Source organism: Chinchilla lanigera, unplaced genomic scaffold, assembly GCF_000276665.1.
Source record: "Chinchilla lanigera isolate Chin_1 unplaced genomic scaffold, ChiLan1.0 scaffold00019, whole genome shotgun sequence".
In the NCBI taxonomy this organism is placed as follows: Eukaryota; Metazoa; Chordata; class Mammalia; order Rodentia; family Chinchillidae; genus Chinchilla; species Chinchilla lanigera.
The window spans coordinates 14,678,840-14,750,530 of record NW_004955420.1 but is presented as its reverse complement, the minus strand read 5'-3'; the positions used below and the strand labels follow the sequence as shown (position 1 = coordinate 14,750,530).

General features: G+C 48.4%; 2 long non-coding RNA genes across 4 annotated transcripts; both read right to left on the bottom strand.

Moving 5' to 3' along the window:
- Nucleotides 1–29,043: 29,043 nt before the first annotated feature.
- On the bottom strand, nucleotides 29,044–33,493 carry LOC102005477. The gene is made up of 3 exons (XR_260717.2): nucleotides 32,069–33,493; nucleotides 31,576–31,772; nucleotides 29,044–31,017 (listed from the first exon to the last, which is right to left on the bottom strand). It is a non-coding gene; the product is annotated as an uncharacterized LOC102005477 (long non-coding RNA).
- Nucleotides 33,494–37,121: 3,628 nt separating this feature from the next.
- Nucleotides 37,122–60,103, bottom strand: LOC106148320. Of its 3 annotated transcripts, none has more exons than XR_001233660.1 (6): nucleotides 59,977–60,103; nucleotides 45,586–45,698; nucleotides 43,861–44,001; nucleotides 40,644–40,753; nucleotides 39,222–39,979; nucleotides 37,122–38,876 (listed from the first exon to the last, which is right to left on the bottom strand). It is a non-coding gene; the product is annotated as an uncharacterized LOC106148320 (long non-coding RNA). The 3 variants fall into 3 exon arrangements; XR_001233661.1 differs by having other exon boundaries at nucleotides 43,861–43,972; XR_001233662.1 differs by having other exon boundaries at nucleotides 43,861–43,967.
- Nucleotides 60,104–71,691: the final 11,588 nt, after the last annotated feature.

Sequence of the window (71,691 nt, the reverse complement as noted above, 5' to 3'; positions counted from 1 at the left end):
AGAAGATTCAGTCTCCCAGGTGCTTCCATCCCTCAGCCCTAACTCCTCAGCACTCTCCAGGGTTCTCTCATTGGGGTTCAACCTTAAGCTGCCTGCAGTCTCTATCCTCTGTCCACAGAGACCATCCTCTCCCAGGTTCAGCAATCCTGCCTCCCAGCCTTTTACTACTGCTGGTGGAGTAAAGGATTGTGAGCCTAGAAGGCCAATGAGGAGGCTTCATAATGGCCCAGGTGATGCCATGGTTGTGTCCTAAAAACTTGAGGCCACAGCCAGGACTTCTCCCATGCAGGATCTGGCCCAGACTTGGGGAGAATGGGCCAGCCTCGTCAGTACAAAGGTGGGATAAGGGAGGAGAGAGGTCGCTGGGCTGCTGGACATTGAATGGGGCCTGGAGTAGGAAGCAGGCTGAGTATCTGAGGAGAAAAGGACTGAGGTAGAGATCCAGTGTGTGTGTGTGTGTGTGTGTGTGTGTGTGTGTGTGTTGAAAGTTGGAGAGAAAACAAAGGGTACTAGGCCAAAAGCCAGATAGAGAGAAGAGGTATAAGGCAGCAGAAACAGGTGGGCCGATGGCAGACCTTGGTCTCAGCATCACAGGAAGGCAACGTGTTGCTCTCTGTCATGACCCAGGTCAGGCTCTCTGGGAGACCTGTATCCAGTATGGCAAAATGAGCTTTCAAATTGGATTTTTTCCTTTACAGAATGTCCTCCGGCCTGGGGCATCAACCCTCACCCCACCTCTCCTCAGCCCCCGTGAAGGGACAGAAGAGGAAGCGCTGATACCAGGAGGCCAAAGTCCAGTTTCAGTTCCACAGGGAAGGGAGGAGAGGCCTGAGTCCAGGAGACAGGAACCAAGCCTGGACACATCTGTTGTCCCATTGTGTCCCCTCTTGACTACAAAGACCCACACACACCTGGACTGGGAAGGTAGATGATCTGGACAGTGAGCCGTCTCCATCTCCCTGGAAATAGCTATCACTAAATCCTTTTTCCTTTTCACCAAAATAAGTGGCCTTCTTTCATCTGATTAGCGTGGAGCAAAGGAACCTGACCCACACTACCTGAAGATGCCCTGGTGGGCTGGGGCAGGCAGGTGGCAGGGTTCAGGCTGTGCCTTTTCAGGCAGACCTGGGCACATCAAGCAAGCACTGGGTCTCCCAGCAGAGAGGGTGCTGGAGGGGACGTTTCTAGTCCTCCAAGGTCCCCAGACAAAACCACATTTCTTTCTTCTCCTTCTGCTGTAAAGCACACTTAAGCACAGGGCTTTTAGGAGGCCTCAATAAATATTTGTCCCAAGATGGCTGCTGCAGTCCAGCAGAAATTGCACACTGACACGGGGCTGGACGATCCAAGCTCCTCCTTCTCCGGTGTTTGGCTTCTCACTGACTTCTGGCCGCAGCTCCTACTCCACCCCTGGGCCACAGCTGCTAAGAGAGACTCTGGGAGCCCCCTCCAACTGGCGTGTGTTACCATGCTGTGGAGGAAGACGTGGGGGAACCCCTGCCCTCTGTGTTCTGCTTCACGGTGGGTGGGCAGGGCCCCCCAATGTCCTCTGACTGAAGCCAGCCCAGAACCCCAAAGCAGGTAGCTGTGAGGAAGTCAAAGATCCACCAGTCCCTTCCTCAGGATCCAGAGGCTCCTTGCAGAGGAAAATGACCACGTCTGGAACACAGACCAGCCGGGAGCAACCTGAGTCCCAGGAACAATTGCCACCCACCTTCACACCTTCATCCTTTGCATGAGAGGCCACACCTCAGCTTTTCTTCCCCAGCAAATCCTGTCCAGGCCTGTATTTTCCTGAGTCATCACGCTTCCCCCCTTTGAACATGATGATCCCCATACCCCTTACTCTGGAAAGGAGAAAATAAGTCAGTGAATGATTGTAGCCTAAGCACCCTCCATCTCGTCTTTAAAATATACCAAGAAATCACCGTGCATCTCTAGAAGATCCCATGAGTGCACTCTGCTCAACATTTAGTGAGCTAGACAGAGTTGAATCAGAGCTCTCCAAGCTGCGTGTCTGAAGAACTCGGGAGAAAGCCCTTGGAGAGGTCACTGTCACCACTGTTTGACTCAAAATGTAAAGATATCCTTAACAGAGAAAAGGAGGATAGAAAACAAACTATTCCTTTGGGATAAAAGTTTTTTTGTTATTTTTGTTGTGTTCTATGTTTTTTTAAGATAGGGTCTCATTGTGCTGCCCAGGTGGGCTTTGAACTCCTGGATTCAAAGGATCCTCCTGCTTCAGCCTCTGAAGTTCTGGGACTATAGATATGCACCACTCTGCCCAACTCAAAGTATTATTTTTTAAACTCATTCTAAAATTAGTTTATTAGTTTTGGACTGTCCCAAAATAAGCAGGGGAAAAGAAAGGGAGGCAGTAAAAGCTATGCATCAGAATTTGATACCAATTGAAAAACAAAAGCCACTTCCCCTGGGAACCAAAATGAAGAAATGGAGCCCTAGAGTACAGAAGCGATTTATCCGAAATCAAAAGCATTTATTTCCTTTCTTTCTTTTTTTTTTTCATGCCACAAAATGAAAAAAGCTTTTAACCAGAGGACTCTAACACCCACTTTGTTAAATCTCACTCGGGCAAAGAGCTGAACCTTCTCACGGTGCCAGGAAGCTGCAAGACCTTCGCGTCTAAGATCTTGTCTGCTTCCACCTCAGACAACACAGCCTGCAGAGAGGAAAGAGTTAAATCAGACAAGCGAGAGCTGCCAGACCTGGGTGTGCAGTGGCGGGTGTGCGCAGCACCCTGAGAAAGGCCCTCCCCCTCCGAGGTGTCCTGCTCTTATCTTGATGACAGCCTTATGATGTTTCGGAGCTTTGTGTAACCCCCCAAGCCTGGAGTCTGCAGCGCAGTTTGCAGACTGTCCCAGGCTGTCCCCCGAGCCCTTGGGAGATTCAAGATTCAGCTGTCTGAGAAACAGAGAAACTCTGAGCTGGAAGGAACTTTAGAGTTTATCCAACTTGGCCCTCTCAACTCTTTTCTTTTTTTTAGAAGGAGAACTGGGGGTAGCTTCTGCAGCTGGCTCCTCCCCTCCAGGCCATAGGAAACAATGCCCACTCCAACTTCGGGTTAAACACAAAATAACAGTAAAACAATCTCTTAGCCAGTACCAGCGCAAGAATTACCTGAGATTTTTGCTAACTTTCAGTTCCTTGTGTCCATAACAGAGTCGGAGCTGGAGAACCTCAATTCTGGTAAACTCTACTGGGGATTTTTGTAATTGGGCCACACTCGGGAACATTCCTGGAAGAGACTGAGTAGTGCCCCCCTGTGTTATGGTTTGTGTCTAGATGTCCCTGCAAAGTATCATCCAGTCACAGGGGACAGAGGCAGCTGAATCTGGAGCTTGTGGTTGACACATGGTCCAGTGCTGGGAGTAAGGGTATGAGTGCTAAACTGGCCCTAGGGCAGGTAACCTGCATATAAGGGCCAGAAAGAGGCTTGCTCCCTTCTCCTCTCATTACTTTTGCTGTTTTCCACTCCCATGAACTGTTGCCCTCTGCCATGTGCCACCCTACCTTGGAGCCAGCCAAGTATGGACCAAAATCCCTATAAACTTGAGCTAAATAAACCTTTCCTCCCTTAACTTTGGGGATTGGGTATTTTGTCTCAGCAATGAGAAAAGTAACTAAGACACCCCACTTTGTCTCCTAAGTATGGCATTCAAAGCCCTTACTGTCCATGTCCCCTGCCTTTGCCCTTTACTACTGATGTTTTAGCTTCACTGAGATGTTTGGTGCTTAATAAAAATTACATTCATAGTATCGAGAGCTACCAGTCACTGTGTGGCTGTACAGTGCCTCATGAGCACCCTCCCCTTGCAAGACCTCTCCCAGGCAGTGAGGGTAGCAGCCCCACATGTCTTGAGGAATGGGAAGACTGACTCACTCACCTAAGGTCATGGTCTTCTAGCTCTTGATCATTTTACAGAACTGTTTCCATGAGCACAGCTGTCTTAACTGCTTTCTCATTGCTGGGATGCAACACCCAATACTCACAACTTAAAGGAAAAAAGGTTTCTTTTGTCTCACACTTCAACCCATAGTCAGCTGGCTCTAAGGCAGGAAGGCATGGCAAATGGGCCTAGCGGAAGAGAGCTGCTCAAAGCATGGTGAACAGGAAGCAGAAAGGACAAAGGGAGGAGGTGGGGGCAGGGGAGATGAGCCTTTCCAGGCCACGCCCCCAGTGACCACCTCCTCTGCCCAAACCCCGCTTCCCAACATGACATTTAGCTCTGAACCGATGGGTGCACTAATGCATGATCCAGTCGCCTCCCAAAGCCCCATAGGGGGCACATGTGGCTCTGGGAGATGTCTAGATATTAACTATAGATAGCAGCAGCCTTTGTTTTTCTTACTGTTACTGTTGTGCATAACGTTCCCTCTGCCCGCCCCCGCCCACCCTGCTTGACTGTGTCCAGCTTCTTTCCAGCCAGCACCATCTTCCCATGCGGCTTTGGGCTATCTGCCTCTTCCTGTCTGCACGGGGAGGTGATGCGAGGAACTTCTGCCAGTCCTGTTTCTGCCCTGGCCCCTCCAGCAGCCTGGACTACAGAGCAGAACCCTGTCTCAAAACAAGCAAACAAACAAACAAACAAAGCAAACAAAACAGAACCGCAAGTTAAAAAATTAAGTATCAGGGCTGGGGATTTAGCTCAGTGGCACAGCGCCTGCCTGGCAAGCACAAGATCGTAGGTTCGATTCCTGATACTGGGAGAAAAAAAAAAAATAAGTATCAAGATTTTTCTTTAGAAAGTTAGCAAATACCATACACTTCCTAAAATTTCTTAAAGATAGCATTTTTTAGTAATTAATTGCTTCATGTATCTCTGTAAATTTTTAGCCCACATTTTAAACTATTTTTCAATTCCCTCTTACTATGCCAGTGATTATGTCATATGAATCAAAGATAATTTACTCATTCTTTTAGCAGGATTAAAAATTGAGATACCAAAAATTCAGGATTTCTTCCTAGATGAACCTCACTGTAGCACTCCATGTTGTTATCCCTGAACAGAGGCATTCTGGTGAATTCTATTCCACACAGTTCCCATTTGAAAAGGAAAAGATATATGTATGTTTTAAATTCTAAATAATACTTCACTAAGTACACTCCTGACGGAGGGACTTCTCCTTTGACCAGTGATAGAATGGACTCTGCCATATTCAGCTGTATTGCCATGTGATTAGACACATTGTCCGCAGGCTGGCTTTAAGCCCCAACCCTTGCTGACCCTGTTTCTCCTCCACTGCACACAGGCCTCTGGTATTTAGCTTTTGGTTTTTATTTTGTTTTGTTTTGTTTGGAGTATGGAGGGTCGAACCCAGGACCTTCGCATGGAGCTACATCCCCAGCCTTCTTTATTTATTTTATTTTATTTTATTTAACACAGGGTTTCACCAAGTTGCTCAGGCTGGGCTTGAACTCGCAGTCCTTCTGTTTCAGCCTCCCAGAGAGATGGGATTATAGATGTGGGTCACCACACCTAGCTCCAGTGTTTAATTCTCAGCGGCCCCTCTGGTCTGCAGCTCTGTGCCCCGCCAGCAGGTGGGTCAACACAGTGCAGACAGTGTTCCTGGAAGGCGTTTGTGCACCAGAGAGACTAGCAACAGTTTAATTATGCACAAAGAGACAGCAAACCACATAAATGCGTCACACAAAGTAAACCACAGTTTCCCAAACTTAAGGTCCCCTTAGAGTGCATGAAAGCTGTGAGGCTACAACCCCACTACCCAGGGGAAGTAGGATGGAGGAGATAGCACAGCAGAAATAGGCAGCATTCTTAACCCACTGGAGTTAAAAAATATCTGAGTTTTGCAAATTTTACAAAGGCGAATGGCAGCAAGAATTATTGGAAACTTTTGCTTCGCTGTGGTGCTCCAGCCCTGTCCCAAAGCTCTGCCCAACAGCCTAGCTGGGTGAGGGGTGCTCAGCAAATTCAGCCAGAGGGTTAAATTGAAGGGGAAGAATCCTTCTTGACCCCCACAATATTTATTTTCCTCTCCGTGGTATAGCCTCAAAAACAGCAGGCAAGAGCTCAGCCATAGAACACGACCTTGACGAGTTTAGTTACGAAGGACTCCACAGGGCCTTGCTTCAAATATTTTGGCCTTGTGTTTCATTCCCAGGGTTTAAATTACTTCACTATCGTTTATAATCCTCCTGACATTCTCGAAGGCAGGTAGGCAGCAAAGATTATTCTTTATGGCCTTGAAGCTCTGGTTCAAGCAGGGCCAAAGTCTGGCCAATGAAAGATAATTAGCAACTTTTACAAGAAAATAAAAAGAAACCAAACATTGAAATCTCCGCTTCTGTTTTCTGCTCACCATAAATACTGTCTGATGTTTTATATGATTGGCATATGTAGGGGGGTAGCAGTGATTTTGTTTGATAGGTAATGACTGTTTTGGGGAAAAGCAAAAATTTAAAGAAATTATATTATCAAGCTATTTTCCTAATAAATCTCTTCATTTCTTCTCAAAGGAAAAAACAAGCTTGGAGATGAAAGAGTGTGATTTTCCATTTAAGGAGCGAGTGTTTTTCTGTTGGGCAAGGGGTCGTTGATACACATCTGAAGATAAATAGTTAATAAAGGTGTTTGGATTGCAACATCTGTCGCCATCCTTGGAAGCTGGGACTTAATTGCAGACTGCAGCACCAAATCTTCAGAGGGTTCGTAGGACAGAGATTGATTGGGGTCACCAGGTTACCTCGAAGTAGAATCCCAAGCCTTATCTTTAAAATGCAGTGTCCAATTGATTCTCTCTGGATCATTACACACAGCACATGGAGGTAAAGCCAAGCAGAGGAGTGGTCAAACATTATCCTTTTCAAGATACTTTCAAAATAAACCATAGTGGTGCTTTGATTTTGGTGAAGGGTCCCAAAGTAGCCAGATAAGGCTTAGAGACAGAAGCTGCAATGCTTTGTTAAGTAATACAGGCACTGTTAAGGTCCTGCCTGCTTTTTCCACAGTAAAGCTTCCACCACAGATACCAAATCTCTCCCGCCAAGGATACCAGGATGAAGCACTAACCTGTAAGTCATAGTGTTCCCCTGCCTTTGGCAACCTAGAAATCAGAAAAATAAGTGACACGCTTCTGTAATTAAATGCAATAAGCATTGGCAGTTGTGGATTGTTCAACTGAGTCAAGAGAACCATGTTGCAGCCAGGCTGTGCCACTGGGTTTCCGTGTGACCTTGAACAAGTAACTTTCTTTTCCTGGGCTGCCATGGTTCCATCTTTAAAATGATGGAATGGACAAAATGGTTTTTAATATTCTCCTCTGAATCTGCAAATGTATTGTCTTTATTTTCATCATTACCCATGCTCTTAGACTTACTTTAGTCTCCTTACTGGGGCTATGGCCCCTGAATTTACAAACACATCTCCTCACAGACAAAAGCTACTAACAGAAAGGATCAAGCCTTGGCGTGTGGTTCTCCAGCACTCAGTCTTGCTCTGATGCTCAGTAGCTTCCAAAGAGCCCCGTGAATAGAGCTCTAGAGTCTATCATACATCTCAGAAAATCCCAAAGAGATGAAGCCATCAAAAGAAGACAAAATACTACTTCACCTGTGGACGCTATTGGAAATAGACTTGGAACTTGCTAGTGATCTTGGATTTCACTGGTGTTTTTGTTTTTGTTTTTGGCTGTTGTTTTTTGGTTTTTGTTTTTTTGACAAACGTCTGGGGAAAAAAAATCAAACTTGGAAGAGAAGTCCTAGCATCTAAAATGCCAGGCAAGCCTGTCACACAAAACCATTCAACTCTAACTGTTGAGGTGCCAACAGTATCCAGGCAGCATCCCCTCAGCACGGAATGTCTGAGAAAAGAGCAAGCTAAGTTCAGCGCCATATTTTACATGGTGAGAAGAGAATAGAGACATTCAGAGTGTCTAATTTTTGCTTTTTCTTTCGGCACTGAAAAGGTCAGCACTGAGGAGCTGAGATTCCACAGGCCAATAAATATGAGAAAGGGCTTCCCTGAAGAGTCGTGCTAATCTTGGGATACCATTAATTACCTTTTCTTATTAAAACTCATCTATTTTAAGTTCATCTATATGGCACAAGTGTCAAGTCAGGTGACTCTCATCACAAGGGTCTTGTTACAAGGATCACAAATTGAAGTATTCAGTGTAAAATACAAAACTATTAAGTTGTGTAGAGCAATGCTTAGTGAACACTTTGTGATATAGTCACAGAAGTAGAGTACTACCCCACCCTTTAAATCATTATGTTCCTCTTCTCATTTGAAACACATGCACTTGGAATTGTTACCTCATTTTATCATTTGTCCAATACTTATCCCAGCCTTAAGTCATTTGGAAAGAGAAGAGAAATGAAATCCACTTGCAGAATAACTCTTGCTTCTTTAAACACACACACACACATACACCACACACACATACTTGCTCAGATCCCCCCCCAAACCTCAAATCCTCTGGTCTTCTCTGACCTCCTCATGACTTTGTTGCCTTAATGAGCTCCTGCACATTTCCAGAGATTTAGGAGAGCTAAAGATTACTTGTTTTTTTTCATTTGAACCCTAGAATGTTTTCTGCTCCCTGGTAATCCGGTAATATATTTATGCTGAATTCTATTGTGTCCCCAGAAAGAGAAAAGTCAGACCAAGGAATCGGCTTGACTTTGGCTTCCTTTTCTCTTTCACTCCAGCCGGGATGCTTCTGGCGGGCCCAGAACTAAGTTCCCACATCGCGCCAGGCAGCGGAGAAAGGCTTCTTATACTTTCACTAATCCTCCTCTTTACTAAATAAGCGAGTCAAGCTTTGGAGATGGAGGCAGGGGGAGGAAAATTATATAATTTGAGTTAATTGGCTTGGGGCTACCCAAAGCCCCAGCTGTATTGAAGGGAATTGTTCGATCTTTGGGACCCAATTAGAGACATTCTGTGGACGTAAAATAGATTTTATTCTTTCTCTCTAGGTGGTTGTCAAGAGACTCAACCTCCATACCACACCACAAAGTATGCTTTCTTTTCAGTCTCACCAAGTGCACCCTGAAATCATGTCTGGGGACAGGTAATATCTAAAGGCTTGGGAGAAAAAGAAAGACACTGCAACTAGTTTAATTTACAGCTTCGGGAATGCAATCCATAGTGATAAGATGGGAACTTCTCTTCAGCGGCTTTTCAGGTACTGTAACACGAGTGTTTGCTAATCAAATTATTTGAACAAAGGAACCATCTTTATCTGTGTTCCCTAAATAAAAGTTGGTTGGACAGGCTGGAGAAATTCATGTTCAATCTTCCTCGATCTGATATAAAAACTATGTGACTTCTTTGAATAATCAGTGTGTAGTGATTACCTTGGAACAAACCACCATTTGAGTTCCCAGGTATAAAGTTAGGGTAAGAATCGTCGCATATTTAAAGCAATCCAAAATACGCCAGCCTTTTGTTCCAGCATCTTATTCAAATGATGCTTGCAATTGGTTTTTGTTGAAGACTACAAAAATCACTCCTTTGTGTAACATCCACCAAACCTGGAAAGAAACTAGAAGCAAGAATTGTTAGGTGTAAAAGCAGAATGGTGTGGACAGAATGGCTACATGGTACAGAAATTATTCAATCCACTGTTTCCCTGGAATGTACCATGGCCAAGGCAGGGGAAGGGAAATACAATCAAGATCAAGTCCTTATCCTTCCAGCCATATGGGAATGAATGAGGGCCTTAAAGAACTAGCTGAAGTCTAGAAACATGGGAGAGGGGCACGGGTGCATGGTTAGAGGGTAAGGAGAGCTAGAGAGCGCATTGAGATTTTATGAACAGCAGGATGCTGGAGAGGACTCTTGCACGCTCACATTGATCTTAGAAACTGTGAGTGATTCCAGCAAGCTGAGGAACCACTGACCACATTCAAGATCCCTCCTGAGCATCCATCTGGTGGGGAGATTATCCAAACAGGGAACAACAGGAAGAAAGCAGCAAAGACAGAAAGCTTTCAGGGAAGAGTATCAGTGGGAACAAAAGAAAACTGAGTTTGGAAGACTAGCTCTAGCGCAGATCCTAGGCTTAGGCTTGTGAAGGAAATTTGTGCTTAGTCTCAAAATCATGGGGAGCCATCTAAGGTTTTGGAGCTGGACAATGGCAGGTTCATAACGCTGCTTTTGCTGGAGGGTGCTGAGACAGGAGGGCCTCAGTGAAATTGAAACCAAGAAAAGCACTCTCAGAGTGTGGGCCCATGCACCTGCTACAGGTGGATATGATTTCCCCAGTGGGGAACCACGGCAGGGTGTCTTCTCCGGCCAGTCAGAGAACTGACTCTGAGGTTAGCAGGCTGCTTTCTGGACTTGACCATTTGAAAAGTATAACTGAGCACCTAACATGTGCTCGGTATGCTCCTGGGACTTGGGGTGCATCAGTAAGTGAAACTGACACAGGTCAACGGCAACATCGGCATACAAGGGGTGACATCAGGTAGATTGGAGGTATCCCCCAAAGCCAGAAGATGCCATAGGCCAGAAGCAAGTCTAGCCAGGCTAGGAGTAAGTGAAATTGAGGATTTGAATGTTTTTTAATGTAATACAAGGGATTCAACCAGGGAGTTCTAAGCTATATTTCCAGCCCTTTATATTTACTGATTTTGAAACAGGGTCTCACTAAGTTGCCTAAGCTGGGCTTGAACTTGTGATCCCCCTGCCTTAGCCTGCCAGATAGCTAGGATGACAGGCAGGATGACAGATACGAGTCACTGTACCCAATGGCCCTGAATTGGCATGAAAAAGAAAGAAAGAAAGAAAGAAAGAAAAAAAGAAAGAAAGAAAGAAAGAAAGAAAGAAAGAAAGAAAGAAAGAAAGAAAGAAAGAAAGGAAATAACTTAGCAGGACGCACCATAGAAAAGGGAAGGCAGAGCACTGGAACTTGGCATTGTTGGGGCCGCAAGAGAAGGGTTCTGGCTACAGGCACCCGCTAGCTTAGGTGTCATGAGAAGACAGGTCACGGGGACACCGTGCCCTTGGACATAAGCACTCACTGTACTGCCCTTCCTTGCTTTCACGCTGTTTTTCAGGCAAGAAGCTGGTTCCGTTTGGTTCTGTGGGGGACTTGCCTGCAGCTGAGCAACGGGCTGCACATGTGTTTCTATGTCTTCCCAGGACAGATCAAGCCTGCCCTGGAAATGCGTTCATTGGAATTCCCACCCAGATATTAGGTACCTGGGTGACTGCCCCTGCAAACAGGATCCTCTCAGGGGCTTGACAAGGGCTGGATGCTGGAATGGGCTGACATCACCAAAGCACAGCCACCCCTTGTAGAGAGGCTGCACACCAGGCCCTGCTGGGAGCCCTTCACGTGTGTGATTTCATTTGCTTCTTCCAACCACCCTTTGAGACAGCCATTATGCTTCTGAGTGTACAGATGATACTGAGTAAGCTACAGAAGGTCACACGGCCAGACAGTGGTTGTGATGCTTAAGGTGAAGGGTCATCTTGACCGGCTTTGAGATCTGCCTAAGGGATTGACAGGCATACTTCTAGGTATGTCTGAGCGGCTCATGGAGGTCTGGCCTTGGTGTCTATATCTGACCTTTTGCCCCTTCTGCTCTGGTGCTCTTTCCCGGCTCTGCTTCCAGTCCAACATGAAGTAAGCAACTTTACTCCACCATGACCTTCTGCCATGATGTTCCTACCTTGGGGTCAGCCAACCATGGGCTGAGTCCCCCAAAACCGTGAGCCAAACTAAACCTCTCCTCATTTAAATTATGTCTGGTACTGTGTCCAGTGACAGAGAAGTAGACTAATCGAGTGATAGAGCTGGAATTCAGGTTCTGTGACTTCTGCTTCGCTACTGGGGTATCCAGTGGGCCTTCCTAGGACTCTTCCATCACCCGCCCTCAACATTATCAGCATCTAGTCCTCATCAAGATGAGTGAAATCAAGGATCCTTTCAATCAATGCCTATTTCATACCCGCTGCCACAACCCCTAGCAGAAGAACTGCACTGTAGTCACAGACCCTCTGTGTGAACTTGCATCACTTGATCCTACTGGAGGAGGCACGGTAGGGATCACCCTCCCCACACGACAGGGGCAGAGCACAGAGGGGTGGCAGCATGCAGAGGTGCGTGGCAGGTACAAGGGGACCAGTCCGTAGCAGTTATCCTCTTACTCCAACCTGGGGGTCTTTTCAATGGCTCCTTAAGCACAGGGTCTCTTTCTCACACTGGCACATATATGTCGGCATAATTAATGCCAACCAGGGCACCTGGCATGAGACAGACGCTGAGAGTCACATTGTGAGACTAAAGCATGTGGCATCTGCTCTCTGTGCTCCATCTGATCCTCATTCCCAGGACGGTCCTAGGAGCAGACAGTGCACAGGGCACTGGCAAAACAGACTGTAATAAACAAAACGTCTAACACTTGCTTAAGGCTGCCTCGGCCCAGACCTTTTGCTAAGAGCACTGTGTGTATCACTGCATTTAAACTGCACAGCAACCGGCTCTGGCAGCTGTGGGCCTTGTCCCCACCTTACGAGATCAAAGCCGGAAGGACAGAAAGATTTGGCAGATTTGCCCAGCAGCACACTGCTGCGTGGGCAAGTGGTTCAGTACTGCCCAAGGTCACAGTTGCCCCAGGCGACATCCTCTGAGCAGGTCCCTTCAGACGCTTGCAGCGTGCCTCTCCCAGTTCAGAAGTGAGCAGATGGACCTTTGCAATCAGTCCCACCCTCTGTGTCTCCAATGGGTGGCTTCTGACTTCCCCGAGAAAGTGGCCGCTGCCACACAGCCCTGGTCTGGCCTGGATTTTTATTTATGCCTTTCTAGCACTACAGAGTCTGTTTTAACGTGGAAAACAAGCAGGAAGGCCACCTGTAACTCCTCCTTCCTACTAAGAAGGAGAGAGGATGTCCCTAAATACAACCCACTGTGATGAACCCCTCACTAGAAGTTGCCAGAAGAGCGGGTGGCACTGCCCCTTTAAAGTCGCAGCCGGAGCCTTGCAGGGGCAGCGCTTCTGGCTCCAGAATCATGCTGATGGCAGCCAGGTCCATGAGGGACCTGCAGCTGGAGGCCTCAGCCCACACCCCCTTTCTCTTTCCTTTCCCCCCTCCTCCTTTTATGCATCTGTTTACCCAATAGAACAATTGGGAAGACTGGTTTCTAGGCAGCCTTTGTTGTTCTTGCTCCTTCATTCACTTCGAGTCAAAGAAGTGGGATTCGAAAGCAAATCCATAAGACGTCCATCTCTTGGGAAGTTAAAGCAAGATGGTCGGTTGTAGAAGGCAGACAGGACGTGTTTGCCAACGTACAGAGAGGACACAGCTGGATGACACACCTGCACCAAAGCCTCGTGCCCCGGCGTGAGCCTGCGGCAAAGCAGGGCATCATCATCTCGGGGAGACAGCACCCCACGGGGAAAAGAAAACTCTCAGACAGCTCCAGTCATTCCTTCTTTTGACAAAACTTATTGAGCACACGTACTGTGGCGGGTGTTGCTCAAGACTCCAAGTGTATAAAACTCTGTGCCAGTCAGAACACACATATTAGTAGGCAGGTAGTTGACAAATACATACACGTCAACTGGAAGTGATAGATATGATGGAGGAGAGAGAGGGAAGAGAGAAAGCAGAGGTGAGGTTTTAGACGGGGTGGTCAGGGAGGGGACCTTTGGCTAAAGGAGCACGGGAGCCATGCAAGTATCTGTGCCCGACAGAGAGGACAGCAGGCGCCAGGCCCTGAGGTGCAGCATGTGCGGTGCCCTGACGAACAACAGGAAGTCAGCTGCAGCAGGCTTTCATGGCTGAGGCAGAACACGGGAGGTGTCAGGGCCAGGGCTTCTGCTCCTGGACTTGGTCGGCAGGAACAGGAGAGAGCAAAGCGTCTGATGCTGTCAGCCAGAGAGGCTGTGGGGAGGAGCTGCTGTAGGGAAAATATGGAGCTCCTCGAAGAAGGTGCATGGTGTTTGGTAAAGGAGCCAACTACCATTCAGCACATGGTATACTGCATGACGAGCTCCTCATTAGCTCCCAGGAGACCCTACAAACCCAAAGGAAAGCAGCTGATTTCTCCACAGACCATTTGATTTATGTTATGTAAGAGGATGGCTTCTCCTCTCTGTTGACTTACAAAGTATAAAAACATCTTAGGAATGGTCGGCTGACAAAGGTTTAAAAACTGGATCTCCAGGGAAAAAGATGAATGCATGGATAGACTGATGGACGGATGAATGGACAGATGGATGGACAGATGGATAGACGGACAGATGGACAGACAGATGGATGGATGGGTGGAAGGATGGATAGACAGACAGATGATGGATGGGTACAAGATGGATGGGTAGGTGTGTGGACAAATGGATGGATGGATGGATAGATAGATGACAGATAGAATAACTGAGAAGTTTATCATAAATTTTATTGGTAAAAAGAATGTACAGCACACATGTATTAGAGTTTTTAGAGAAATAACAAACAGGCTAGATACAGACATTATAGTAACTGATGCATGATTATGGAGGCCAAGGAGTCCTACTATATGGTGCAGCCTGGAGGGCCCAGAAAGCAAGATGGTGGTTCAGTCTGAGTTTGAAAGACTGAGAATCAGGGGGACCCTGCCCAGTGTACCTTCCAGCCCTGAACAGAAGGCTTGAGAACAGGGCACGAGTGGGGGGGCTGGTTTTGCCAGGGTCAGTCCCAGCATCCAAAGGTCAAGAACTGGGAGATCCCACGTCCAAGAGCAGAAGGAGGTGGATGCTGCAGCTCAAGAAGAGAGAAAAATTGTTCCTCCTCGCTGCCTTTTTTTCAGGCCCTCGGGATTGGATGGTCTTTGCTTACATAAGACAGGGGAATCTTTTCATTCACTCTACTGATTTATGTGTTAATCTCTTCCCTTGCAGAGATACCTAGAAATAATATTTTATCTGAGTATCCCTTAACCCCATCTCTTTGACGCATAAAATTAACCACCATAATACCATTTCTTGCACATTTCATGCAATCAAATCAATATCACAAAAAAGTTTTTATTGATCACTGCTGGAATCTTAAATAGGTAATCAGTCTGTCTATGATAGCCATTGACAAAGGAATGCAGTTGCGATGTGACAGTTGGTATTTTCTTTGAACTGTAAAAGACAAAAGTGAAGCAAAAGTACGTAGGAACTTGGCTCTTTTGTCAGTGCTGTGAGAGACTGCTTTGCTGGATTGAAAAGCTTGTGAGTGTGAGGAAATTTCCTCAACTTCTTGTGCCCCCGTAATCTGACTGCAGACATAACACACTTCTAAGTTTAACCCACAATATCAGTATTTCTCCACCACCTTCTCAGTTCTGTATATCAGCAAAATAATTGATCACTCTCTGATTTATAGCACTTGCCCATTTCTGGAGTATAAACAAACACACATCACGACTGATTTCAGTTTACTTATGTGACATTACTGAATAAGAGGGTGGGAAGTGTTGGACACCATTGTATAGAATCTCTATCTGCATCCAGATATAATAACCTCAAATACATGGGTCATGGTAAAATCTAGTGATATAATTAGGCAACAATAAGTTTTGAATATTTATCTCCTTTTAAAAATATAATTTATAGCCAGGCATGGTGATGCACACCTGTAATCCCAGTACTTAGGAGGCTGAGGCAGGAGAATTTCCCTGAGTTTGAGCCCACTCTGGGCCTCATAGCGAGCTCAAGGTCAACCCGCACACCCCAATGTCTGGCATCTTCACAGCTGACTTTCATGATCCTCTTTGGCATCCTTTGTACAGGAACTGGTGTGAAACAGACATACATCTTATAAAGTCCTCAATAGCGGAGAGACCCACACTGCCTCATCTGGACAGCAGAGGGTCCCAGAAGATTCAGCAAGGTAGCTGGGAAACATGCATATTTAATTCTGATCTTGTGCTGCTGTGATAGATGTAAGATTACCCCATCTGTTGGAATAGATTGCCCAGGTCATTGGAGTTCAGCCTCCTATCCAGGGTTCTCCTCCTGTGGACTTACTTAATAATCCATTATTAACCTATAAGAATAATAAAAATAAAACATGCTATTTTCAGGAAAAGTAGAGTCATTCATGAGCCACGCACTCTCTATCCTCCCTGACAAGGATCCCAGCGGAGTATGTTCTGTGCTATTGTTCTGAGTATTTGGAGGATAATGCTAGAAAAAAAATATGTCATAGCATCTGTCTCTCCATGAACTCCTACCTTGTAGAAATGTACTAGCACACAGAGTGAGAGCTGTGAGTTTTCTTTCAACCCTCTGTATTTATCTCCCTTCTCCCAAACTGCCGTGCCCTGTCACACTACTGTGATTTCACTGAGGCTGCCCTTCCTTCTAGGGTACTCTTTCCCTATCCCTACCAAATCAAGAGCCAGATACAACAACAACAACAACAACAACAACAAAATCCTTGCTGTTCTTCTCAGGAGGTGAGGTTTGATCAAAAAATGTGGTGAACTTTCATTTTTTTTGGTGGGGGTGTGTTGAGACAGTTTCACTATGTAGTTCAGGCTGACCTTGAACTCACTATGTACCCTAGACTGGCCTCAAACTCACAGAGATCCTCCTACCTCAGCCTCTCAAGTGCTAGGGTTACGGGTGTGAACCATCACACCCAGCTTTTCTGTGGTGGACTTTTAAATCTAAAAATTTTATTCCAGTAAAAGATCCAATGCTATGAATCCATCTCAAAATATTCTCACTTCCAAATTGGCTTAAGAAATGGTGGAGCTCAGAAATAGGATGTGTCTTTAGGAAGTACAACCAGAAATATGCTGAATGCTGTTGCTGAGTGTCATCCACTAGAAAAGCAGCTCACAAAAATGTCTCAGTGCGTCCTCTGACTCACTGGGTCTGCCGCAGTGTGACTTCCGGCTCTTTGCCACAGTCAAAATGACCATGAAGGTAAATGTTTTGAATTGATTTTGGACATCAAGACAGCCAAGACAGTGAAACTATACACCTTCAAGAAAGAGCACTTCCAGAACTGCTTTAGGAAGTAGCAAGGATGATGGGATAAGTGTGTTTGAAGTGAAGGGAATATTTTGAGGGGGATTCTCGGAATGTGCCTTTTCCAGTGTTATAGTTTGTGTCTGGGTGTCCCCTCAAACCCTCATGCGGTCATGGGGCAGGCTTTCAGGGTTTGATTGATTATGGATGTGAGAGCTACACCCCCCCTGGGATGGATAGTTTGCATATGTAAGGGAGAGGAAGAGGGTGCTTGAGGCCATTCCGCCCTGGCTTTTGTGTTGTTGCTTTTGTTGTGTTCTGCCGCCATGAGCTGTAGCCCTTTGCCATGTGCCACTCTGCCTTATAATCTGCCAAGTACAGACTGAAACCTCCAAAAACTTTAAGCAAAATAAACCTTTCCTTCCTTAATTTTGGGCATCAGGTATTTTGTCCCAGCAACGAGAAAAAGTAACCAGGACATACAGTAGTAAATTTTTTGAAATGTAAACATTCGCAATATTTGTCCCTCACACCTTGTACAGGAAGCTCTGAGCTTCCATGGCCCTCTGTCTCTCTAGCACTCCCTGGAATAATGCTCCTTTGTGGCATGAATTATAATTATTTGTCAGCTGACAGATCACACAGTCTTCATCATTCGACCTCACTCCAGGTCCTGCACAGTGAGGTCAATGACACTCCCACCACCTGGACTGGTGAAGAACCCTGGTAAGGTGTTACTCAGGGGAGCTGTGACTCAGATGATGTACAGAGCACACACCACCTTACCCCTCTGCAGCCTCAGACCTGGAAGGGAAACATCACTAAACAGAACTATCTAGAAGACAAGCAAGTCATGCAGAAGTCATGCAGTGGTCCATACCATTGCCTGAATTTGCATAGCACCCATCGGCTTTGGGCACAGCCCCAGATTCCTGCAGAAGGATCCCATGGCCGGGATCCCCTATGTGTGTTTAGGACAAGGGGCTGGAGTTCCTAAGGTCTCCCCTGAGTCAGCCTGAGGCAAGAACATGAGCTCTACAGGACCATGGTCCAATGTCATCATGTGCCAGCCATGTGACCTTGGGTTCACTCGACCTCTCCACCCTGGGTGACCTGGCCTGCCGGCTGAGGATAATTAGCACGCCACTCTCACACCTTACTCTGTGTCAGGAAGGATTTCATGAGTTTAGAACAACTGTTTGAGAAGTAAGCATTCGATGAGTGGCAGTTATTGCTTGTAACAATGACACCAACAGGGACAACTATTATTAGAAGAAACACGTGTCTATGGCCTGTTCTGTTGTAGGTGTGAGGAGGGCAGAGGGGTGATGGGGCGCAGAGCAGAGTGGAAGAAAAGAGCTCCATCTGGGCATGCGGAGGATGGTGCTGGGCCTGGCGCTGCCTCTGTTTAACTCTCTGACCTAAGGCGACATCACCTCTCTCTGGAAGTCACACTCTTCATCTGTAAAAATTAGGTCATTGGATTCCATCAGCTTCCTAAACTGAGCCAGATATCAAAACCTTTTGGGAAGCATTTTTTAAAAACCAACGTGCACAGACCCCACCCCTGGTTTACAGAATCAGCCTCTGAGATGGTAGGGTCAGGGATATGATTGGATTTTTAAGCTTCCTGGGTGAGCCTGGTCCATCCAATTCATGATGAGGAGCCATTGAGTTCAGCCAAAACGCCCAACATCAGGAGCTCTGGACTCGACTCTACCTGGAAGGCTCTTCTACCACACATTTCCTTGCCTCCTTTCATGAACACCACTCCACAAGCACTGTCTCCTCAAAGAGAACCTTTCTGGCCACCCTTCCGGAACACACCACTCTTTCTTTTTTTTTTTTTTTTTTTTTTCCAGTACTGGGAATCGAACTCATGACTTGCGCTTGCTAGGCAGGCGCTGTGCCGCTGAGCTAAATCCCCAGCCCCCTCACACCACTCCTTCAACCATTGCTGACCTCTTAGTGTGATTCACTTTTTTTGTAGTACTTCTTACCTGTGATCTGATTGGTCAGCTGCTCTTCTTGTTCTCCAGAGTATCGGGTCCATGAGGGCAGGGATTGGATGGATTGGATATGTCCACCACTTCATCCTAGCACCTCTGGTATAGTGCCTGAGACAAAACCAGAAAGCAGGAAAACAGTTTGGAATGAACAGATAAACAGCTACATAAACAAGTAAGTAGGCATCGACTTTGCCTCTGCCTGCTGGTCAGAATGTGCAACTAACCGAGCGCAGCAGGAGGTACAGGCAGCAGACAGTATGCTCAGCTGAGGACCTCAGTCAGGGGACCCAGAGCCTTCTGGGAATTGCCCTACAACTAAAAGCCACTCACGGTAGCTCAGCCTTCCAGGATCATGTTCTTAATTCTTGCTTTGCCTGAGGGGACTTCCCCAGAGAGGGACATTTAAATCTAGCCAACTCCTCAGCAGGATGTTTTGGGGTTCACGGCAGTCACATTTTCCAGGTGTTCATTTTTAGAGAGGAGGATGGCAAGCTTTTCAGGAGTTGCTTTATGAAGGGTGGGGATGCCTTTCAGATCACCAACAGACATGATGTCATTTGGTTTTTAAAAGGTGTTTAGCTGGAAAATGTTTCCAGAAGTATTTTAGGGAGGTTCATAAACGATTAATAAAATATATATATATATATATACGATATATGTGGGTTATTCTTTTTAAAATATACTCCATATGAAATACTTTTGAAGATGACATTTTATTGGCTACCATTTTACTTTCATTTTGCTAGGCCTTTAAAAAATAATTATGCTCCTTTGAGCCCAACAACGTTAGAAGAAAAAGTTCCTTTTCCTCGAACATGTTCTTATTTGCACATCTGGGATATAGAATTTAGATACCCATATTGCGGAAGAGATTCAAGTTATCTGTTTAACTGCTGGCCTTCCCAAAAGTACTCATTTTAAATACTACATCAGCCTTGATTTTAACTGGTTTGCCAGATCCTCTCTTTTTGACCTCAGAAAAGTTATTTTTCCAGGATGTTAGGGAAAATAGAAAAGAGGTCAGGTAATCCACGAGCAAAAATGTTCAATATTAATGAATACTCCCTCCCACCAATCAACTACATTTTGGGAAACATCGAGTTAATCAAAGGTTTTTAATAGAATATACCAGAGTCCTCACTGTGTTAATGTGTATGCAACTCTCAGGTAGGAAAACTCAGACGTAACATTTCCCACCACAAGCAATTGTGTCTGATTAAACAGACACAAGAAAGGAAGCTACTCTGTCCAGGCATCATGGTCCCTGAAAGAAGGGAAACCTATAAAGTGAGGCTCGCACATGACCGAGGAAGGTGCCAGAGAAGAGGCATCAGGCCAAGAAGTTTGCTTAAGCTGGTGTTGCAGAGCCCCTGGGGTCACTGACCAAGAGCAGGGCTATCCACACACAGGCAACAAGTCCACTAGGCCCATCAGAGAACAGAGTCGATGGGGACAACATCTGTACAGAGACCCCCAGCTGGTCCTCAGTGTTGACAGAATTCAGGCCAAGCAGATGGAGGACACCTTGGTAAGCACTTCTCGCACTCTTCTGATACCCTAGAAATTCCACACCTAAGGAGAAGTGGCCATGCTATGGAATAAGAATGGCAATCACATGCTGCATAGCCACGTTTTGGTCAATGAGATACCACAAATGAAGTGGCGGTCCATAAGATTATAATAGAGCCAAGAAATTCCTATGGTCTGGTGACACCATAGCCATTCCAGCATTATAGCACAATGCATAAGTCACATGTTCATGGAGATGGTGGTGTAATCAAACCTACCGTACTGCCGGTCAACTGTAGCATGCACAATTATGTATACTACGCAGTACTTGATGGTGATATAAATGACTAAGTCACTGGTTTATGTGTTCACTGAACTGCACCTTCAGAGGGAGGTACTGAGGATTCAGTCAAGGCCTTTGCACTGAGCTACATCCCCAGCCCTTTTTAAAAATTATTATTAATTTTTATATAGAGTTTAATTAAATTGTTGTTTCCTGGTCTGGGCTAGGACTTGCGGTTCTTCTGCCTTAGTCTCCTAGAATGCTGGGATTACAGGTACGTACCACTACGCTTAGTTTATACTATAGTTTTTATTGTTATTTTTTAGTGTTCTCTATCTATTTATTCTTAAAAGGTTTACCATAAACAGTGTGTGGCATTATACCCACAACAGCCTTGCACCCAACACTGGCCACCGCTCGTGTCATTTTCTCTCATGTTATGTTACCTAAGTGTGTGTAAGTTTACACTCTGGTTTCACACAACCATGAAATAGGTTGATGGCACATTTCCCAGAATGTAACCTGTCATTGAGTGACACCTGATTGCATATCCAAAGCACAAAACTGAGATAGACCCACCCACCCTAAGAAATACCTAACACAGACCTTCACAAAATCAAGCTGCCGTTGGACACCACACCAAAGACCTTAGGAGAGAGACAAAGATGAATAAAGAGCACAAGGATGCACAGGAAGAAGTAAGGCTGTCCTTGCCGATGACATGAACGTGTTAGTAGAGGAAACCCTAAGGAATCTAAGAAGACACCAGTAGCACTAAGTAAGGAGCAGCAACATATCAAGCTGTGAGGTCCGATACACAAGAATCGACCCTGGTTTTACATACTAATGACAAACAGAAAATAAAACAAAACACCATTTATAATAGCATCAAAATACCTACAACATTTAGCAGTTAGCTTGACCAGAGATGTGTAGGACCCGGGGACAAAAATTCAAAAATTTTGCTAAGAAAAATAAAATAAAATGAATAGAAAGATATATGATATTCATTCATTAAAGGCTTAATATTGTTCAGATGTTAATTCTCCCTCTTACAAAACTCATCTATAGATTCAGCACAGCCAATCAAAATTTTAATCAGATTTTTCTCTAGAAATTGGAAAGTTGGTTCTAAAGTGCATATAAAGATGCAAAGGACCTAGGGTGGCCAGAACAATCTTTAAAAAGAAGAGCAAGATTAAAGGACACACAGAATCTTATTTCAACACATTAAAAATGTACAATTGCAGTAGTGTGGTATTGGCATTAAGACAGACCAAAATAATAGTACAGCGGTGTCTCAGTTCACGAACTCAATTCTCTCTGTGATTCTGGTCACAAACTGAACTGGACAAGAGCTGAATCAAGTTTTCTCATAAGGTCAACATTGAACCTAACCATTGCATGTGATCCGGTTCTCATTCAGCTCCGTTTGCAACCAGAATCATAGAAAGAATCAAGTTCATGAACCATGGTAGTGTTGTAATAATAGAATAGAGAATTTAGAGACAGAGCCACACACATACAACCCGTTGATCTATGACAAAAGCAACTCCAACTATTGGGTAAATGTTTGGAATGAAATGAACCTCAACCCTTACCTCACACCATACATAGATAATTAGAAATGAACTTCAGATTTAATCACAAAAGCTAAAATTGCAGGACTGTTGGAAGAAAGCATAGAAGAATGTCTTCACAACCTTAGCTTAGGTAAAAATTTCTTAGATGGGGCAGGCACCAATTATAAGCACTAACTACAAAAAGCTATAACTATAAAAACACTAACTATAAAATTACAATATGAATGTGGATTTCACCATAGTAACACTTTTGCTCACAAAGACACCACTGAGAAAATGGAAGCGAAGGCCACCAGCCAAGGGAAAATGTTTGCAATACCTACATATTAGAAGAGACTTTTAAGGGGCTGGGGATTTAGCTCAGCGGCACAGTGCCTGCCTGGCAAGCTCAAGGTTGTGAGTTCAATTCCCGGTACTGGAAAAAAACCAGAAGAGACTTGTATCCAGGATGTACAGTATATCTACAAATTGACAGGATGACAAACAATAATAAGTGGACCCCAAAATCCCAAAAATTTCATGAAAGTATGAAAATGGTAATAAGCACATGAAAAATTGTTCCACATCATTAGGCACCATCTAAACGACATCATTTAGATGAAATTCAAGAACAGGAAAATTAAAGTGTAGTAATAAATGTCAGAACAGGGACTGCTGGGGAGCTTATATATTGACCAGATGGGCAGGAGACTTCTGAGATGATGGAAATATTGTGTATCTTGGATGCTGTGTGGATTACAGGATGTGATAAGATTTGTGTATCTCACTGTGTACAGAGCTCACCTCAAAAAAAAAAAAAACCTAGAAGCTGTGTGTGGTGGCGCATGCCTGTAATCTCAGCAGGCTGGGAGCTGAGGCAGGAGGATCACAAGTTGTAGCCCAGCCTGGGCAACTTAGAGACCTGGAGAGAGAAATCGGAAAAATAAAGGCTGAGGGTATAGCTCAGTGTAAAGGCCCTGGGTTCAATGCCCAATACCACAAAAAAGAAAGAAAATTTAGGGAGAAAGGAAGAGAACATGAGACGGTAGGAAAAAATGAGCAAAAATTTAAAATTCCATGATCTTTTGCGTGCAGCATGCACCCATGCAGAATGTGAATGTAGGTGAGTCCACACTTGCTGTGAACCAGGCCAGTACTGCCCAGGGCGGCGCCTGCTTTAGATCCATTTCAGCAGAGATCTTCACATTTCATTGTGAACAAGGTATTTCCTCTATTCATTTTGCTCTCTCCTGGGTATTATTATCAAAATACCCACACACGTAGGCCACAGAAACACCGGTTCTGAATTTCACACGTATCTGAATCCAAAGCCTGTTCACTGTGGACATTTTCAGATTTCATTTCCTGCCACAACTCTGTTTGGGAAAGAAAGCTCCAGGGGAAATGACTCGCACCTCCTCCCCAGCCTCCCAAATCCGACTCTTGGATTTGTGTCTAGAGTTTGACAGTAGGAGAAAATAAATAAATAAAATAAAATAAAATAAAATATATATATATACTTTTGCAAAAATAAAAGATAGTTTCCACTTTTCTGATAGGAGGGCTCTTTAGCTGTCTTGATATCTATCACCTTCCCACGAAGAGCGACCAAGTGACATTCACAACAGTCGCCTCCGCCTCATTACCAGAGTTCGGGTCACATTAAAATGGAAGCACATGGAAATGAATTTCCCCCTTTTCACATCTCTGTCCTTGGTTTCCATGGAACGCGGCTAATTACCTTTTTAATAGCCCTAATTGATAGGCTTACAGATCATATCTTTCAGTCCCCACTTGTGTGTGGGAGGTGGGGGCGGGACGCCCTCCCTTTCTCTTGACCCCTGGGCTCCAGCCCGGCCCTCTTGGAAGGAGGCTGGCTGGCTGGTGAGAGGCCCTGCCTGCGTCCCTCTGTTTGTGAGATACCTGCGGCCTATTGTGGGCTGACCAGGAAGCCTCGCTTTGTGCTGGCCATTGACACAGCTGCACACTCAGTAAATACACTCAGATGTGGAGCTTTTGTTGCAAGGGTCTTTTCAGATTGATGCAGGGAGAATTAGTTTTTAAAACCTAAGCTGGAGGCAGGACGAGTAGAATGCGGCTGGGAGCCCCTGAATTCACATCCACAAAATGAGACCAACTGTCTTACAAGGGTGTTTATCACCTGATCATTTTGGAGGAACCCCAGAGGGGAGAGGCTCCCGCGATCCCCGGCTTGAGGTCTTTACTCAGCCTTTGTGAAGGGAAGATCTGACCGCGGTCACCCCTGGGGTTGTAACTTCAGGCTCCAAGGGGAGACTGATAGTCCCATCCCTGCCAAGGGAAGGCAAGGAGTGATTTGAGTTCTTAAGTCCAGGCAAGGAGTGATTTGATCCTGATAAAGGGTGGGTAGGATCTCTGGCACACTGCAAGGACCATTTCCTGGTGAAACCCAAGCACAGTCAGTCATGGCTCCTAAAGGTGACAGTCTCTGGGGGTGGGGCCGTACCTTGGGGTCCTCCTAGACCTGTCACATCTTGCTCAAAACCTTGTCATTAAAAGCTACGACTGATGCCTCTGTGACCCTCAGACTTGATTTCCTCATGATATAAATTGGGAATGATTGTTCTTTGCTAATATTTCTATTTACTTAGAGAAGCAACTTGATGCGATAGAAAGACAGATCTGAGTTCAAATCCTGCCTTGGCTACTCACGAGCCAGTGGCTCTTAGAGGAGTCCCTGCTCTGGGCACAGGTGTGTTTACCATGACAAGGTGCAATAGCTTGAGACTAGAGTTTGCCTGGCATGCAGGGGGTCCTGGGTTTGATCTTTAGCACGATTTAAAAGAAACGGGATGTCTTAGAGTGAAGTTGTCAGCCATCAACAGAGCTTTGCCTTTTCACTTCTCTGTGAAAATGAGAAGTTCGTAGCCTGAAATATCATAGAGCCTTCATTATATCCTCACGAAGTCTGTTTTCCAAAATTGTTCTTTTTCAGATTTTATTATTTATTTATTTATTTATTTATTTGAGACACTGTCTTGCTATGTAGTCCAGGCTGGCCTTGAATCCACAGAGATCCTCCTGGCTCAGCCTCCAGAGTGCTGGGATTATAGGCATGCATCACCTCACCTGACGAAACTGTACTGAGCTACAACTATATTTTTTTGATGGTGCTGTGGATTGAACCCAGGGACTTGCACATGCTAAGCAAGTTCCCTAGTGCTAAGCTACAGCCCCTTCTTATTTTTTTTAAAGTTTAAGGAAAAAACCCAGATGGAAAGAGCACCTAGTGAATTACAAATACATACATGTGTGAAGCAAGCTTCCTTCATACTACATCATACTAAGCATGTAGTAAATACCAAAGAAGGCCGCTTGAGGGTTCTAACCCTGTCAAATCCTCCTCTTCTCTGTCCCAGTGTCTGAGCTGTCACCACCACATCCTTACCACCGCTCCCCCAAATACATACCCACTGTCTTGGAAAAGACTCCCAGTAAAGCAGCAATGAACTGGAAGGGTCCAAAAGGAGGGGAACCCGGCATCAGCATCACAAGAAGGGAACCATCTCACCAAGGAAGACGGTGGACACGGCTATGCCTCCTTCCTCCCTCTGGGATTCAGAGAGGACACCCTTCATCTTTTCCTTCACAACAGCCTGTCCAGATGCCGTCTCCTGTGTCCTCCCAGGAGCAGGTCCTACAGAAGGGTGGGCACACCTGAGCCAAGCACAGGCTTGCTGTGAACCATGGCCCCTGGCCAAGACAAGGACAGGGACTTTCCCGCCCTAGTGATCCCTCTGGAGCCAAGCATTAAGCGACTGACTGGAAAGGGAGACAGGAGGCAGAAAGCCCGGGGTTTGAACCTGCTCTGACCACCAGGAATCCATAGGCCTCTTAGACACCTAGAAAAGAAAAGTCTGGAAAAGAAAACTGAGTTTGATAATGAACACATGGTTGCTTGAGTTTTAAATGACAAAATCTATACAAACATGGAATACTGGTGTCACTTTCTTTGTGACAGAGAAGACAAGAAACTTTTTCCTCTGACCAGCAGCCTCCTCTGTGCAAAGAACAGGGACCGGGATCAGAAGGGCTGTGCTGCACCCTGCAGAGACCCGGCTAAGCCTCAGTTTCCCCCTCTGCAAGAAGGGATGGAATTCCTCCCCAGGCGTCCTTCTCAGCCCACCCTGACGAGGACACTACAGAGAAAGGAGGGTGAGTTCCCTGCCTGTCCCAGGGCCTCTTCTGGAGCCCAGGAATGAGGTCTGTGGCCCTCCAGAGGGTGTGGGAGTGGTTCCTCAAGAAGGCTGGCATTTCTGCTTCCTAACACACTTCCCCGGGAAGCATCAGCCACTGTAGCATCCTCACAGATATGCGATGTCACAACGAAGGCGATGGAATGGAGGAGTGCTCGAGAATGCAGAAACAGAGTGACCAAAGACAGGTGTGTCCTGATGAATTAAAAAAGGGTGAAGAGGGGCTGGGCATAGAGCTCAGTGGCATAAGCACCTGCCTGTCAAGCATAAGGTCGTGAGTTCAATCCCCAGTACCACAAAAAAATAAATAAATAAAAATTTAAAAAACTAAAAATAAATAAAAACTAAAAAAGGGGAAGAAAGAGCCAGGCACACACACCTGTAAGTTCAGCAGTCTGAAAGGCTGAGACAGAATCACAAGTTTGAGCCTGGCCTGGATCACTTAGCACCCTGTCTCAAAATAAAAAATAAAAAGGACGAGAGATGTAGCTCAGGCCCTGGGTTCAGGGCCCGCTACCCAACACCCCCCCCCAAAAAAAAGCAGTTGCAGGAGTTGCAAAGGGTCACCTGACAACCGCACACGTATAGCCTCAGCCTTGATTCTGCCAACAAGTTAGCTAAGCCATGTGATCAAGTCACCTAAGGCAGTCACCTTAGGCAGTCGCCTAAGGCCCCCCTACTCTGGGCCGCAGTCTCCCCATCTGTGAAGAGAAGGGACAAAAGCAGAGAGCTAAAGGATCACCTTCTACACGCTGAACAGCTGGTGTCACTCTGCACATCCAAGGCTCTGCAGCCTGATTTCAGCAACGCTTATGATTATGAAATCCACCTCGGAAGAGCCACCTTTGGTTAGGAGGCTTCGGGTCTTCAAACCCAGTTTCTGACTCTAGCTCCTTGGCCAGATGCCTGCTTACTCAACCCACCCAGAAGCAGACAGAGTGGCTTTGGGAAGAGACCAGGAATGAGGGCTGGGCAAGGCCAGGCTGGGCTCGCTCTGCCCCGGAAAGGCCGCCCAGAGGGGCTGGAATCAGAGCCGGGTCTCCAGGCTGCGGGGCAGGCCTGGTGGATGGGCTTTCTAGACCGCGGCTGCAGCCCGCAGCCTAGGACCTGGTGCTCATCTGGCTGGGTAGCAGCTGCTCTGCTACAACAAACCATCCCAAAGCTGCACTTGACTTAAATTCCACCGACAGTTATTTCCGGCTCATTCACAGGACCGCAGGGGAGAGCTGTCGTCTACCCTGGTTTAAATGTTTGAGCTGAGTTGTGCATAGTGGTGCACACCCGTAATCCCAGCACTCAGGAGGCTGAGCCACAAAGGGTGCCACTGAGGCCGGCCTGGGATCTAGAGTAGGGAGCTTGAGCTGAGTGAGGCTCTGCCACTGCTCTCTTCTGGTTTTTTTGAGACAGGTTCTTGCTATGTAGTTCCAGCTGCTTTGACCTCAGGGCGATCCTCCTACTCAGGCTCTTCCCGAGTGCTGGGATTACAGGCGTGTGCCACCGCACCCCACAGACTTTGCCACTTTTACCGTTGAGCTTCCGAAGGTGCCCAGAGGGTCATGCCCATGGCCTCGGGTCTGCGGCCCTATTTCTCCACCCCCAACTAGCTGGGAAAGTTACAGGTCCACGTCTGACTCGAAGGAAGCCTAAGAAATGGAGTCAAATCGTGTATCCAGGAAACCTCTGGCAATGTGGATTCTGGGAAACTGCCAGCTGCTTCTGTCACAGTGGATCCATGCCTGGGGCCCTGCTACCGGGCAAGACATTGGAGACAGGAATGGAGTTCTGGCACCTAGGAGCAGCCTTCTGAGGGACAATGGGACCGCAGGGTGATTCAAGCTTTTTTTTAAATTTTTTTTGAGGGGCTGGAGGTGGGCCCAGGGCCTCTCTGCATGCCAGGCTAGCCCTTTACCATGGGCTATGTAACAGCCCTGCGCATTTCCCCTTCAGCAGCCGGTTTTATTACAATGTGCGGGAGCAGCGCACAGGGTGGGGAGGACCTCCGCTTCTCCCTTGTGTATTAGAGGGAAAGATGAAAGGTTGGAGAAGCCTGACTCCGCGGCAGGCCTCAGGACTCCCAGGGTGGCGTTTGGAAACCCTGGCTTCCCCTGGCACGGCCCCAGCCCTGGCCGCTCCTCCTGCTGTGTTCAGCCCCCTTCTCTGGGCCCACATCCACAGGCAGACCCGCCACGTTGCCCGTCACCTGGGCTCCGAGCGGGGCCTGCGGGCCACTTGGGGCTGAGTTATAGGTGGGAGCTGATTCAGGAGTTGGGCACAGCCCGTGGCTCTGATGGGATTTCATCATCGCCTGTGCGATGCAACATGCCCAGAGAGAAACCCGGGCATCTCCTCCCTGCTCAAGAGAAGGACCTGGTGAGGAGGGGGGTCCCAGAAACAGCCCAGACGCTGACCCCTCACCCTCGTCGCACTTTCCCAAGGAGCGGGGACAAGATGACGGAGCAAGCACGAGTCAACACCAAACAACTCGTTAATGACTTTATGGCAGGTAAAATAAAATGTCTCAAATAAAACGACAGGAGACCTTCTTTAACCTTCCCCAGCCGTAAACGTGTATTAACTCAGTACTATCAGCAATTAAGGTCTAGTTTGGGAACTGCGGCCTGAGACAAAAAGACATTATCATCCCGGGAAGCGGATCCGAGGAAAAGGAATTTATCCCACCTTAGCTAATGAGCGGCGGTATAGGGATGGAAATGAAGGCCTTTGCCTCGGAATTGCTTTTGACCGTTCCTACCCGGGCTGGAGAAAGGGTTCCCCTCCTCGGCCAGCTCTCCGGAGCACATCAGGGACATTGTTACAATGCAAATGAGAAAGACCGCCCTGTTTGGGTGGTTTATGGGTTTAGTAAAAGGAGTAACATTTCAATTAGTGAGGAAGGAATGAGAACCTGCCTGAAAGAGGCTTAATTGGCAACTTGGCTTTCCCAGCAGCTTTGAAGTAGCCTCGGAGCAGGAAGGTTTTCAGAGATGGGTGGAGAAAACAGAGCAACTTAGGGCCCCAGGCTGTGCAGACGGGGGTGCTGCGAAGAAGGTAAAGCCCAGGGCGGGCGCCCACTCGTCTCCAGGGCTTCCAGGCAGCTCCCTTCCTCCCCTCAGCCCCCACCCTATCCCCACTCACCCCAGCGCCCCTGAGAGCCTGGGGACCCTCCCTTTCTAAAACCACCTCGCTTTAGAGACTGCGGCCCTAACCTCACCGTTGTGGAATTCCTTTCTGTTCTCAAGAGTCCCTTTTGCTGGGTCTCTAAGTCCAGCCCACAAACTGGGAAATGCAGCTCCTAATTGCAGTGAGTTATTGGGGGAGGGTGCTCCGTGTGTGCGTGCGTGCGTGCGTGCGTGCATGTGTGTATGTGTGCTTCCAAGCACTGTGACTCATGTGTGACCCTACCTCAGGGTGAGGGAATGGACAGGTGACTGTTACGGTCCCCCTCTAATTTGTCCAGTTCCACAGGCTTTCAGACCTGCCTCATCCTGCTCTGACTTCTTTCTTGCTGTGGCTTCCCCGTGCGGAGGCGAGGCCTTTCTCCATGTGCCGCACGCTTGCTGGGCACTCAGATCTTCACTGACGGGAGATTTTCTTTCTCAGTTCACCAGATAGGGGTAATATTTTTGTTTTGCTTGGGGACCCCTCCAGAGGAAATGTTGCATGCAACATGCCCAGATCTTTGAAGTCTGGAAGGAAATCCAGCTAACCCTGTGTTTTAGCTGAAAGACAGCAACGTGACCAAGGGTCTGGAGAGTTTTCCAAACCAAGCCTCCTCCGTGGTGTGCTCTGAGTTTGGAAACCCCACAACGGAGACCTTCCCAGGGACCTGGGGCTTCCGCCTCGTCTTCACGCAGACCTGGAGAGGGTCGCGCTCAGCTCCCTGCCCACCTGAGCAGCTGTGAACTCCACTTAGCATAGAACCCTGCAGCGGGGGTGCAGCCGTCCTATGGGCCTGATCGTGCAGGGGTCTGAGCCAACTTTCTCTCTGTATCCCCCCTCCTCCTGTGGGTGGCTTCTCTGGCTCCCATCTCTGGAGCCTGTGGTTTGTGGATTGTCACTAGCCAACTTCAACAGGGCTTGGGGAGTTGGTTTTGGATCTCACATGGGAACTGGATGTAGGCCCTGAGTAATTCTCCTCTCTTGGCTGGTCTCAGCCTGTGGCCTGTCACTTTACAAGCGATGCCACTTCCTACCACCCTCGTCTGGTTGTCTTGTGCCCCACCACACCCCGGCCTCTTCCTCTGCTGTGTCTGCTGACTCAGATGGATGGAACACACAACTGTGTCCTCCCGGCACACTTCTGGGCACCAGAGGGCTGAGCTGAACAGCCGGAGTGACCCCTCTGAGCCCGCTTATCACTGCGAAGAACAGGAACCTGGGGCTCAGACAGCAGGGTCCACTACTGATTCCTGTCGTGAGGGAACAGAAAATACCACGCTAGTAGCCCAGCGACTTCAGCCACAGCTGTGTGGCTCTTCATCTCCTAAATGACACAAAGGGGTGATCAAAAAATATGATAAACATTTAAATTTTTAAAAATGTATTACAGTAAAAGACACGTTGCCATTAATCGCCCTCAAAATATTGTGGCTCACTTCAAACACACTTATCCCACTGTTCTTGCCACTTTCTGAAGCATTTCTGCAAGTCCTTTTTCGTGAGGCTCTTTATGAGACATGATCAAAATACAGTGAATGCTGCCACTCCACAGAAAGGGAAGCCCATAGCAACACGGCATTGTGTCTTCCTCCACCTTACTCACTGGATGTGGCACTCTGTGACTTCCAGCTCTTCCCCAAAATCAAAATGACTCTGAAAGGTCAATTTTTTTTTTTTGTCTTTTTGAGACAGGGTCTCGCTATGCAGTTCAGACTGGCCTTGAGCTCACTTTGTAGCCCAGGCTGGTCTCGAACTCACAGTGATCCTCCTGCTTCAACCTCCTGAGTGCTGGGATTACAGGCATGTGCCAACATGCCTGGCAACCATGTGTCTTAACATAACAAACTTTTAAAAATGTAAACATCGTATTTTTTGCTTATACCTTGTATCATTGACTAGCTGCTTTGGGACAGCACGAAATCCATTCATGGACAGAGCCTTCATAATGTCCTGCTGGGATGTGCATGAGAAACCGAGGCTTGGAGAGATCCACTCCAGTGCTCTCAGGGAGCACAGGACCAAGCAGAGAACCAATCCCAGGGCCTCTCACCTCCTGTCTGGCACTTGGGTTTGTGAACCCTGCAAGGCAAGACAGACAGAAATATGCTTAGAAGCCAGAGCGGCCTCCAGTGCTTGCTATCAATGCCAGGTAGGGCACTCAAGATGTCACTATTTCCTCTGCTTTACGAAAGGAAGCCTTTGCATTCTTTGTCCTTATTTTCCAAACATACTTTCCAATATGCAAATAACGTCCACCCCAACATCACACAGTACAGGACACATCACCATGCGTCCCCACTGCTGGAAGGAAAACTGGGTCTTCTAGAGGGTGAGCAGGTTCCCTGTGACACCCTCCTCACAGGGCCCAGACAGACCTGCAGCGCTGAGCGGGGCTCCCACCCCTGGTGGGGTTCCACTTTCCCGCAGGAAACTGTGTGGCTGGACTGCACCTCCTCATGGACTCCTCTTTGGGGCCTGCGAAATCAATGTGCTCTGAGCGGAGTTTGCATTGACACAACATCCTTGTCGCCTCCTCTCGTCACGCCCCTACCGAGTCCTTGGGGCGCCCCACCCCACTCCCCAAATCCCTGTGACTGATGCGGCTCCAACAGCAACCCCCACAAGCTTCCCTCCCAGGCAGAATTCAGGGCATCATCAACGCCGCACCGGGCGCAACCCCACCCTGTCCCCAGCAGGACCGGGCCCTTCAGCCTCCTGTTGGAAAGGCACGGGGCACAGGAGAACACATCAGGCCGCCTGCGGTCACAGAGAGGAGATTAAGTCTCTTCATAAGTTTTGCTGCTTGGGAGTTTTTCTGGAAACTCTTAAGAATTGGGGATTTTTTTTAAAAAGTGAATGGTTAAAGATGGAAAAGGTGAACTAACCCCGGGCATCCCCTTCCCCAGACTACAGTCTCAGAGGAAAGCAGATCGCAGACAATATTTCAAAGAAGAGACAAGCAGCAAGTCGGCCCCCAAAGGAATGAGGAAGAACTGCTTCCCTAAAAACAAGAACACACATAGGAGACGTGCGCTGCTTGTGTCCGACCTACCTCACGCTTCAAATTTACTGATACTGAAACATTGCTATCAATGCCAGGTAGGGCACTCAAGAAAGACTTTAGAAAGACTTTCTTTCTAAAAGGGAGAGATGAGTTCTGTGGGTAGAGCCAGCTCAAGCAGGTAGCTCCATGGAAGAATCCGTGTAAATGGTCTCCTGCGGCCTTTGGAGAACTGCATCACACACAAACGTGTAGGTGCGTCCACGCACATGGTGCAACCATACTATGCATAAAGCCTGTATCTTAGCTCCAGCTCCCACCTACCCCTCTTCTGGAAAGTGGCAAGGGCTTCCGACTGCACATGCTCTTGAGCCAAGCTCACAAGCTGTCTACAAGGCAGAAGGGACCCTTCCTCCCTTTGGCTGAAACCACCCCCCAGGGCCCCCACTGCCCACAAGATGAAACCCACACGCTGGACAGGAAGCCGCTGCCGCCCTGTCCTCTCTCTGTGCCTGGAGTTTCCCACCATGCATCCCATGCTCCAGCAACACAAGGTTCTTCCCACCTCCTGCTCGCAGCACGTGACTTCCTCCTCCCTCGTCGGCTAAGCTGGGTCCTCTGCAGGAGCCCGGCTGGCCCTAGAAGCCTCCCCAAGGGACAGCCTCCCCCAGCCTCGCCTTCTCCCGCCATGCCCTGGGTGTGGTGTCCGTGACCAGCCCTTGGAATGGTTTGTCTTAGTGTCTAATTCTGCTACCATCCTTCGAAACAAGACCAAGTGTTTAATGAAGAATAAAATACATCAAAAATTACCCAACCCCTAGCCAGGCATGGTGGCACATGCCTGTAATCCCAGCACTTGAGCAGCTGAAGCAGGAGGATCACTGCCCCTTTGAGGCCAGCCTGGGCTACAAAATGAGTTCAAGGCCGGGCTGGAATCCATCGCGAGACCCTGTCTCAAAACAAACAACAAAATAAAACAAAGCCAAGCCAAGTCTTGAGTAAGCAGCCTGCTGCATGTTTTGAAACCTTAACCCGCACCCAGAACAAAGCAAGCGGTTTGTTTTGAGATCAGAGGCCAGGCGCAGTTTGTCTTTGTAACCTCGGTCCCAGCGCAGTGGCTGGCATGAGAAACGTACCTCACAAAGGGGTGCTGACCGGCTCGACGAATGGTTACCTTTCCATCTCTTTGTCTGTGTTTCACCCACACATCCTTTCTCCCACTTGGCCTGAGATGCCCGAAGGGATAATTCAGGATTTCTTTTCCAGGCTCTGAGAGCAAACATCCCGAATGATGAGCGCTGTGGAGAAATGTTGGGAATCAGGACGGATGGATGGTGACTGCTGACACGCTCCATGGCAAGCTCCAAGCCCAGCCGCAAGAGAAGATGAAGTGCTTCCTCTTAGTAGACCTGGAGCGATCGTCTCAGCCGCCAGTGCAAGTCACAGCACCTGTCTCAGCTAAGGACCAAGGACCAAGTCTCTACAGAACAGCACGCTGCAGCTGTTTTGCATTAGATCTGAGAAAAGGAACAGGCAGTGTCCGTTCTTCCACACTGAAGGAGAGGCACCAGGTACTCAGGGCCACCTTATGTCAATAGCTGTCACCGCACTGCCGGGCAGCGGGTTTGTGCTTCCTCCACACGTGTAAGCTGTCACAGCGTGTATTCAGTGGGTGCTCCTCGAATACTAACAGACTTCTCCCCGAAGTCCACAAGCATTAACTCACCTACCATTGAGTTAGCACGTGATTTAAGCCACTGACATTCATACAACTTGCCCTCATTAACACATTTATTCTTCACTGTTATTCTCTCTGGTGATCTGATCCCTTTTTTTACTTTTTTGAGAAGGGGTCTCACTACGTTGTTCAGGGTGGACTTGAACTCACTACGTAGCCCAGACCGTCCTCAAACTGGCAGCAATCCTCCTGCCTCGGTCTCCCGGATGCTGAAATTACAGCTATGTACCACCACACCCTGAATTCTCAGGGTGGATTTTTTTTTTTCCCTACAGAGTTAGAGCTCCTCATTCATGTTAAGCCAAGGACTTATTATAAAGGAGTATTTGGGGGAGGCTCACAGCACATGAGGGTTGCAGCCCTGGAAGCATCCACTCCTTCCCGGGTCCCAGGGAAGCAGAGCCTTCAGAGGGGGGCAGGGGGAGGAGCTAGAGGAAGCCTGGAGGAGGGAGGCCATCCTGCTCCCTCACTGCATGGAAGTTCCTCAGAGACAGACCTGTGTCTTAGCCCCTTCTCTCCTCACTGGGACAAAATAACTGACAGTCGCAACTTAAGGAAAGAGCGATTTATTTGGGTCCTGGTTGCAGTCCATGATCACCTGCTTCCAGGGAAGACCTGGGATGGCTAGAGGGGAGGGTGACAAACAGCTGCTCCCTCCGTGGCATCCAGAAGCAGAGAGAGAAGGGCAGAGCCAGACGAGAATATGTCCTTTCCAAGCACACTCAGTGACCTCACCACACAGGCCCTGCCCTTCACAGCACCGCAGCCCTGAGCCCGCAGCTGTTGAGTCTGCCAACTGACAAGTGCACGGCCCGCCCGTGTGACCCAACCCCCGTCCTGCACACGTGGGAATTCGAGATCACACTTCAGATAACAACCATAACAATGTGTCATTCCCACAGCCCTGGACAACCCCAGGAAGGGACATTCTGGCTCCATTCAGACCAACCACCCAGCAGAGGCCTAGTTAACACTCACCAACATCTGAGCTGTCTCCTGGCTCCAGGGCAGACACAGAATCACTCTGTTCCCAGGCCTCCCTCTCTCCCCGCACCCTTCCCAGACCGCCCATCTGCCTTCTCTTCACCCACTGCCCTCCTCCCTGGGCTCCTGATGTCTACTTCATCCTGTTTCTGTGCGTTATGGTTTATATGTGGATGTCCCCAAGGCCTCATGCAAACATAATGCTATTGGGAGGTGAGGTCTGGCGGGAAGTGGTGAGTCCCTGGGGGCGTGGCCTGGACCGGCTTAGCTCTCTTGGCTTGAGCTCTCCACCATGTCCACCATGTCATGAGCAGCTTCTCTTCCCTGATGCCCCTCTGCTGTGCCACTCTGCCTTGGAGCCACCCAACTATGGACTGCGTCTCAGCAACAAAAACGTGACTAAGACACTGTGTATCCTCCAGGTCAGTATATGTTAGTGATAGTCATTATGGTGGAGAAGAACCATGTTCAAGGAATTCTGAACCCTTCAGGTTTGGTGCCAATGGGAGAAAATGTGGGAAAGGAAACCCACACATCTGTGAACATTCTAGAATGTTTCGTGCAAGAGCTGCCCATAGAACCAAGAGAGCGCCCAGGCAATGTCAGTTTTCCTGAGATTCACTCGTTCTGTCCCAAATAAAGCTTGACTCACCAAAAAATAATCCAGGTCACCATTCCTGCTTCTCTTCTGCTTCTTAGGGGCCCCCAACCCTTTTCATGCAACTTGCTTCAATGCTATTGCATTTCCTCTGCACTTTGAAACTGAACCCTCTTTGATGGATATTAGTGGAACGTGCTTTTGTGTCTCCCTAATGAACTTTCACTTGCAAAGTACCCCAAACAAGGCAGATGCGAGAAGTGTACCAAGATTTTGTTTAAAGCAAACAGAGACCCTCTCTTCTGGTTGACCTCTCTTTGGTTGACCCCAGAAAAATCAACAGCCAAGAATCACAGTGGGGATCGGTTACAGTTTTGCTTTCAAGCCCCCCAGCAGCCCTTTCAGGTTGTGATTACTCAGTCAAAGGCTTCTGATCAGTGTGTGTGTTGGGGTGGGGTGGGGTCTGATAGCGTCCTCTTGCAGGTTCTCGGATACCTGGGTGGGAATCTGGCAGGAAGTGAGGGGTGGAGAGTCTTCCTTGGGCTGCTCCCGGAGAGCCCCAGAGGATAGAAGAGTTATGGTGGCGGCAGTGTTCCTTGGGGACCCCTTGGAGCAGAGCCAGATGGCAGTCCTGTGGGAATTACTGGCTTAATGAGAGGAAAAATCCACCCCACACGAAGATAGCTTAACAACATGGTGAAATCCTCTTTTAAGGGGGTCTTCTTTCCTTTTTTTGTTCCTTTCTTCTTTCTTTTCTCCTTCCTCTCTTTCCTTTCTTCCTTCTTTCTTTGTCCCTTTTTTCCTTCCTTCCTTCCAACTGAAAATCTTCTGTAGAGAACCATCATCTTAGTTACCTTCCTGTTGCTGAACCAAAATACCCAACACCAACAAGCTAAGCGAGGAAAGGATTATTGGCTCACAGTCTGTGGAGGTTTCAGTCCATACTTGGCTGGCTCCAAGGCAGGGTGGCCTGGAGACAAGCATCAAAGGGAAGAAACAGTTGATGGTGGGCAGAAGGCAGCAAAACAAGCAAGCAAAGAGCAAGACAAGCCTCTTTCTGTCCTTTATCTTGTACCCACGCTATCAGGATTAGGGCAGTGCCAAACCAATCAGTGGGCTCACTCAGTAATCACACACCCTTAATCCCAGCATCACACACTCTAGATCCGGACACCTGTGAAAAAGCCCCCACCTACAACCACAGGAGGCTCTGGGGGGACATCTAGACACAAGCAGGACAACCACTTTGCAAATGCTAATCCACATTAATTTTTAAATAAAATTATTTATGTAAAAATCTAATTATAAAAGAAATAAATGGACAGTCAAACTCAAAGCCATCACACGTGCTTATGTCAGTTTTCACGTTTGTCCCTCAGTGGGTACTTCCTTAAGGAGGGGTCAGATAGAAAAATCAGCATCTCTGTAAACAAAATCGTGTGAAGCCCCAACCCTTTAGGGTAGATCAAACATGACCATCAGAGCAGTAAGTTCTGTGTGGCCCAAGAGCAGAAGGAGCGAATCAGGGCCTGGGAAACCTGCATTCTTCTCGCTGCTGGGCCAGTCTCTGGTTGTGCAGCATGGATGAGTCTTTGCCTTTTGAGGCTCTGCTTTGTCATCAGCTAAGGGCAGACAGTGTCCGGGGCCCACCTTCTAGGTCACCAAGGTGCAACCTGGGCGCCCACACGCGACTGATCCCATGAGCCACCTGTGGCGCACGTACCTGAGAAGCAGAGATGGCCCTTCGGTCATGTCACCCATGTCACCCACGTCACCTCATCACCCAGAGCCTCACTGGGCAGCCTTGGTGCAAGGGTTCAGAATGCCCCTCTGATTTGGGCTGTGCTGCTGGCTCAGCCTGGAAGGCCCACCTCTGGCTTCCTTCTTCTGTCTTCCTAAACGCCACTCCTCTCACAAAGCTCGCAGATGCTCACTCTTTGACGCGTCCTCTCCGATTCTCCTGTCCCTGGAGGGCAATGGCCACGTTCCCCCGCACCCCCGCACCCCCTCCTCTCTGGAAGATCCAGCAGCTCTGTCTACACTCCATCGCTTCTGTGCATCACCTGACCCTTGCTACCTTCTTTCTCCGTGTGGACTGGGAAGACAGGCAAGTGCTCCGTGCCCAGTAGGCACCACCTACCGTCACCACATTCTTCATCCCAATTTTATTTAAAAAATAAAACAGTCCTCACTTTGCACTGAACCTGGTTTGCCCAAATCCAGATGCACCAGAGCGATTACTCCCTGTGCAGTTACTGTGGGCCCCTGCAGAGTGTGCACATGTTTCTGTGAATGTGGCAGTGTGCAAAGTGAAGACCGCTTGTTTAGGTACACAAGAAATATGTAACACAAAACTAATCCGTCTAATCACGAGGAAAAAAAAAACAGCAAGTCTTCGGCACTGAAGGCAGCCAGCCATGGAAAGTAAACACAGAGCTCATTTAGCAACTCATAAATCAGAGCCCTGCTAGAAAATAGCAGTGTACATCCGGTCTCAGCCTGGGAGGGGCTTCAGTGACTAGGGGACCACAGTGTTCCCCATTCGGGAACTGTGAGGTAGCTTCTGGGAGCCTGTGGATGACAGCTGTTTCTGGATGCAAGAGGCCATTGGAGCTGTGGCTTAGGTGCTACGCATGGTCCTTTTTAAATGAGATAATGTACTTATCATCCGTATCTGTCAGGAATAGCTTACAGCCCATTAAAATCAAATAAATCCACAGTCCCTGGTGTCCTGCCACTACCCACAGTGAATGCTGGGACTGTCATAGAAAGACTCCCAAAACAATACCTTCAAAGTTGTCAAAGAACCAGGAGACTGCACGGCAAATGTATTTCAGAAGCTAAAGGCTAAATTTAGGTTCTCTGCAAAAGAAAGAGACACAGAAAGCAGTTAGAAATGGTGGGAAATGGTGTTCAACAGGAGCTGAGGCAATTTTAATGGGAGCCAGGCTGTCTGACAATGCTAAGGCATGAGTGGAGAGGTGAGGTGGAGGTTGGAGGATAGGAGGGTGAGGGGTGGGGGAAGGGATGAGGTAGAGCATGGGGAAGGGGAATGGGGGTGGGGATGAGATGGAGGAGAAGTGGGGGGTGGGGGTGGGGGAGGAAGTGGGGGATAGATGGGGGATGGGGTGGGGGGGTGGACAGAGCATAAGATGCACCAAGATCCCCTCGAGATAAACTGGAACACAAGAATGTGGGCTTCCAAACCTGCAAAGCAGCTTGGTTTCCCAGCTCCGGTCCTTGGCAGAGACTCTTGCGGTCAAATGGGGAAAGCCACATCGGTGGAAAGGAATTTATAGTCACAGCTTTAGAGCCCTAAACAAGGCCAGCTGCCCCAAGCAAAGGGCAGCCTCTGGCCACCACTTCCATTTCTTCCTCATGTCTTCTTCCTTAGAGTAAAACGAGAATCCGAGCCTCTGGCCATTCCCAGAGTCTGCTGTGCAGCCTGAGTGAGGCTATGTGTGAAAACACTGTAGCAAGCAGAGGACAAGTACAAGAGATTCTTAACACCCCCCGATGGCCAGTTGGGACCCGATCCAAATCCTGAGCTTCTGAGTCCAGATAACCATTTAGCCAAGCATGAAAGAAATATGAGTCTGCTATGGGTTCGGTTGTGTCCAACAAGAAAGATGTATTGAAGTCCTCCTTCCCAGTACCTGTGAGCATGACTTTGTGGGAAACAGGGTCTTTATAATGTATGAAGTGAGATAGAAAAATATGGTGTGTGTTTAAAGAGACAAAATATATTACAGCAAAAGACACATTGCCATGCATTACCCACCTCACTTCAAACACCATGATCCCATCGTTCTTGCCACTTTCTGAAGCACTTCTGGAAGTGCTCTTTCATGAGTGTCTCCAGTTGCATGTCAAGGCTGCCTCGATGTCCTGGGTTCATTCAAAACGTTGTTTTTTCATGGTCATTTTGACTTTGGGGAAGACCCAGAAGTCATGTGGTACCAGATCTGGTGAATAAAGCAGATGAGGAAACTTTCATCATGACTTTTAGGAACCTGCTTTTCCACTGCATGGCATTGGGCAGCCACAGCCACCGAATTGTGATCACACCTCATAAAGACCCTCAGCCTGGATGTGGTGGTGCACACCTGTAATCCCAGCATTTGGGAGGCTGAGGCAGGAGGATCGTTGCAAGTTCGAGACCAGCCTGGGCTACAAAGTGAGCTCAAGGCCAGCCTGAACTGCACAGCGAGACCCTGTCTCAAAAATATTAAAAAAAAAAAAAAAAAGGTGCGTTCAAAGGGAAGCAGGGGCACAGATTGGGGTGGGACAGCTGCAAGCCAGGGATTTACAGCCACCCTATGAAGCAGGGAGTGAATATTCTCTGAGGGAATAAAAAGGGAGAGGCATTTTGCAGAAGAGGCGGGGTGTGGCAGTGAGCTGTGACAGGTTCAGAGCACCACCACACGCTTCTGAAGGGTGCACAGCAGATCTGTCATGTTCCTTCTCTTTTAGCCGAAGAGAAACTGGCTGGGCCCACAGAGCCTTCTCCTAGCTCAAGGCACCAGCAGTCTCAATCTCCGCTGCCAGGTGCAGCCACCGAGAGGTGATGCTTGAGGCCAAGCATTGAGCCCCGGGCTAGGAGTCAAGGCTGCTGGAAGCCGCACTCACCAGCACAGCCAGCCTTTCTGCATAAAGTGGGGGTCCCAGCTCTGCCTCCCGGGGTGGTCCTGGGCCGCAACTCAGACGAGACATAGAAGTGCATTGACAGATGTGAAGCACTGTGCGAATGGAAAGTGGTGAAATCATTATCACCATCATCCTCCCCCGGTTGTCAACACCTGGAGGAGGGAGAGGAAAAGAACCCTCCAAGAAGACCAGGAAAACTGGATCCAAGTGTCCGGCTGGTCAAAGGAGAGTCCGCTGTGGCGCCTGATCCTCTGGTATTGGCTGCCTGGGGAGAGTGCGGTGGAGATGCGCTGTCCTGGTGGGTAATAAAATGAGTTTACGTAGGGAGGAAGCAGGATGTATAAAGCCCAGGAGCCTGATCTGTTTCTGAGATCAAACAGAGCAGCATTGTGCCGGGGTGTAGAGCTGATGTCAGCGTCTACAATGCTGGTCGGAATCGCCCTGGTTACGCAGCTGGACCGGAATAAGGCAAGTCTGTATCTGAACTCATTAATTTTTACAACCAACTGAACTGTTCTGCCTTTTTTTTTTTTTTTGCAAGGGGGAGTGGTGTGGGGGAGGTGGTGCAAGGAGAGAACAAGGGAAGGAAGGGGAGAGGGAGGGGCCTGTATGTATGGAGCAGGGGCTTCCCACCAGCAGACACTATCTCATTATTCCCCGCAAACTCACGTCCAACCTCCAGCGCCCACGACACCAGGCAGAGCCGCTGCAGTGGGTTCTGCCAGCCGAGCAGAGCCGTGGGCCAGTGAGACCCAGGGATAATTACAGTGGCACAAGCCGCTCCTGGGAGTTCAGGTTATGTCAATGTTTCCATTATATGCCTCACTTTTCAGGGGTTTATAACGGAGCTATAAAAACTCACGCCAGCTGAGAATTTGGCAGGCCAGGTCTCACCAACCGAGGGACTTTTTTTTTTTTTAATTCAATTCAGCTGCTCATAACTCGGGGTGGGGGAGGGTGGTGTCCATTTGGATCGGGCAAAGGGACTGGGCTGACATATTGAGCGCTATTTTGCTCTCTGATGAGCCCTCCTCCTCCTCCTCCTCCTCCTCCTCACCCTCCTCCCTTTCTCCTCCTCCTGCCATTTCTTTGTGCTATAGGAAAAGAAACAGCATTATATAAATGCACCCCAAACACTTTCTGAGCCAAGAATCTATGGATACTTTCCAAGTGCTAGTTAATTCAGCTTTTCTCCATTCCTGGGAAAGTGTACAGGTCAACCCCCTTCCAAGCGAATGTGTGAACGTCTCACCCGAACCTCCGCCCAAAAGATTGTGGAGCCCTGCAGATGGGAGAGCTCCTCCAAACCCATGCCAATGTGGGGCGGCCCCTCACATCCATGGGACAGGGTCTGACTCGGTTGGTAAATATCAGTCCAGACTCATGAGGCCGGTGTGTTGGCCCCTGGGGCGCAGAGTGAAGAGAGATTTCTTCATATTTTCTCTTCCCATAATCTCCGGCTCACTCAAAGTACCCAATCCTTCCGGTGTAGAGGCTTCCCCAGGCAGAGCACGAAGCCTGCTTGGATCTTCCGGCGCTGGAGACCTGATTCCTCCTTGGCTTTCTTGTCTGCTCTCTTTCTGCTGCACCTCCCATCTGCTTGCTGTGCTGAATTTCAGCTATCTGTGTGTGTCTGTTCTCTTTTACTGCAGCATGAGCCCTTCCTTGAAGAGTTCTGAAAGACCTCAGCTCACTTTCTCCCAAGTGCCAAATTAGGGAGACTGTTCAGGAAATATGGGTGGAGCTAATTATCTAAATAATGAGTGACACTCAAAAGCCAGGTGACAAACAGCCATGGCGTAAGTCAAGCAAAGACCAGACAAGCACTTCTCTGTTTCTTCTTTGCAGAAGGGAAGACTGCACATCAAATTCATTCCTTGTCTTGCTTCTGATAAAAACACTAAACAAATGATAAGATATGAGGTCAAGCTCTCCAACCAGAAAACAGTAGTAAGATGCAAGCAATAGGGTATGATATGTCACTACGTTAACATATAATGACAATAAGAGGCCAGTGAAAACATACATGTACAAGCCTGGCACTCTGAGAGGCTGAGGCAGGAGGATTACAAGTTCAAGCCCAGCCTGGGCAACTTGGTGATTCAGTGAGACCCCATATCAAAATAAAAATATAAAAACAGGCTGCAGATATAGCTAAGTGCAAAGTGAAACTATGTATAACTATATTCACGAATACACAAAGGTACAATGAGATAAGTACATTTTATCTGTATGCACTGATTTTGCTCTTCCCTGTAACTGAGTTCACGGTCTGCTGCTGGGAAAGTGTTTTATCCACTAGGAGTAAGTAAGTGTATCGATAGAGGGATGACATTTATTACAGTGTGGCAGATAGAGCATTCAAACAAATCTGCCAGTGAATGAGTGAACTACCAGGGTAATTTAACTGCGATAAACAGTGACACTTCTTCCTCAGAGAAGGGGAAACTGCAGGTCACGGTGACAAATTTAGGTTCCATCATAAATACCCAGTTCTGACCACAGTCGGGCATGAAGGGGACTTGGTAACCCCTGTGAATTTGGAGGACTCAGCGGAGGGGGAGGGAGACAAAATGAAACAAATCAAGGGCTCTGTGAGTGTGGGGAACGTGGTCCCTATGTCAGCGGCGTCACAGCATCTGAGAACTTTAGAAACAGATTCTCAGGCCCCACTGCAGCACCGTCCACAGGGTGGACAAGGCCGTTGGGTCTGCTCCTGTCTCTCCTCACCGGACTCTCACAGACCATGTCTCCACAGAGAAATCTGAGTGTCAGGACAGTGCTCTTTTGTTCTTGAGTGAAAGGGAGAATTTATTGATTTACATAACTGAAGCAAAACCACACCTTCCTGGATTCGTTGTTGATCGGTCCAAGGTTCTTTTTTGCTCCGCACAGATGAAAATCGCACGTTGGCAAAGCGCACCTTGGCCAGCAGCTATGACGGCACCAGGTAGCACTAGGTGATGCTGGATGCCAACAGCTGACATAGCCAGCTGCTGGTCACTGCCACTGCCTGCTGTCATCATCTGAGAACAGTTAGGGGAGTTATTCCTGAGGGCATGGCACAGCTCAGATTCGAAGTCTGCCCTGATTCCAGTCCAGCACACTTCTTACTGTCACATCCAGTGGACCCAGGCATCTACCAATTCTGGTAGACACAAAGCGCTGAAGACATCCTATCACAGTGACCCATACTCACCCACGTCTGTGGCGCTGCAGCTCCCAACAGCTACCTCTCGGAAGCGGCCTATCTGCCCGTCCACAGATTATGACAAAGGAGACGCAGTATTTCCACACAATGGAGTCCTACTCTGCCATACAGAAGGGTAAACCTGCATCACTGTAGGAAAACGGGTGCACCTTGAGACTGTAATGTTAAGTGAAATAAATCAGACGCACAAGCTCAAATATCACATGGTTTCTCTTATAGGAGAAACCCAAAGTATCAAATAAAGAGCAAAGTAAAAGATAATAGAAAATAGGGAGATTGATCTTTAAAGAGGAAAGAGAGCAAGAAATGGAGAGAAAAAAAAATAAATTTTAAAAATGGAGGGAGGAGAGAGAAAGGGAAGAAAAACCAATTCAGATGTGCTATGTGCATGTACCCACTCTACACAAGGGATGTGAGCATTATGTACTACAAACATGAATGAATGAATGAGAAATTAGTATGCAATATGGAAGTAGAACTACTGTCCCTCATTTGGGCCTTTGGAGTCCTGTGCCATTCAGCTGTGCTCTGTCTCCCGTGGCCCTTCACCCATCCCGCACCTGGCCTCTACCTCTCTCCCCCACTGCCCCTGTCCATTTCCTGGGTGCCACACAGCCTCAGGGCCCTCCCGAGCCCCTCCTGCCTGGGACATCTCCTTTGCCTCTGCTGCCTGTTGAGCTTTACTGTTCTGTAAATAGTTATACAACAACCACTGCCCTCTCTGTAGTCATAGCACAGTGCGTGGACCCATTCACTATTTGTCTGAATAATAAATAACTAAAAGAATGCCTCATTTGAGTTCTTCCTCTACCAAGAGGCACCTCCAAGTTGTCCTTTCTGAGCCAACAATGCATGGCTGGCGTTCCTGCACCTGTCCTTTGATGGAGTGACATGCAGGCTTCTGTCTCCCAAAAAACTTGGGGACTTCTAAAGCCAAGGTGAAGTCCTGTGCACCTCTTTAAGCTCCCCAGCACTCAGCAGAAGGTCTTACCTTACTTCGTGAGGACTCAAAACTACCTTTGTAGCATCGAACCTGGTAACAGGAAGTACGCATCTGTACCTCAGAAAGCTAGGGTTTTTCAATGAGCTGGCGAATCCTGCCGTTGCTAATAAGGAAAGGCCTTTTTCCTACGGCTGCTGCTGCTGTAGGAGCTAACTCTCCTGTGGATCATGCTGGTGGGTTTTACCTTGCCCAGTGCTTAGCTAATCCAATTCCGAGAACCCGGCATCTCTGCTGGGGGTTGGAATGGAGCCATTTGGGGGCACTGAGCAGAAAACCTGGCTCCCTCTGGGAGGTGTTTACGCACCTGCTCCACGGCCCACGACGAATGACACTGGCCGACTCACAGCACGGTCCCCTGGCACACCACGTACCTGCCCTTCCCTCCCACCCTGAGTCCATGAGCTGACTTCCAAGAATATTTGGAAAGTCCATGCATTTTGCAGCCTCCTGAAAGTATCACCGGACATCTTTAGATGTGACACTGAGCCACAGATGATTTCTTTAAAAAGATCTTTAAAAGAAACACCTCTTTGCAATACATTTTGCATATCCAGAGAATGGATAGTGAGGGTTTGAAAGGAGGCTGAAAGACCTCAGGGAGGTTGATTAATAAAATCTGACAGATTTTATTATTTATTATCTTGACAGAGCATACCATGGCTTCAAGGAAAGATTATTAACATAAACATGAAAGAAGACGGTAATACTACCTTCAGCTGCTACTGCTGTGTGCTTCCCAGTATTTTTCAGTATTTTCCGGAATCCATCCCAAATAAGTAGCCAGTGGGGATTTCTTGAATATCTTCCACACCACAGCCCCAATCTATGAAATGGAAAGAGAGAAAGAAATCCGAATACATGCTGCACTCCCGTGCACTGTTCAGGTTTTAAGAGTCTAAAAACACCTTCCATACTTGATCTCATTCGATACGAGGAACTGCTCTCATTTTAGAGATAAGAAAATGGAAGATCCTATAGCCAAGATCACATGGTTCACAGCACACAGAGTTGGACACGAGCTTAGATCTTCTAATTCCAAGTCTTGTGATCTTATGTCCCTACCCTTCTACTACAAAGACTCGGGGTGCTTTTAATCAATTTATAACCTACAACCTCCTCGCACAATGTGAAAAGCCTTTGACGACGCCTTCTTCAAAATTTCCAGGAAAAAAAAGCATTGAAAAGATGTTCTTAACTTCCTCTATTTATTTGAAGATCCTCTCTGAACGATCCAGAGAAGAATAAAAATGGAAAAAGCTTTGTGGACAAGGAGAACAGCATTAAAGTAACTTTGGAATCCAGCCAAGGGTGCCTTCCACAGGGTAGAAATTCTGAATCTGTCCTAGGGGACACGGTTTAGAAAGACCCAGATGAAGACAGACTCTGAGGACAGATCTTCGCCCTGAGAAGCCGCAGTGGTTACAGGAAGTGAATGGCAAAGAGACTGAGGGCGCCCCCCACCCCAACATGACTGTCACCCTCCCTCTGCCCAGCGCTGAGGCACCGAGGGCGCATTGCGTGAGCTCACGGGAGAAGCCATGCACATCATCAAGATGACAGGAACTGAAAAGCACAGAAAGAAGCAGGCTTCCCCTCAACAGCAGCTCAAGGCGGGAGATGGAACCGAACACGGCTTCATCCTAGGATGGACGTCAGGCACAAAGGAAATGAACGAGGAAGTCAGCGCCCGAGCTCTGCTGCTGGCGAAAAACCACGTGCGTGGGATGGGAATGCCAATCGCTACGCTTGCGGTGACGCCCGCTGCTTCTGCCCACTTCCATCGCCCCTCTCCTGCTCCAACTGCCCCCATTGCAGTTTCCTTCCCGTGCCCTCCTCCGGCTGGACCTCCAAAGTGGTCCTCTGGGTTCATTTCCAGCAGTCAAGTCTACTCACATTGTTTATGAACAAACACCACGAGTAGATACAAAGAAAGGAAAACTAACATAAAGATTATAAAAGACCGAAAATCCAGAGCTCAAAATACAGAGAAGGGCGGTATCTTTCCCAATTACAGAATTTAGAAAGCAATTAGGAAACCAACATTTCTATTCCATGGAAATTTAAGAAAAAGAGGAAATCAAATAATAAGAGGTGAAAGAGATAAAGCCAGCAAGGCTCAGAGGAAGTAAAAATGCATAAGAGCTAAGGAAATGAAAAGAGAAATAGCAAATTCCAATTACACTCAATGCAGTGAAGAATAAAATGGGCCCTTCAAAGAAATCAAAATTGGCCGGGCGTGGTGGCGCACGCCTGTAATCCCAGCACTCAGGAGGCTGAGGCAGGAGGATCATTGGAGTTCAAGACCAGCCTGGGCTACAAAGTGAGCTCAAGGCCAGCCTGAACTGCATGAGGAGACTCTGTCTCAAAAAGACAAAAGAAAAATCAAAATTGGTGATGCAGAATAGAAACTTGAAAAGCTGCTATAAAATGAAAAGAAGAAGACAAAAGATTAAAATAATGACAGAAAAAGTGTTGGGCTTGAAAAACAGATAATAAAGAACATGTAGATAAGAGAGGTTTGTGATGGGGGAAGTAGAATAATAAAAGAAAACAAAAAATATAAAGGAAGAAAATTTTCCTGAGCTGATATACGTATAAGGATCAAGGTCACCTTCCTGACACAAATGCAGCACTAAATTTTAAGAGAAGCTGGGAAATAAACTTCTATTCTACAGTCATATGCTCATATGCATATCAGAAATTATATTATTAAGAAGGTAGCGGCACACATCTCAGCACTCAGAAGCCTGAGGCAGAAGGATTGCGACAAGTTCTAGGTGACTCTGAGCTACATAGAGCACTCAAGACCAGACTGGAGCACATCTACAAGACTCTATTTCAACCCCCACGCCCATTAAAAAAAAAAAAGTAAAAATAATAAATTGAAAATATGGGTAGGCACAGTGACACAGGCTTGTGGTCCCTGCTACTCTGGAAGCTAAAGCACAAGGGCAGCTTTAGTAAGAGTTCAAGGCCAGCCTGGGCAACATAGTACAACCCAGTCTCAAAAAAGGAGGAGGAGGAAAAGGAGAAAAAGGAGAGGGGAATGTGGATTTGAGGGAACTACTACCGACTACCATGACTGAACAAAAATGTGTATCTACAGATCAAAGCATCTCAGTGAGTACCCAGCAAAATTACACCAAAGACTCTAACTACCAGATATATCCAAGTTTAAAACCACCAAACAATTTTATAGTTACCTGAGTGGGATTTTAAAACGTCAGTTTACCTCCAAAGGCAGAAAAATCAGATGAGCCTCCAGCAGCACTGTAACGTTAACGTCAGCTGACCCTGGTGAGATGTCTATAGTTTTACATGCAAAAACGTCCCTGCCAGTCAAGAACACTAAACTCATCCAAGTGCCACTGGTGTCTAAGAGAAAAAGAACATTGTCAGTGACTTGAAGATCTCTAAGGTAGATCACTCACACCTTACTGAAGAAAGCACTTACCCGTGCTCCAGCCAAATACTAGGGTTCGGATCAGTGTCCCAGCAGGCTATGTGCTAAAGGCGTGGTTCCCAGCCCCCAGCACCTCCCAGAGGCACTGGACCCTCAGGAGGCAGAATCTACTGGGAGATTTACAGTTACTAGGGACACACACCTGCCAGGAATATTGGGACCTCAACCCCTCTTGTCTCTTTGCTTCCTATCTACCATAGATTCTATACTGGGCCACCACAGGCCCAAAACAAAGATGCCATTATTATTTGTATTAATGCTAAGAAGATATTTTGGGCCAGGGATATAGCTCAGTGGTACAATCATCTGCCTGGCAAGCACAAGGTCCTGAGTTCAATTCCTGGTACCAAAAAAAAAAAAAAAAGAAGAATATATTTTAAGAAAAAAGACAGCATGAGCAACTGGGCTGGAATAAGAATTAATTAGTAACATACACAGTGGTACCTCAGTTCATGAACACTTTTGTCTGTGAACAATTTGGTTTGCAAACAGAAGTGTTTGGTAAAATTTTGGTTTTGTTTGCAAACTCCGCACTGAGTGACAAACATGACCATGGCCACCTTTCCTCCACAAACACAAATGTGGACATTTTTTCCAGAATTGTAGAACAAATTAAGTTCGTGAATATATTTTATATGTATATCCAAGATATATACCTAAAACAGACAAAGAAAAGTATTCAAGTAAAGAAGGATAACCTAACAACTATAGAACTTGCACAAATAATCAAGTCATAAAGAAATTAGGGTAGGGGCTGGGGGTTTAGCTCAGCGGCACAATGCCTGCCTGGCAAGCGCAAGGTTGTGAGTTCGATTCCCAGTACCAGAACTGCCCCCCCCCAAAAGAAATTAGGGTCATGAGCTTCAGTGTCAAAGTAGAATTGAAAATGAAAAGCTTAAGTGAAATTTAGACAAATATTGACAAAGTGAACAACGCAGAAAGAAAACTATCATGAACCGTTATCGGCCAAGTCAGGCAGAATAAAAATGCACAAAAATTCCTGGAAAGTCAGGGAATAAATGACAGAAATGAAAAAGTCATGGGAGATCTGAAGGCCCTGTCTTTGCCTTCTCAGAAAAGTAACCACATCCAGTGATGGTGAGTTAAGAAACACTCCAAATGCATGTTAGTCATGTAAGACAGATTGCAACAACATTGCTCATTGTAGAGGCTATGCTTTTCTTTTCTCTTTAACCTTCCTCCCTCCCTCTTCCTTTCTCTCTCTCTCTCTTGGTCTCACTCTTACTCCTGTTTTTTTTTTCTTCCTGGCACTGGAGACTAAACCCAGGGCCTTTGTTCTGAGCTACATCCCCAGTTCCTTTTTAAAAAAATTTTGACATAGAGTCTTGCTAAGTTGCCCAGGCTGGGCTCAAATGTGAGATCCTCCTGCCTCAGCCTCCCAAACTGCTGGGATTACAGGTGTGCACCACCACGCTTGACTGAGGCTGCATTTTTCTTAATGAAAGCAGATGTCTCTGAGCCTCTTCAGCACTCACCATATCATAGATTTATACCTAGCTCTCCTGTCTCTGAATCTCATCTGCCCTTAACCACTAACAACCATTCTCCTCTGTGCACATTTAACCACACCCATGAACACTAAAGCCTAGGGACGTTCTCTTGCTGATATGGAGGAAAAGAAATAGTATGGGCTGTCAGATGTGGAAAACCTGGGCAATATTTCAGTGCACTAGTCCCAGTGAAAGATGGAGTAACAGCATGAGGAGGTTCAGGATCTCCAAAGCCGTGTCACTCCCTAAAGCTACACAGTGCTTCCACAAAAGGAAGTGAAGAGATGGGGAGACAAGCTGGGGACGCTTTGAACTTGTGACCATGACAAGGTGGTCCGCAGGAGATGGTCTGCCTGCTCTTGGAAATGTGCAACAGCATCTGGGTAAGCAACGGGAATCAGAGGGCAGCCGTCACCAAAGTGATTAAAGCCGTACGATTCAAGTTACCTAGGGAGATGATGCAGGATCTCAAAAGCCGAGGAGTGCGGGAGAGAGATGTCCACAGATGCTATGACAGGGAAGGTAAAGCCAGCAAGGGCTGCCACCAGGGAGCTCCTCGTGGTTATCAGGAAATCCTTTCCAGTTAAGTCCAATCGGGCCTCCCACCATGTCGGCTCTGCCCTCCACAAGCCTCACAGAGTTCCCCGCCGCTCCCAGTGCAGGAAGAGCCTTTGGAGAAGGCGCCCTGCTCTCTGAGGAAACCACACTCATCATTAGCCCAGCAAAGCAAAGCCCTTGGCAAAACCTTTGCTGCCAACGTAGTAGTCACTTCTGGATGTGGAAGTTCTTACGACAGGGAAGGAAAGTAGGGAAAAGCTCTGGAAGGAGAAGCCCAGTTCTGCCCAGACTCAGCCAACCCATGTCTGCATCCAGCATTCCCACTGTACAGATAAGAAAACTGAGTTGCTGAAGAGACAAGGGTCTTTCGAGGAGCGTGCTCCTATGCCTTCCAGTTCCCACAGGACCGTGAACATTTTGAGTCGAGGAAACCACAGCCCCCGGAGTGCAGTGCCCACCCCAGGGTCCTGCAGAATCCAAGCCAACAGTCAAGCCCAATTTGGCCCCCGAGCTGGGCTTCAGCAGCCATCCGAGGAGACTGCAGAGTGAGGAGGAGCAGAACAGCTGGGCCACATCTAAAGAAGCAAACCACGGAAGTCCTACTTGATGAGAGTCCGGAGACAGGGAGCCTCCAGGCGTCACTGGATTCGGGTGGAGTCACTGGGAACCTCTGCGGGCAGCGCCGCGCTTCCTGCCAGCCAGCGCCTCACCAGCACAAGTGGGCTGGAGCTTGGCCCAGACTTCCTGGGCTGCAATCTCAGGGTGGGGACCCGGAACCCAAACTTCTAACACAACGCCTCCTCCCCAGAGGACCTGAGTCACAGGACTACAGCAGCCACTGGGCTTGATCTCCTGGCCAAACCACATGGAGAGAGGGTCTGGATCTCATGCCCACGCTGGGGTCACACTAGACAGAGATCAGCGGCCTTCCTTCACCCCGCTGTGCCCCTGTGCCCTCTCTGGGCACTTGGCTCAGCCTATCACAGTCGGCAGTAGCGATCCCCAAAGATGGCTCTCTGTCGTGTTAATTCCCAAAACCTGCCCTAAAAGCAGCTCTTGTCTCCTAAAGAGTTAACTGGTGTGCAGTGCCTGTAGGAGTGGCCCCTGGTACACAGCTCGCTGAAGAAGGGTGCATTAAATCATCTGCGCTTCTGCACTTGTTGGAAACACTGGCTCTGGACTGGCTAAATAATAGGATATTATTGATTGTACCAGAGTATGGTGTCATTCAATCCCCTTCTGCAGCTCTCACTAGTTGGGGCATTGTCCTGCCTCATCCTATTCACACTGTCCCATTTTTCTTCTCCCCAAGGTAGGGCAAAAAGGAGGAGGAGATGAAGAAGAAAAATCACCAAACCACTCAAGGGTCATTCAGCAGACACTGCAAGAGGCCTGCCTTCCAGGAGACAGGATTCTCTGGGTTGACAGCTGACCCAGAGGGTTCCTTCTAGGCTGAAGCTGAACCCAGAGGCCAAAGAACCCCAATCTGGGCAGCCTGGTGACAATGCCCCCAACCAGTGACTTCTGCTCTTAGAGCATCTGGGTGGGGTTCTGGGCTAGGTTTTGTGGCCTAGGTGACAGTTGGGCCCTAGCTTGGCAGGAGCATTACTGCCTGAGAACTTGCTGGAAGTACAGACGTACCCCATCAGACTCTGGATGAATCAGACCCTCAGGTGGGAAATGTGAAGACCTTCCAGAATAATCTGGAACCTTCCAGGCTTCTCTCAGTGAGACGTAGCTAACAAAAGTCAAGGCAGGCGCACTCCATAGCAATTTGGTCTTTTCTTAAATGTGAGGCCCGATCATATTTCTGGGGGGAAAAAAGAGAGAGAGAAAAAAATAGAAAGGACCCAGAAAGGGCTGTTGGACTTGAGCAGTTCAAAAGTCCATGTTTCGTTTTGCTCACCAAACCGCAGGCTTGTCTTCCATCACTCCCAAGGCCAAGGCTCAGCCTCTGCCAAGCCACTGCAAAAGGAGCGGGCGGGAGGACAACACTCGTTCTGATGCAGGAAAGGCTGGAGCCAGGCACCAGGCGCAGAGCACAACCTTCCAACCTCAGGGGTCGTGGCGTGTGTGAGTGGCTGGGGCCTTCGAAGTCCCTTCCCATCCCCTCATCCTGCAGGACAAACTGAGGCCTGAGGGTGAGTGGCTTGTCCAAGATGCCCGACAGCGGCAGAGCCCGCTGGCCTCGGCCTGGGTCCCCTTCCTTGGTTCCTTTCCTGACCCAGGGAGACCTCAGGGAATCTGTGCACAGGCTCTGGAGGTCAGCAAGTGAGGCTGTGCTCCTCGAACCCAGAGATAACAGTTGGGGGTTGTAACCACACGTTATCCCCGGAGCGGGGGTTACAAATCAGCCGCAGCCGGGCTGCCCTAGTCTTCCCAAACGCAGTGGCGGAACCCAACACGAGGAAGGACAGTCGACCCTTTTGGCTCTTGTACCAGACCGCTTCCCTCCACCTCTGCACCGCCCACGGTCCGCGTGAGAAGCTGGCTCCCCTACACACAAGTGCAGTAGCCGCCGCCGTGTCCCCGGGGGACACTCCCGCGACCCCCGAAGCTGCCTGGAACCCTGAACTGCACCGACGCCTCTTAGACCGTGTTCTTCTCTGTAATCCTGCAGCCGCCCCACACAGGACCAGAGACCATCCGTCCTTCCACATTTTACACCCTGATGCCTCCTGAGCATTGCTGATCTTGTACCTTGGGGCCATTTTTAAGTCACATAAAGGCTACCTAGCCGAAAGAAAACATCTAGAATTTTCCACTTAATAGTTTTGGACTGTGGTTGAGTGTGGTTACTGCCAGTCGCCAAAACTGCAAAGAGCAAAACCTTGGGTAAAAGGGGGCTACTGCATCCCCATAACTGACCCTCGCTTTGGTTAAAGCCCAAGTCACCATTTTTTTCCCTTCAAACAGACACGGCCCACCTTGACAACCAATTCAAACTAACATAAACACCCTCCAACCCAAAAGTCTCAACCAGCAAGCCCATAACGCAGCGGCCACACACAACTCAGCTCCAAAATGACCGAGCAACCCCGGTGGAAAAGTCCACCTTACGAAAGCCTGCGATTTAGGAAGGTGCTCTGTCAGGCCAGCTGGACAGGCTTCAGTTCTCAGAATTTCCTTTTTCTTCTGCCTCCAGAAGCCAGCCCCTCCTCCCAGGGTCACTGTTCTCTGCTGTGACTGTCACCTCCTGTCCCTCCGATGCCAAGTGTCCAGTGTCACCTCGGACTCATTCTGCACTCAGACGCCAGGCTTCTACACCCAGGCCCCTGCAGCCACCCTGCCTCCGTCTCTCGACCTTTCCTTCGGTCCTGAGCACCCCGCCATTTTTGTAAGCTGAGGAGAGCAGGGTTGCCCCTGGGGCCGGGAGTGCAGGAGCAGAAGAGGACGAAGCTTCCCCGCCGGGACGCAAGCGGCTGCTAGGTTTCCATGGCTTGCTTTCCACTGTTCTCGGTGACCCCTGCGGATTTCCCTTATGAGTTAGTGTCCCGGAATGTCTCTTTATTAGGTGTCTGGAGAAGGAAAGCTGTCCTGATGCCAGCGCCCCCACACTGAGGACTTTATTAGTTTTTTAATTTTCTGTCTGGGTGCCCCCGCTGCATCAAACTTTCCACAGCTGTCTGGAGCCATTGAGTCAGTACCCTCGCTGGGTGCTTTTCTCACCGCCGCCCCTGCTTAATAGCAGGAGAGATTTCTGGACATGCTACACAGAGCCTTGCAAATGCAGATGCTTCGTCTCCCTCGTGAGAAATTGCTGGGGGTCCAGATGGGGAGAGGACGCTCCACCTAAGAAATCTCCTGGACGGGCCGGTGCCTTGGCTTACAGCAGGGTCATTCAGGCAGGCGTGGGGACAGGACAGAAGTGGGGACATGCGCAAGTGAGAGCCATTCGGCCCAGCACGTAGGGGGCAGGGGAGCTCTGAATGGTTTTACACAGGCTTGGAATCTGGCCCAGATAAGACCCACAGGCGTGCAGGCTAAAACAGAAGGGCTTGCAAACATTCCCCTTGCGGGCACACAGCTGCAGGCTGCACAGCAGGTCTCAGCTCCTGCTCCTACTCCCCCAAGGGGGGGATACCAATCTCTGCCTGTCCCATAACCCCTCCCCACCTGCACTCCCGGGATGCCCCAGGCCACTAGGCAAGGACCAGCACTCCACAGGACACCCAGTGCTTCCACACACACGCACACACACAAGCACACACACACACACATGCACACAGAAGATGTACAGCTGCACCATGCAACCTTGCCCTTTCCCCTGGCTCGTGGATCTGCAAGGTCACCCAGCACTCGAGGCCAGGGAGGACAGAGACCCCGGATGGGAGGGCCCAGAAAATGCCCAGCATCCTCTCTGCTCCAGCCTGCCCAGCAATTTGCTTTCCAGAGCTACTTTTAAGCCTCTCTTTGAGGAGACCTTATTTGCAGGGTGAATGCGAAAGCCCAGAGAAAAGAAAACCTTTTGGTTTGGGGCCTCGGGAACAATCTTGCCTCTGAGAGCAAGTTGGTATTTGGGGTTAATCCCCTGTGGAAACACTGGGCTGAAGGGCTGGGGGAGGTCAGGGGTCTGAGTGGTGCTTCTGTTTACATATAAACTTCCTGGTCCGGGGGACAATTGGAGGGTGGGGGAGGGGAGCGGGAAAGAAAAGGAGAATTTTTTTAATTAAATGGCCTTCTCTCTAAAAATAAAGTCCACAGAACGTGGTGGAGCCTGAGGAATCCAGGTTTGATTTAATGGCCAGGTACGAATTTTTTTCTTTTAAATTTCTCCCTCCTGAGTTACATCCTGCAGATGAAGCTGTTTTGGAAACACAGTTTGAAACCAAATACAGATACAGATTTATGTACATAGATGTATTTTTTTAAAAAAGAAACAAGGGAGAAAGAGACCTCCCTTACCTTCTGAGGACCAGAAGAACGCTCAGTCAAACCAGCCAACTGCTTCAGTCCTGGTCTTGTTGGATTTTTGAGGAGTTCTGGTTTGATTTTTGTTTAGCTTAGGTTTAATTTGGTCACCATAATACTCTGTAACAGGAGAATGAGCTGAAAATAATGGAATTTAAGGCCAATTTAGAACTACCAAAAAACACACATATAAAAGAATCTAGATAATGGTATTAAAAAGCCAAATAACCTCATACTTTCAAAAGAATTAGAAAAGGAAAGTATTTCTTCCTTACTCAAAAGGAAGCAAAGCAAAGCTATGGGAGGGGGCACGGGAGGAGCTGGAAATGCCAAGTGGTTCCCAGGGAAGGGACAGTTCATTTTCAAGATTTATAATTTGAGGAATTGTTTTGAAGATTAAATTTTTTGGGGCAGGGGGGGGTTCTTCCCGGTACCAGGGATCGAACTCACGACCTTGTGCTTGCCGGGCAGGGGCTGTGCCGCTGAGCTAAATCCCCAGCCCGGAAGATTAAATTTTAAAAGACAAAATAATTCCTCTTTTTTGTTCTTCTTGGTATAGAGAAAGAGACGGGGATTTAAGAAAGGTTCTGTTCCAGACGTAGGTAAGAACATAGAACAAAATCTCCATGAAAACACAGCAGAAACTGGGGTTCTAAGGACATTTACAACCAGATACAAATCTGGTGTGCGGGTCTGACGTCCAAAAGAGTCCATAATAAAACGGATCCCAAAGACCTGATCACCAGTTCCCTTTTGCATTTCTAACCAGGGAGTTCTGGATTTCTTTATTTTTGGGCAAATATTAAAGCAAATTTTTACTGTTTGCTCTTGTCAAATAAAAAGGAAAAGTATTTCTTCAATAAATCTTTCCATTTTGAGCCTCCAACTAAAGGATTCTGGAAAATCAAACACCTGCCCTTTGAAAATAAATTTGTCAACAGGAGCAGCAAAAAGGAGACAGAGGAAGAGGAAGGGGAGGAGGAAAGAAAGAGCAAATAAAAGTTGAAATTAAATCCTGGAACCCATTAATTACTCCTTCAGGAAAAAAAAAAAAAGAAATTTTGTAACTGTTTCATTTTCCTCAATAAATTCTATGATTCCCCTATTCCATCACCGCCTCGGCCTCTGCCTTCTTCCTCCTCTATCTCTCTCACCTGCTAAGTGGAGGTGGTTTCCTGATATTTTCTTTCTTTTTTGGGGGGGGGGATTCTGGGGATCAAACTCACGACCTTGCACTTGCCAGGCAGGTGCTTATGCCACTGAGCTATATCCCCAGGCCTCTGATATTTTCTAACACGAATTCCTTTGGGCACCTGGCCGCTGGAAGGGAGCTGCTTCAGGAGCAGGAACAAAAGGACACAGGAGAATGAGGACAGAGCGCTCCGGGTGACCATTCAGTCACGGAGCAGGGGACCGGATCCAGCCGCCCGGAGCTCAGGAGATTCCGAAAGGCCACGGGTGAAGGCACTGAGAAGGGGTGCCTGCCTCGCTCACCGATGTCCTTCCACCCCCAGTGTCCTGCAGAGGGACTTTGAGAAGGTGAAGCAAGTCTCCAGGCTGAACACAGTGGCTGGATAAAGGAGAAAGAGTTCAGGGCCCAGTGGCAAATGTCAGAGGTGGTCAGAGAGCAGGGCTGAGTCACAGTGCAACATCAGACTGCATTACGCGGCCAAGCAAAGTGTAACACTGTCCTTTGCATTTCAAAACACGAAGCCACTGGGCCCTGGGGTCTGCCATGGGCTCTGGTCTGGGTCATAGAATTTATCATCCAAAACAGAGCGTTTTGAGACCAAAAAAGGGGGATTCTGTTATAATTATACTAGGGGACAACCCGTATGACTGTCCTACGCAAACCTGGGCACTGCTGCGTCTAATTTTTTGTTGTGATTGGTTTTTGGGACTGGGTCTAGCTATGTAACTGCAGGCTGGCCTTAAACTCACTACGTAGTCCAGGCTGGCCTCAAACTCACAGCGACCCTCCTGCCTCAGCCTCTCAAGTGTAGAGATTACAGTCATGCACCACCATGCCCCACTTGCTGCCCTAATTTGAAAAGCCCTCCAAAGTCTAAGAGATAAAGTCTAGCTGCCCTCAGAAGCTACTCCAGAGGAGGCCAAGCCCCAGGCAAGCTGTTTCTCCCCAGTGGACAGGTGTCCCACAGCAAGAAGCAGTGTCTGGAAGCCCCTCAGTCCCTCCTGGACAGCCACCATCTATGTGAGCCAATTAGAGACACGGAGATGGCCAAAGGCAATTGGACTACACGGCGCTGCTTGCCTCAGCTGTCTCTCCAGGTATTTGGCTCCAGAAGGTCTTCTCTCGGCTTCTCAGGCAAATACTGCTCTAAACTCCCAGAGTCCAAGGCCAGCGGGGTGGGCTGCAGGTGCAGGCCTTGGGCCCTGGGCAGTGCCAGCCTGCAGAGCCCGTGAGGGCTCCTGACTGTTTAAGATGACAGTGGCAGACCTAGAGCCGGGAGAGGTAAAGCAGACACCCCCAGGGCGCGGTGCAGATGCCTGTAGTAACGCGCATGCGCTCAGCTCACACCCGCATGGCCGCCTCCCGGGCCCTGGGATCCACCTGCAGGGGGCCTGCAGGGGCTGCAGAGGGAAGGGTCCTCCTGCCCCCAGTCCACAGGACTCAGAGTACCTCGGTTTCCCTGGGGCAGCTTCTCCCCACGGCCTGGGGCTGCACCGAGCCCATGCTGCCATTGCTCCCACACGCATGTCCCGGGGGGTCGAATCAGGGCCTCTCTGAACAGGGAGGCGCTGTGATGACCACAGAGTATGGAGCCGGGCCAGACGCTGCTGGCCGCCCCGTACCACATGTGTCACGCACTGTGTGCGGCACTGCAGTGACTGGCCCTCGCTGTTTCTGCATATCGATGACCACTCTGCAGCCCGAGGGGTTAGGGTTTGTAAAACCGAGAGCTTCTGGTGAGATGGGAGCCCACCCACGGGCAGAGTCCTGCCGGACCCTAGTGGTGCCCGGGTGAGGGACGTGGCTGGGATCAAGGAGTCGAGATCCTCACGCCACAGCGCGCAGGAGCTCCCAAGCGCCACCTCCTCCTCCACCTCTGTCCTCCACTGAGGGACGCTCACCCCACCTGCTCCGGACGGCTAAACCAACCACACTTCCCATAAGCCCTCTACTTCCCTCGCGTATCCCCTCGGAGGCAGCAGCCTGCCTGCCTAGCAAGGTCTTCCTCGCATCCTCTCCAATCCACCGCAGGGCTCAGATGAAAAGACAGCCGCTCCATCTCTACCCAAGTCCGGGTCAAGCCTCCTCGCCACGGCCCAGTCACCCTGTTTGGCACAGAACGAGCCACAGGAGTGGGTCCCACCATGATGCCCTGAGCACCAGAGGCAGAAAGCTGCCAGGTCAGTTCTTCCCCCTCGCCCCTGACCCTGAGGCCTGTCACGGAGCCAGAGCCTGCGAACTCGGAGCCATGGGTCAGCTCAGAACCCTGAGGACCCACTCACGCTATTCCGTTTCCTCCAGCGGCAGCGTTATCTCCAGAACCAGGAATGTGTCTCCCCTGATGTCTAAAAAGAGCGACCAAAATGATTTGAAATGGAAACGGACCAGGACTTTGCCATCGTGGTGGAGCAAGACGTTGGCTGGCGCTTACCCACCTTTCAACGCCTCTCGTAAGAGAACAGAACCATTCTAAAGAGAACTGAACAAGCGTCCCCAGCACCCGGACCTACGAGGGCCCTTTCAGGAAGCGGAGGATGGACATCAGAGACCAGGGATTTCTCAGAAGGAGGAAATGGGAGGAGGTGAGGGGTGAAAATGTAAAAAAAGGAGAATGGCAATCCTGGCCCAGAAGTCTTGACCACGAAAACAGAGCTGCAAAGACCCTGAGGTTGCTGTCAGAGACGGGCCTGGCAGAAAGACATCCCTACGACCCATGAGTTCAGGACAGGAAGCCAGCACACCTTCCGGATGGAAAGCTACAGAAGCCAGCCTGCATTGCTGTGGCAGTGTGGTGAATTTCCAGCCATAAAATGAGACCCAAGATTTATGAAAATATCCATAAAGCCTTCCACATGCTTCTCAAGGCGGAGAGTGACTTTTATAAATGGATTCGCACAAGGCCAAGAGCAACAGCTGGAGAATGGAGAGGGTCAGGGACCAGCGGGACAGGGGTGGTACAGAGGGCAGGCGTCCTCCCTGCCGGATGGCACAGCCCCGCCGGGGTGTCGCTCCTCAGACTCCCCATGCAGAGGCAGCCACAGCTCCATATGCAAGTGACAGGAGTGCCAGGCTCTTGTCACTATTTCAGACACAGGCAGAGCTACTCCAGATAGTGCTTCTTGTCCCTCTGCCCCCCGAATCAGCCCAAAAACTGCCACCCTACTACCACCACCCTAGTCTCCAGCGCTTCCTCCACCCTGAGACATCCCCTGGACAGGGGGCTCCTACACTGTTCCCAGGTGATCTCCACCTCAAGGGTGCCTCTCAATATGCGCCCCAAATAGAAGCCTGCCACACAAGACTCAGAGTCACCCAGGAGGGGATGCTTACGTCACACTTACTCAAATGAGATCCTGGTCCATTGCTACTGGAGACGGCTGGGACACGCAGACAACAGGACTAGCAGATTGAGCGGGTGGCCGAACCCCCAGGGGAACCCTCACCACCTGCTCCCCAAGTTCCTTACCTTTTGGAGATTGCTCTGGCACTCCAGGTCAGCTTCTAGCCATCTCCTTTGAGAAAAACTAAACTCCAGCTGGATGTGGTGGTGCACACCTGGAATCCCAGCTCTCAGGAGGCTGAGGCAGGATTATCACAAGTTGGAGGCCAGCCTGGACTGCATAGTGAGTTCAAGGCCAGCCTGGACTACATAGTAAGACCTTGACTATGGACAAAATTCCTCAAACATGAGCACAGCTCTCCTCAGGTCCCCTGCTCTCTGCATTTTCCTGGAACACAGATAGCCTGGAGTGGCTTTAACTTTCCCGGGGAAAGAAGCAACTGTGGATGTGGAAAAGAAAAGGTGAATTCCCCCAAATTTTCCAAGTGTGGATTCTAGAGGCCAAAGCGTCCCATTGTTTTCTGATGGTTGCATGTGGACACGCTCACCAGCTTCGAATGTCCTCACCTCTGTGCACACAGCCTAAGAGGCCAAAACCTGAGACCTCCTGGGGACCCCGCAGGGCTGGAAGGAAAGGGCCTGTGTCCTGTAGCTGCAGCCCGGAAGCTGTGATGGCGCAGTGACATCCTGTGAGATAAAGAGGCGAGAGGGAGCAGTCGGCCACACCCTGGGCGCCTCAGGCCCCGCTGGCTCCAGAGGAGCCTTCCCATAATGACCCCCGCCGGCTCCCGTTGTTGCCCTGGGACACAGAATCAGCAAGCGAGCCACCCGCCCACCCGTGCAGCCGCTCAGGGCACTGGCTTGACCAGAAGCTGGCAGGCACCCACTGCTGGGTGTGACTCGGCGGGTGCCCAGGCCTGCCACTGCCCAGGTCTGCACTCCTGGGAACACCCTGGCGCTCACCCTCTTGCACAAGGGAGAAGACAGCCTTCTGGCCCAGGCCCAGCCGAGCAGCTGATGGGAATCTTTCACCAGCCTGAGCCTTTGTCCACGGGACTATGCAAGGGTGGGTTTGCAAGGCATTATTTCAAAGGTGGGACATTCTGCTTTGTTTCAGTTTTTCAGTTTTTTGAGACAGGGTCTTGCTGTGTAATCCAGGCTGGCCTTGAACTCATGATGCAGCCCTGACTGGCCTCAAACTCAAAGCGATTGTCCTGCCTCAGTCTCCCGAGTGCTTGGATTACAGGTGTGCACCACCATGCCCGGCTATCTCTTCTCCACACAAGCAGTTTCTCATCTACAGCAGGGATGCATGGAGCGCCTCTGAGGAATGGCCCAGGAAGACCCTCCTGGGCTCAGTATTCAGCAAGCACTTCCCAGGCGTCTGATACATGCAGTCACTGAACACCTAGCGAGGGGCTTGATGCAGGCTTGCCATGCAGGATAAGGACAAAACTTTCCTGGTTCAAATCCTATTTCTCCCTCTTGACAGCTGTGTGCCTTTGGGCACATCAGTCAGCTTCTCTGTGCCTTACTTTTCCTATCTACATAATGAGGATGCCAGCACCTAACTAACTCACAGAGCTATGAAAATTAAAACAAGATGGTCACAACCAATGCACTAAAAGCAGGACCTGGGATGCAACAAACCCACTGATAGAGCTATGAATAGAAGTAAACAGATAACTGGTTAAAACCAGCCTGTGATCTGGTCCTCAGTGGGGCGGCTGAGTCAGAGGAGAGAAAGCACCACACGGCAGCCCCTTTGCTTTCCCCCTTGGGCCCTCTTTTCTCCTCGGTCCCTGCTGTCCTGGGTATCAGAAGACCATGCACCCTCTGGAGTGGTCACACACAAGGTTCCTTGCCAAATACCACAACTCCAAGAACAAACCCACACCGGGGAGAGTTTGTCAGGTTTCTTCCCACGCCCCCCGACCCCGGGCAGATTTCCAACAACGCTGGGTTAGCTTTGTGCTATTTTCTTCCTCAATAACAACAACAAGGAAAAAACTAACTAAAAACAAGTCCTGTTACCCAGCTCTGCACCGCAACACAGTGCAGTCAAAGAAATTGCAACAGTTGCCAATTAGCATGGAAAGTGGCCTCTAAACTTCAGAGGAGAGAAGCAATTTCCAGGAAATGTATCCCTCCCTCATCCCTAAAACCTAAAAATGTTCATTTACAATAAGTCTACTTAATAGGAACACCAGAGAAATCCATTTGAACGTGGGGGAAATGCGGAAAAAGTAAACAGTTTGAAGCATTCTTTTTTGCATGCTATAAACTTGCACATTCAGTCTTATTTAATTTTGTTTCTTACATAGGGCTAGGGATTTAGCTCAGCGGCACAGCGCCTGCCTGGCAAGCACAAGGTCATGAGTTCGATTCCTGGTGCCGGAAGAAAAATAAAAACAAACAAACAAAAAAACATAAATATGCACAGGTGCATGCACATCAAAAGCAAGAAATACATCAGACTACAGTGTCTGAGGAAGAGTGCTTCCAGGAGCCCCACAGATTCCAAAATCACAAGTTCTGTTTGCATGTGATCCACACATATCCTCGCGTGTGCTACTTTAAGTCATGTCTGGATGCTTTATGACACTGAATGCCTTGTAAATACTATAGAAATAGTTATTGTACTGCATTGCTTAGGGAATCAGGACAAAAGATAAACTACAGATGTTCAGAGCAGATGCAATTATTTAAAAAATTTTTTTCAGTCTGCAGTGCATTGGGTCTGAGGATAGGGAATCCCTCAACACAGAGGGCAGCCTGCCTTAGCAGCTCCCTATGGAGCACAGCTTAATGGTAATTCTGTTCCCTTTTGTGTACATTTTTGTATTTTTCAAGTGGTATATAGTAAGTCTGTGTTATTCTTATAAGCTAGAAAGATACCAACATTACTATTTCAGTTTTACATTAGTGCTAGGGAAAACATTTGTTTATATCAGCAGCCAATAATTGTTAAACCGGTGTAGAAGTCCAAGAATTCAACTAAAATAAGAAAAGGACTAATTAGGAAAAATCAAGGAGTGAGTTCATGAAGTCGCATGTATCCCAGCTCTGAGACACTGAGGCTGGAGGACTGCAAGTTTGAGGCCAGCCTGAGCTACATATTCTATTTTAAAAGAAGAGAAGGGCCGGGCATGGTGGCACACACCTGTAATCCCAGCACTCGGAAGGGTGAGGCAGGAGGATCCTCGTGAGTTCGAGGCCAGCTTGGGCTACAAAGTGAGCTCAGGACTAGCTTGAACTGCATAGTGAGACCCTGTCTCAAAAAGACAAAAAAAAAGTAAGAAAAGAGGAGAGAGGGGAGGGGAGGAGAGGGGAGGGGAGGAGAGGGGAGGGGAAGGGGAGGGAGAGGGGAAGGAGGGAGAGAGGAGAGAAAAGACTTAATGAGCATAAAGGGAGAGATGAATTTATGTTTAGAATCTAAATTTTGTAACAAAGTATTAATGCTAAATCAGCAATAGACTTTTTGCCCTTTGTATCCACTTACCAAAAGTGGGTAGAATGTATGCAAATGTATCTTGAGGCTCCAGGAGTGAGGAGGAGGGTTAAGGTGCCTTTGAGAATCAGAGGAAAGCTACAAACAATAAACCTTTCCTCCCAGCAAGGCACACACTACACACATCCACACCCACAGAAGCTCACAAATGCATTTAGAAGATTCCTAACCCCTCACATCCATCCATCTGTCCCCATGAAACACAGGCCAGTCAAGTCTGCTTCTAGAATTGTCTTCTTGCAATCCTCCCCCAAGTTCTTTTTCATGGCGAATAATTTCAAGCACAAAGAAGAGCTGAAATAGAACAATAAACATCCACCTGGGTGCTGGGACTCTTCACCTTTTTATGCTAATAGCTTGATTTACCGCATTTTTGCAGAAGCAGCTTAGCCTTGTGGACATACCCGTGGATGCGTTAGTGTGTGCTCTTGAAAACAAAGATCTTCATAACAGCAAGCAGATTACACCCAGGAATATTAACAATTCCATTGTACCTGTTATCAAGAACCGACCTCTGTAACCTAAGGAACAGCCCTGGAGATGGAAAATCCCAGGAGAGTGGAAAAAACAGCAGGTGGTTTTCTAAAAAAATTGAAAAAGAGAATCAAGCTGAACGTCTCTGTTTTGGCTCCCCAGATGCCTTGGGGCAGCAGCTGCCACACCAAAGGCCAAGATGACACATTGCCTCAAGGCCCTGGGATAAAAGAGACCTTGGCGAGGCAGCTGCTGTGGCCAGCAATGGCCCACAGGGCCCTTGGCTCTCACCTGGGAGGGTGGCAGAGAGGAGTCACTGGACTCTGCGACACAAACGCTCTCCTGTCCCAGGGTCCACCACAGAGGAAGCCCATGGCCTGTTTCACGGCATCCGGCTCCTCCCTCCCAGCAAGCAATTCCCCACCCAAACTCAGCCATTTATGGCTTCAGCCATCCTTCCCCCCCCCGAGCCAACTCCCCCAGCTCTCAAGACAAGCAACGGGGCTGGCTCTGGCAGGGCCAGACATCACCCTCTCCATTCAGCCAAGACTTGTGCTCCAGCCTCATGGCTTCCCACGATGACTTCTGGATGCCAAGAAATTATAGAGTTCAAAGGTGAAAATAACCACTGGGTGTGGTAGCTCATGCCTGTAAGCCCAGCACTCAGGAGGCTGAGGCAGGAGGATCTTTGGGAGTTCGAGGTCAGCTCTGGCTACAAAGTGAGCTTAAGGCCAGCCTGAACTGCATAGTGAGACTCTACCTCAAAGGGACAACAAAACAAAACAAAACAAAACAAAACAAAACAAAACAAAGGTGAAAATAATCCACCCCTTCTCTGCCGTACCTCGTCTCCCTGGCAGTTCCCAGCACAGACTCTGAAGATCCCCAGCACCTGGAACGTAGCCCTACCCATGGTCATCCTCGTGACAGGGCTGATTATTTGTCTTCCCCACCAGATAGCACCCCCCCGCGAGAACAGAGCTCTGTTTTTTCCACTTTGTCCCCCGAGTGGTGGCTTGAGTGATAGCCCCCTAAAAAGGTAAACTTGAGACGAAGCCTTCGGTCTGGGTAAACGAGTGTGGGCAGCTGGAATTAACTATCTCCAGATACGATCAGCCCCGGGGAGCCCCTGCATCTAACAGCCTGTGTCTGTATAGCAGCGTGGAGGAGGGAGAACCAGGGACAAGTCACTCTGTGGAGACAGAGGCAGAGACTGGGGTGACGGGGACACACACAGAAGAAAGCTGGAAGGGACTGGAAGGAGGCTGCTAGAGCTTCCGCACAAGTGTGACCCTAACCCACAGATTGCAGACTTATCCATGTCTATTGCTTTAAGCCGCCTGGTTTGCAGTAATCTGTGGGCACACCCCTGGAAAGCCAGCACGCCAGCGTCACGGACTGCCTGCTACACAATTTAAGCAAAGAATATTTCTTGAGTGGAAGCACTGGAAAAGCTACGGGAGTGGCTGTATACCTTCCCCACCTCCTGCAGAGGCGGAAGCATCTCTGAAGGCCGCTGGATGGACTCTGGCTAACAGACATGTAAGCCTCACTCTCCTGGTGTCAACGGGACAATTTGTTCCTTTTAATGAGGTGTTTTCACTCCCTTCCTTGACTTTACTGTGGGTGAATTGACTTTTGAAGTGTTGCCAGCACACAATAAACGAGGAGCTTCTTTCTGAAAGTTTGGAGAGGGGCGGGACTCGACTTCCCTGTTGAGTTATTTCAGGCAAGGGTGGGAGCAGCCCGTCTCTGCCAGCGGCATCCTGATTATGATGCAGGGTGTGTGACCAAAGGCAAACAGTTCCTCTGCAAATTCAATCAAATAGGAAGGCACACAGCCCCCAAACAAGAAAAGCCCGGTTCTCTTTGTGTGCACAGCCACGGGGTCCTGGGAAGCTGGTGAGGGATGACGCCCTATGTTCTGCAGAAGCAATAATGAGATTGCAGTGGGATTCCAGAGACTTCTTCTGTACGTATCCCAACGGGCTTCCAGCCTTGGCCCCACTGAGCCACATTCGGGGCAGTGCCACTGTGGTGGGTTATTTGCTGGCTAAGAGGATGGATTTTTAAATCTCTTCTTCCCGGAAGAACTTCTACATGCAACTTCCATGCTTTTGACTGTGGTTGCAGAGGCCCAGGTGATGAGGTGGGTGGGCATTGTTTGGTGGATGATGTGGTGACTTCTCGCTCTGTAAGTCCCGACCCATTCGTGGATTGAGAAATCAGCTTAGCAAAGGGTAGCAGGACTGCTGCTTACGTGAAAGAGGAGAGCACGGGAAGTATCAGGGACATCTTGCATAGGAAGGGGAAGCACTGGACCATGACATTCCCATGTGACTGTGTCAGTAACTGGTGATAGAAAAGCTAACCCTCACTGGGAGTTCTGATCCACAACGTATGAAAGCCGCTGTCGTAGCGGATCCGTCTCACAAGCCCAGAAAGCGCATCTCTACGCTGGAGTCCCGGGTCTTGAGAGCACAGCTGGGGACGCAGTGAATGGGAGTCACTCAGCACACACCCTGGGAAAGGGCGGCCTGTGGGACCCATCCGCTCCTCATCAGCCTAGCACATGCCTTCCTCCTGCCTGAGCCCCACCAATCCCGAGGCTTGTGCCTGTCACCCCTACATCCCCATTTCTGCACCATGACAGAGCCTCACGAAATCTCCTTGGTCCCCTGGCGCCCACTCTTTCTCCTCTGTAGCCTTACATCCCACAAGCTCTGGCAGTTACTCTGAAGCAGCCCTCTGCTCGTGGACTCCCTAAAGCCTTCGAGGAGGGAGAGGAGCCCCCCGACCCCTTCCACTGTGCATCTTCTTTGTCGTTCTCTGTCAGTGGTCCCATTTCCTCTGCGCCATTTTGCCCAGCAGATGATCACCCTGACCACCACCAAGGATTCTCTCGCACTCACCCATGTGCTGGCTTGGCCTTGTGGTCTAGCGCTCTGGCAAGCGCACCACCATTGTGCCTGCCCCCTGCGAGCCTGCCTCATGCACCTGCTGTGGGCTTTCTGATCGCACTGACTTAAAGACTGTACCCACGGCTGTGTGATCTCATATAAATGCAAGCCACCAGCAGGCTGGCAGAGCCATAGACCGGAGCATGCACCTGGCCTTCAGGAGAACTGGGCCTGTGTTTTGGAGCCGCTCCTCACTAGCTGGTATCCCTGGGCAAATGCTGCCAGGAGAGGTGAAGCAAGCTCCTCCAGAGATAGCAAGATACTGCTGACACCCTCCTCAAGGGAGCAGCTGGTGTCCATTTTTCTTTTTTTTCCAGTGCCGGGAATCAAACTCATGACCTTGTGCTTGCCAAGCAGGCGCTGTGCCGCTGAGCTAAATCCCCAGCCCCTATGTCCACTTTTCTTTTAAAGATCGAAGTTTCTACCATGAGTCCTTCCCATGTGTCTCCTGCATGACCTAAAAGAAGTCTTTATCCCTTCAGTGCTTTCAGGAATCTGTCTTAGAGGGGGAGATACGCAGCACAGAGAGTTTCAGAAGAAGGAGTCTCATGAGTCAAGAATGGACGTCTTAGGATTGCAAGAAGAGCAGAGGGAGAGGGAGGGAGAAGGAGGAAGCAGAAAGGAAGCCAGGGGAAAGAGTGTGAAAACCTTCCCTCGGGCTGACCTTCTGTCCCTGGGAGGCGGAGGTGCGCTTCTCCTTGCAGGAACAGCAGGCCCCTGCCTCTCTGTGTGTCTGGTTTGGCAACCCCGCTAATCGGGTCCCGCACAAAGGACGCACTAAGTGGGGAGCCGGTGTGCTGCACAGAGTGCTGGACTCACGTTCCCCTCCTTACCCAAAGAAGTAGCCCAACAGCACCCAGGCTGAGGGAGCAGCCCTGGACACCGGGACTGGCCTCGCTATTCAGGTAGCCATGGCAGACAGGCGTTAAAATGTGCGGTGGTCTGCACATGGCTTTTAATCTGCTCACTGGCTTAGCTGTGGCACATCAACAGGAAAAATACCAACACTTCCATTATTTTTTTAATGATAAAATGGCCCAACCTAGGTAGCTTAGAGACTTAAGTGAAACTTTGTGTCAAAATAACATTTAAGGAGGACTGGAGATGTAGCTCTGTGAGAAGGCCCTGGGTTCAAACCTCATTCCTGAAAAAAAGAACTAAAGTAAGCAGATAATTCAGAGAAAAATAAATGACAGTGGCTACTAACAATATTTTTAAATGTCTAAGCTTACTAACGATCAAAGACACATGCAAAAGCAAACCTAAAACTCCATGCATTCTAATCAAATTTGTAAATATTGATTCCGAAAGATGAAGGTGATTAATGACAGCGTGGGAGTGATAAATCAGGCAGCATTCTTCTCTGTGCTGAGACTAGGAAGGGTTAGCTTTGCTGACAGCAATTTGGTAGCACAAACCAATAATTTTAGAAGTTCCATACCCTCTGGATAGTAATTTAAATTCCATGAATACATCAAAGGAAGATAATCAGATATGCAGGCATGGCCATGTGTAGACGTATGCACAAAAATTCTCACTACAACAACTTTTCTAATAGTGAAAAACTGAACGGCAATCTGAACATCTAAAAAGGAAATGGGTGGAAAAGTGATGGTTCATATGGTGGTGTATTAGACATCTAAATTATGTATTTGAAAACTGACTGCAGCATGGGAGAATGTGGGCTTTAAAGCTGCATCCTCCTAAGGAAGATCAGGAATTAGTGGTTGGCAGGAGGTGGGGGGGTGGGACAGACAGAAGGAGGTGACCATGGTTACTAAGACCGTCTCTCACAGGAGAGATCTGTGGGGTGTAACATTCCATGTCTCAACCGTCAGTGGTGGAAGTGGTTACCTGAGTCTGCTGAGGTGATAACATCTCACAGAACTACACACACACACACACACACACACACACACGAGTGCATGTACAACTGGTGAGTTCCAAATAAGGTCTCTGAATTCCATCAATGTTGATTTTCCCCACTGTGATACAGTGCTCGAAGTTGCCACTGAGGAAACTTGGAATGGCCCTTTCAGACTCTGCACGATTTCGCGTGAGTGCATGTACATCTTCAATTAGCTCCAAAACATTTTTAAAGCTTAAAATTTTAAAGTTTTAAACTCCACAAAATTTTGTAACTAGCATACTTCAAATTAGATAAATAGAAACAGATAAAAGAAGTTTAAAATGAAATACACTAAACTACTGGGTTGGGGGTGTAGCTCAGGGGTAGAGCACTTGTCCAGCATGCGCGAGGCCCTAGATTTGATCCCGAGGACAGGGGACCAGGGTGAGAGAGAGAGAGAGAGGTGGGGGGTTACACTTGCATGTGTTTCCGAATTTTTAAGCTGGGCACGTGTGGCTTTTATAAAGATGTCTTTTACTCTCTTCCATGTTATGCCAGGGCTCTAGGGGGTGGCAGGATGATTCATGCACAGATGTTTAGCTGCCAGCTCCATGGGCCGGGCAGCATGAAGGATGAGCGTACCTCAAGTGAGTCTCCACGAGTGCAGGGAGGAACGACCTGAAGAAAATGAGGAAAGGCAGGGCAGCGTCATGAGCAGCACACAGCCTTCCACGCAGCAGGGGCTGAATGAGCCAGCTTTCGTAGCAGATGCTCCTGGAATCTGATGGCTGCAATCCTGTGGCCAAGAGGAGAGAAGGGACGACCCCAGGCAGAGGTCCGTACGTGGACGGGAGCCAGGAGGCAGACTGTGCAAGGGTGGAGGATGGAGGGGAGCAACGGGGCAGGCGTGGGTGTTTCCCACAGGCATCCCAGAGATGCGACCTTAGACCTATTGGCCGGCAGTTTCTGCACGTTGATTTCCATGTTAGAGCTTCCGTGTTAATCTTCCTCCTGGTGCTGCAAGAGACACAGAGGCAGCGGCTGCAGAGGTGTGGGCTGTTGGGTCATGCCGCAGGGCACGTGGTTGTCCAGGCAAGACAGTGGCTTCTCCAAGTCCACCCCTTGGTCATGGTGTAACCTGAGTGCTGCCTACAGCGGGTCCTGAGGAACGAGTCTCTCTGAGTCCTCTTATCTGCCCCGTGCTTCTGGCCAGTTCTCCCAATTCCTCACCATCCTAGTAGTGTCCCTTGTCTCTAGTGAAAAGCCACAGAGAAAGGGTGTTTAAATTCACAACCAGCTGGACGTGGTGGCGCACACCTGTAATCCCAGCACTCGGGAGGCTGAGGCAGGAGGATCTTTGTGAGTTTGAGACCAGCCTGGGCTACAAAGTGAGCTCAAGGCCAACCTGATCTGCATAGCGAGACCCTGTCTCAAAAGACAAATAAATAAATAAATAAATAAATAAATAAATAAATAAATAAATAAATTCACAACCAGCCAGTGATAAAATGAGAGCTTGGGCTTAGTTGAGAGTTTCTTCCCTAAAGCAGGACTAAGTTATGTTACATCCTGGAGAAATACTCTCCTCAAAAAGCTCTTTTCCCTTTATATCAAAACAAACAAACAAGCCCTTCCTAGTCTGTCCACAGTGTTCCCCTCCCCGAGTCTCTAAGTCATTACAAGTCAGCATTTGGGTACCAGATAATAATGTACATAATATATAAAATGAGGTTGTTGAAAATTTCCCAAAAGAGTGATTGCAATCCATTCTGTACATAAATGAATCTTCCTAATGGATTCTCCATTCCTTCCAACCAGCGTCCCTAAAATCTGTGAGTCAGAAGCAAAGTGAAGGAGAGCTACTGAAATGTAACCAGGGCTGGCTCATATGGATGCTAAACTCTGCCCTGAGCCTCCTGGTCACTAGAAGAATATTATTATAATGGGTGAATATTATTATTATTATTATTATTATATTAACATATATTAGCGTATGATTATAATGGGTGGTACAGAGAGAAATCTGGTGTTCAATAGTGATTAGTAGCTGCTTTTTAGACTTTGAAAGGATTTTTTAAGCAAAGTATTGTAAAATTTGCTAAAGCAAGCACTTTCTCTTAGAAAACAACTTACCAACAGTGACATCAATATAAGCGCGCACACACACATGCACACACACACACACACATTTTAAGACAATGAGAAGCCAAAATACAATGGGTTTTATGCAGTCAACCTAATGGGCTGGGGTGTAACTCAACTCGGTAGTAGATTATATCCTTAGCATATACAAGGTCCTGCATACGATCCCCAGCATAACACCCTGTGTGTGTGTGTGTGTGTGTGTGTGTGTGTGTGTGCAAAAAACACAGAGTCAACCTTGTACAGTCACAAGATAGAAAATGGTTAAGAGATGGGATGTAGTTCTTAATTATTTTACCAAAAAAAATTTTTTTTTGGTACCGGGAATCAAACTCACAACCTTACGCTTGCCAGGCAGGCGCTGTGCCACTGAGCTATATCCCCAGCCCTTTACCAAAATTTAGAATTATGCTAAATCAACAAAAGCTCATCAGGCTGCAGGAGAAATCTATATTACTCATTCCAAAGTGGAAACCTTGAAGCCAGGAGAAAAGAGACTTACTCCCAGCATATTTGGGGCCTGTGGCTTTAGTGTCTACGCTAACATGCAGGGGTGCTCACCAAGCAGGGCCAGAGAAGGTCCCACACATCCTACCCATGTGTACAGAAAACTCGGGGGGATTCCTATTAGTATCCCAATACTTCACTTGTGAGAAAGGATCCCATTTCTCAGCCACATCAAGGTTTGTGTCTGCCTGACCTGGATTTCTCTGAGAATCTATTTTTTCTACCTTTCTTTGCACATAATGTGGCTGGGAATACCTGCCTGCTTCCCAAAGATACCTGAGGTGATTGAAAGATACAGTGTTTAAATTTTTAAAATCCTGTTACAACAAAAGTTATATTGCCAACAATGGTAAGTGTGTTTGATGTGAGGGGAGTATTGTGAATATTCTGACGGGGGT